This window comes from Carex rostrata, chromosome 30 (genome assembly GCF_964058835.1).
Source record: "Carex rostrata chromosome 30, lpCarRost1.2, whole genome shotgun sequence".
NCBI classification, from domain to species: domain Eukaryota; kingdom Viridiplantae; phylum Streptophyta; class Magnoliopsida; order Poales; family Cyperaceae; genus Carex; species Carex rostrata.
Window position 1 is genome coordinate 638,340 of NC_135947.1, and position 58,734 is coordinate 697,073.

General features: G+C 32.6%; 2 protein-coding genes and 1 non-coding gene across 4 annotated transcripts; 2 read left to right on the forward strand and 1 right to left on the reverse strand.

The window, feature by feature from the left end:
• The first annotated feature begins 20,299 nt into the window (after positions 1-20,299).
• On the forward strand, positions 20,300-21,442 carry LOC144546599 (protein DOG1-like 3). Its single transcript, XM_078295142.1, has one exon. It carries the CDS (start codon positions 20,300-20,302, stop codon positions 21,149-21,151), a length of 852 nt encoding a protein of 283 aa, XP_078151268.1. The 3' UTR covers positions 21,152-21,442.
• A 2,761-nt stretch (positions 21,443-24,203) lies between these two features.
• On the forward strand, positions 24,204-24,319 carry LOC144547117 (small nucleolar RNA Z247). The gene has a single exon (XR_013509006.1). It is a non-coding gene; the product is annotated as a small nucleolar RNA Z247 (small nucleolar RNA).
• Positions 24,320-33,188: 8,869 nt separating this feature from the next.
• Positions 33,189-38,793, reverse strand: LOC144546719 (protein MALE DISCOVERER 2-like). Of its 2 annotated transcripts, none has more exons than XM_078295267.1 (7): positions 38,265-38,793; positions 37,593-37,979; positions 36,667-36,857; positions 35,817-35,949; positions 35,183-35,340; positions 34,576-34,764; positions 33,189-33,739 (listed from the first exon to the last, which is right to left on the reverse strand). In XM_078295267.1, exons 1-7 carry the CDS (start codon positions 38,350-38,352, stop codon positions 33,488-33,490), a joined length of 1,398 nt encoding a protein of 465 aa, XP_078151393.1. In that variant the 5' UTR covers positions 38,353-38,793; the 3' UTR covers positions 33,189-33,487. The 2 variants fall into 2 exon arrangements, with proteins under 2 accessions (XP_078151393.1, XP_078151391.1); XM_078295265.1 differs by having other exon boundaries at positions 37,593-38,003; positions 38,265-38,490.
• Between the last annotated feature and the right edge of the window lie 19,941 nt (positions 38,794-58,734).

The following is a 58,734-nucleotide window of genomic DNA, read 5'->3' on the forward strand; positions in this document are numbered from 1 at the left end:
GACTTTTATACATAAAATAGATGCATTTAATCAAAAGAAGATAAATTATGTAATTGGAGAACTGAGATCAAATCTGAAGTTTTATTTTTTAATTGTAGCTGTTGACGGATCGGACACCCAACGTACTTAATAATATAATGGAGAAATGGAGATATATATAATTTTTCTTTTGTCAGATGCAATCGGGATGAATTCGTTTGGCTGCTTTCATGCTTTGGTAGATCAACGTACGGTTATGAGTGGATATTTATGGTCAGGTCGGCATCCCATCAATCCGATAGCCACAAACCTCTCTAACCAAAATCCTCAGCTCAGTCAGCAGAAGATAGTCCAAAATAATTAAATATCTTTGCCAATTTTAACACCTTGTTTGGATAGAGAGCTGAGGAAGGGAGAGAATGGAAAGAAAATTTTTTTTTGAGTTGAATCATGTTTGATTGATAAAATTATATTGGATGTGAATGGTACATGAGATGAAAGATTTACTCTTATATCACTATTAGGGCTGCAAACGAACCGAACCAAATTGAATCTGCCTTAGTTCGAATTCGAATTCGAAATAATTTCGAATCAAACCCAGTTCGAAATTGAAATAGATTTCAAACCTAAAAGACCAGTTCGAATTTGGTTCGGTATAATTCGAACTAGTTCGATTTGATTCGAAATTAATTCGAAATTGAGACAAATTGTATGAAGAATTGAAATCAGGAAATCCAAAAGAAATCAATAAAATTTAACACGAGCTTGAGCATTCTCCTTCTATGGGTGTGCGCTTGAGCTTCACAAAAGAAGCTACCATCTCAAATCCATGCGCCATTTCAAACCACTGGAAGGAGAGAGGAGAAAGAGCGAAGGAGAAGGAGACAGCTTCGTAAAAAGCAAAAAGTGATATTTTAGTCTGCTAGGTAATTAGGTTACACGCGTTTCGAACTGAATAAATTAATAATTTTCATAAGAGATAGCGAGAGATGGAGAGACACGTGATGTTCAGATATTAATTGGACGGTTCTGATTACACTCGGAGATTTCAATTTCGAACCAAATAAATTCGCGAACCTATCCGAATCGAATATGATCAAATTCGAATTCGAAATTGAATTAATTTCGAACCGAACTGATTTGAATTAATTTCAAACTGAATCTATTTCGAATCGAATTTTTTTCGAACTTTTTCGAATCAAACTCGAATCGAATCACGAACTACGAATTTTTTGTGCACCCCTAATCACTATAATTAATAAAATTGATTTCTCTTTTAATTTGAAGTGTAATGGTTGAAAAAAAAATTATTACAAATACTTTTAAGAAAAAACAACACAAATATATATCCAACCATATATCTTATATATATAATTTTCATACAAAATTTTTATCACAATTGTCCTACAACAGCCACTAAATTTCTCATTAACTTTCTAAATTTTAAATAACCAAACAAGAAATAAGACGGAAATAAAATAAATTTATTCTCTCATCAATCATTCAAACACAAAAAGATTAAATACGTTAATCTTTCTTGCTATTCAATTCCTTCTATTTTTCACCTCCCCTTCCGTCCTCTACTCTCCATCCAAATGTAGTGTAAGGTGTTGCCACCTAGTGGTTTGCTAAAATTCTAGACGGGTTACCCTAATCTGGTCCACCCGTACCCATTACCCGAGGTACCCGTACCCATGCCCGGGTATAGGCGGGTACATGGATACGGGTTTGAGACGGACCGGACACCATTATTTGGAAAAAAAAAACCCGCCCAACCCGTACCCGCCTTACCCGTGCCCGAAATCCGCCTACCCGGACCCGTTGTACCCGTACCTGCACCCGTCTACCCGAACCCGAACCCGCATCCCTTTACCCGTTGTACCTGCACCCTTTACTCGTTTAACCCGTACCCATTAACCCGTTCAATTTTGAAATTCAATTTTTTTCAAAAAAAAACACAAAATAAAGAAGAAGAAAAACCAAAAAAAAAACACAAAAAAACACACAAAAAAACACAAAAAAAAGAAAAAAAATAGAAAAACAAAATACCTGGACCCTACCCGAGGTACCCGTTACCCTTACTCGAGACGGGCACGGGTATGAAACGGGTAGGATAGAGTTTTTGAAAAAAAAAAAAACCGCCTACCCGTACCCGTTCCCCTTCTACCCGAGTACCCGCCTACCCGTTACCCGCCCTACCCGAGTACCCATCCCGGTTACCTGGAGTACCCGTACCCTACCCGAGAGCAAAACTCTATTGCCACCTCAAAGGTGATAAGGATGTGTGTACGGACAAATGACCTTTTTATCATACATACGACTAAGCAAAAATAAAATAAAGTCATCATATACTCAACTTGGAGTATGGGCCGAGGAGCTAACCGACTAAATATCATACTAAAAAAATATTATAATAAAATCAAAATCTATAAAATACAAAATAATATAATTCTTCTCTATTTGATTTTAGAAAAGTTACAATAATTAACAAACACAAATAAATGACATGTTTAACAGAAAAATAGTATATTGAAACATCATATTTTTTATATTATTTTAATTTAGACCTACGCTTTTCTAAAAGATCAAATTCGGAGCTCTAATTTTGAAATATATAGAATAATTATTAATGGAACGTTAATTTTATCTTTCTTATTTCAAATTTTTTTCTAACATTAGAAACTAATTTGTTCTTTCTGCTCTTTTCTGTACTTTCTATTTTTATAACTTCTTTTTTTCGCTCTTCTAAAATTACAATAACTTTTTCGGTAACATGTTGTCCTTTTTTTGTTTTATTTTGTAAATTTCTATATTAAACAACTTTTGAAGTTTTTTTTTGTTTTTTTTTGTTTTTTTTTTGTTTCTTTTTTGTTTTTTTTTGTAAATTTCATACTTGGACCGAGCTGGCTCACCAGTGAGCGAGCGAGCTCGGCTCCAGCTCAAACTTGTTAATTTTGGATCGAGCTAGTGATAAGCTAGCTCGTTAATAGCTCAGTCCACTAACGAGCGAGTTGTTAGTGAGCAAGCCAGATGCGAGTCACGATCGATCCACGAGCTACGAGCTTTTTTGCCACTCCTAGATTGAATAATAGGCTACTTAATTACAGAGTCGTAAAGTAAGACATAAATAAAAAAAACTTTAAAACTAGAAATTGAAAAATCAAAACACTAAAAGGAGAAAACACCCTACATTGAAAAATTAAAATAATCTCCTACCGTTGTTGTTCCTATCAAACTCTGGCCAAACCGTGGCTTAATATGAAACCTAGAAATTACAAGGGGTTATCGGTAAAAATGTGAGCTAGATAGTTTTAGGAAGCGTCTAATTGTCCACAGCTTTTTGTCCACCATTTGTCCACAGCTTTGACTTGTGCGAATACTGTAAACTTACTTCTACATGCTATATAATTATACAATATATCACATAAAATATATTAGTTAATCACAAAACATCCAGCAACTATTTTGAGTGGTCCCATGATAGTTAGAAAAAGATTGCAACTTGCACAACATGACAAAATAAATGTACTTTCAAACTGTACTTTCGAAAATTACAGTTATAGGAAGTTATTGGCAGTTAGAGTTAGTTATTAGCGGTTATTGGCAGTTAAAATTAATTATTAGCGTCCGCACTGGGTTGAATCTTGTATACTGTAAAATTGAATCTTGTATACTGTAAAATTGAATATTGTATACAGTAAAATTTTCAATTAAATCTTGTATACTGTAAAATTGAATCTTCTACACAGTAAAATTTACAATTTAATCTTGTATACTGTAAAATTGAATCAACAGAACTGTAAAATTGAATCTTGTATACAGTAGAATTTTCAATTTAATTTGTATACTGTAAAAGTTAAATCTTGTATACAGTAGAATTTTCAATTAAATCTTGCATACTGTAAAATTGAATCTCGTATAATGTAAAATTTTCAAATAATACTGTAAATTTTCAATTGAATCTTGTATACTGTAAAAAGACAGTTAGATGGGAGTGGATAAAGTTGTGGACAAATGGTGGACAAAACCCAGTGGACAGAAACCTTTTCTCATAGTTTTATTTAGTCGGTCACAGCCTCACAGGTCACGTGATCTAATCAGGGACAGAACCATACCATAACAAATGAAAATTAATATTACTCTTTTATATAAACCGCCTAAATTTTCTATATTATCACAGGCTGAAATATACAAAATATAAATTTTAGTAAATTTTCTATGTAGCAAGTTAAAAAAATTTGAAAATATTAGAGTTTACTTAGCCACCTTTAATCACTACCACCTTCCGCCCCTGGACTCGAATATTTGGAGAAGACGACACACACGTACACCGCTACGTTAATTTAGAGTTGATAGATAAACAAAAATTACAAAATTAAAATAATTGTATTCAAAGGATGAGTTATACTACTACATACTGAATCTTATTTTAATACACATATTGAACAAGTTAATTAATTAATTAATTATTACAGCAAAAAACTACTAACGATAACAATAACTATTGTCAATATATGATAAGCTGGTCCTCAAACCATATTATATTATCAGAAAAATAAGCATAAAATTAAGTTTTCAATTACGTACTTTCTCTATCTCAAAAATAACATATATATATATATAGGCAAAGGCTTATAACACTCATATACATATATCACTTTTCCTTACTAGATTGTTGAAAATTAAAATAGATAAAGGGTAGAATTGTAAATAGAAAAAGTAATAGGTGCATTTAATGATCGATGCATGTTACCGTGATATATATCAATACCAACGGTACAATAAGCTTAAAAGAGTATAAATACCTCACATGAGAGAGATTGTAAAATTAATAATATATAAAAAAAAGGAAATACCAATATAAAATTCAAATATAAATTCCATTACTCTGTGTCTCATACTTCTGCTAACATTAACATAGACCGGTGTACTGATCTTCGGACAAGTAGAACAAAAGGCCAAACAACCAAATAGCTAGAAATAGAATGCACTGGTGCAATATAATCCAAATTAATGCTTCCAGTAATACGAACGACAAAATCATAGAAGTTTGAGCCCTTCAAACTGCATTATGATCCCATGATACAAAGGAAAATATTGTATCTATCTATATATATATGTGCACACATTTTGAGAGGGATCCGTCTGCTCCCAGGTATCTGACTGAACACAATTGAAATGAACGGTTCAGATTTAATTTTAACCGGTCGGGATGACGTTAGGGACAGTATTATTTGTGCTTTGAGCTTCTTGCCAAGTTAAAAATTTCAATTTAAAACCGTCCGATTCAATTGTACTCGGTCAGGTAACCTGAGAGGATGAGAATTCTTTTGAGAGGCAGATAGCACAGCGTTTAATTTGATAGCATAATTACACTACTAGAATAATCGTTTATTGCATGACAACGAAAATGGCTTGTTGCATGGCCTTTGGCATGCAACAAGCCCCAAAATGACTTTTTGCATGGCCTTAGGCATGCAAGTGCAACCATGCAAATGCCTTCCATACAAATAGTCAGTATTTACAAGGGCAGCCATGCAAAAAGTCTGTTACATGAGACTTGTCATGCAATAACTAACCATGCAACTACTTCGAGAGTTGACCCAGTTTGGAGTATATGCAAGGGAATAGAGTGTGGGTCCCATCATACTATTTGCAAGGAGCGGACGTGGGTCCCACCATAGTATTTGCAAGGCAAGGGAACGTGGGACCCACTAGACTATATGCAAGGATAGATAACGTGGGACCTACTTGATTATTTGCAAGGTTAGTTAATGTGGGCCCCATATGTTTATTTGCATGGAAAATTCGACGTCTAAAATTAGCTACTTGGAGGCAAGAAAGCATAATCCAATTTTACAATCCTCCTTCTCTGTACCAATCTGGTACCAACCCAGTACTGTTTACCAATTCCCAAATTACTATTCAACAAAATTTACATAAAACACAGAGAAGAATACATACATAGAAAACAACTAACGAGATAAGAAAAGTAATTAACTTCGATATATAACCAAAAGACTATATCATTATACATTTTTCCAACATTATAAATGCAGTAAAACAACACATTTCAAACAATTATCAAGATAAGAAGATAAGAAGAGTAACTTCTATATATAACCAAAATATACCCACCTTTCAAGCATTAACAAAATAAAACAAACCCCCACTGAGTTTGCAAAATATACCCAAAATATTACCAAAATACTTTACCCTTAATATTGCCAACCACATTAGACCTCCCTGCTTTATATTGAAGGTTGATTGGCCAACCAATCGAACATTGCAGCATCATGTCCGGCAATTTCTTGTACATTCTAAGAACTCAGCAATGCTTGAAAAGACCCCTGATTTGGTTGTATAGAACCAGCAGCATCCTATGTATATCAAATTGTTATATTATAACATATTATTGTTATAACAATTATTTATGCAGTTGAAGCCTCTAAATAACTTATTATTATTTCTAACTTTGTACAAGCAATTGTTGGAATAAGGGAATGAGTTTGACCACTCTCATTTCGTGACTGATCTAAACCAACAATCTATTGCTTTACAGGAGAGAAATATAGCACATAGTTACTATAATGGCCTATTATCTAAAGCCATAATCAGTCCAACTTTAGCCATAATCAGTCAAAGATAAAAAATAAAGGGCTGTTTTTTTACAAAAAAATAATTTTATAGGATTATGAACACAGTTTTGCCCTGATTTGAAAATTCAAGTACTTACAATCAAAATGTTGCCATCCCAAGATTCCCAATCAAAGACAACACAAAGGCCAGTCATGAAGTTCTCTCTGCATGAAAAGAATTTCCATTTTATGTAAGAAATTACAAAGTAAAATATTAAAACTAACATGCAACACGAATGCTGAAATTATTCAGCTCATTTCAAATACTATGAGAAAAAATAACAGAAAAAAATAATAATATAGGAAATTAAACTTACCACCAATTATATAGAGACTATTGCTCTTCACAATGGCAAGGCAATATCGAACCACATCACCCTATATGTGAAGAACAACTTATATTAAGTTATGAAATTTATTTATACAATGAAACATGCAAGTACACAAATAGTACATATTGAATATAATTTTGTTTTCATGTGGCTTCAGACCTAATTGAGAGAACTATACAAGAAGCACAGGATATATTTAACAGCATGGGGGCTTTTACGGACTTATGGTGAAATTTGGAGCTCTAACTCATGGCCTTTAGGGACACCTGAAGGTCATAATAAGGGGTACTTAATATTTTGTCTTTTACATATTATGTTGTCGTGTGAAGTTTAACATTTAATACGGTGTTTTATTCCTATATAGTAGCATGCATTTTAATTTTATTCCCACATATAAAATAGAAGACATTGTAAAAATATAACCTTTTATGTCAGAGGCCTCCTTTGGGGGTCATAACTCTTCCTTGTAAGTGGCAATAATATCACCAATACAAGTAATACTTCAACCACTAAGGGGCCTTCATTTGAAAATGAAGCAAACAAATTAGATTCATTTTAAAGAATTAAATTAACAACTCAAATTGAAACCTAAAAATTGGTTGCTTTAATTGCATGCTTTAAATATATTCATACAACTCAAATTGAAACCTGAAAATTTTGAAGACAACGGAATGAACAACAAGTTAATTATACAAGTAAGAACAAAAACTTAACATATGAAAATAAGAAGAGGATTAGAAGCTCTGGAAAAAAGATGAAAAGAGTGGCAAACTTGTATTGAATCTTACCAATACTCATTAATTTACCCAATTAAGAATAAGTTATTTCTACCACTTTGCTCTTCCAATCTACTTTATAGCACCTGGTCAAATGGTAAAGACATTAAAACAAGGTGCACAATCAAAACAAGAGAGCTTAATTTTTCAATTATGCTGGTTTTACCAGTACACTACAAGGCATGGATTTAGACTGGTACAAGGATATACTGCTGGAACAAAATAAATAAATACTATGCAGAAGACTGATGCTCCCAAAATCATAAATTGCACTTGCTGGGCACTATAAATCTTAAATTGTTCATCATAAAGGCAAATTTTTGGCAAGAGGAAGAAATTATCAATTCAGCGTACTATCAATTTTGTTGATAAATGGTGAAATGGTTGTAAAAATCAATAAATTTGAGCGAAATCTTACCAGCAGAAGTGAGAAGAATTGATCACAGTGAAGAGCATCAGTCACTCGAGGAATCAATAAATAAACCGTAAATTATCAATCCTGCTGCACGTCCACACCTGGCCAGCGATCGAATGAACCGGCCCCACCTGAGCTGCCTCCTGCCTTGCACAAGGGTTTGGTCGTGGGATTGGGCAAAGGTTTAGTGGTTAGATTGTAACTGAAAAAGATCGGCAAATTTAAGAGATTAGGTTTGGTGATAGCAGCGGCGCCATTTGGAATTTCCGAAAAAATAAGAGGGAAAACGTGGATAAAATTGGAGGGAATGGAAAAAATTAGGAGGAGAAATGAAAACCTAAGTTTCTAAGGCAGCTTCATATAGGAAGGAGAGGGAAACGAAAAGTTAAGAGGCAATTAAAGAATTTATTTACTCCGAGGTAACATGATATTTGTGTTTAGATCGAACCGTGTGATCATCTTTACACACTACTATCGAAGGATCCTGTACCGCCCGATTTAAACAGAAATATTATGTTACATCAGAGTATAAGGACTTCCTACCCACATCTATTTAAAATGAATAAATCAGAACCATTATTCTCTTATCAAACGGCATAAAAGCTTCATATTTACAAATCACCTAATATTCCCACATAAACACATATGAAAAAATTTCAGAAAAAATAGTTTTTTTTTTTTTTACATCTTATATAGCCAAATAATACTTATTATTGTCATTTTTATATACATTCATCATTATATGTCCCTTCAAATTTAGAAAACATTTTGGACCCTTCATTTTCACGCGGAAAATCAACGGTCGATCTGTAATAAAATCTTTCCAAATCTATTTTAAAATGATCAAGGGAGAACAATGAACGTAACCAACATAAAAGTTTGGAAGTTTTATTATATATGGACTTCGATCCAACACGAAGTTTTTATGGCCATATGATACTTCAATTTTCGATTAACTAGATGGATGGGTAAATAAAAACAAAATTTTATCAAACTTGGATACAAGACAATAAATGTAGTTTTTTTTAATTTAAACGGTTCCGATTGACCATTGAATAACATATTCTCATGCATTTTCATTAACTCACGAAACAAGAGTTTATGTTTTATATTCATGCATAGAAGATGTGAGTCAAGTAAGCAACATGCATGTAATGCTATACAATTTAATGTGTCAAAATCATTTAATCAAGCAATAAATATGTTATAACATTAATTATTGCATAAATTTCATTAATATAATTTCCATTACAAAATATTTTATAAAATTGAAGTAAAATTTTGATGTAAAACTAATATTAACACACGTTGAAGGGAAATTTGAAAATATTTTCACTAAAATTTCGAAAATAGATTTTTGTATTTTTTTTATATTATTTGTTGTACTTTTAATTTTATTTGACCATAGAAACCATAAAAAATTTGAAAATATTATTTTCAATTTATTTCATATTATTTGTCATGCATGAATTACCTAATTATATTTTGTTTCATCTTCATAATATTTTCTAAAAAAAACTGTTTTTCTAAAAAATATTTTGATTTAAAAAAGGTCACTCAACTTAATTTATTTTATCAAGTATCATTTTTTTTAAACAGTAAGGATTTAAAAGACCACTCAACTTAATTTTAATCTATACATATGTAAATCACAGAAAAACAGTAAGGATTTCTTTAATTTTTTTTCATATTATCTGTTGTATATGCATAATCTAATAATTTGTAAATTATTTATTGGACACTTGACACATGAAATGTGAAAAAAATTCAAACAATTTTTTTTCAAACAAAAAATTATCGACTTGTACTATAAATTTTATTTGAGAAAATACTTGTACTATAAATTTATTTGAGATAAAACTTTGCACTGCAAATTAATTTTATAGGTACATCACATAGGATAAATCAAATTAAATCGGTCACTCTAAACCTCTCCGAATTTTTTCAATGAAATTATAAAATATCCATAAATTTTATAACTTCATACATGACATATGATTATTTACCCAATAAACTTTATATATTATAAAATATGTTGTTTTAACTAATCATATGTTAATTCACACTTCTCTGTGTAAGTTGTTTTAAATTTTTTTTGTTAACTATTGTAATATTTTTTGTAATGCCAGTCTAAAACTTGTATACATCTTAATGAACCGTATGGTGAAGGATTATTTTGTGCAGATAATACATCAAAATCAACAAATTTTACAATCTTGCCTTAGTACCATATTTTCCATTTCCCACCAAAACTCCCAAATAGCACAACTATACTTCTCATTTCCCTCTAAAACTCCAAACTTTTGACAACTTCCCTCCACATTTTTTGGTTGCCGCCAAACCAATTTTTTTACCGTGAAATCGGCGATCAATGTTATTTCTACTGTTATTCCATTGAGAAACCATCGAAGAGGGGCAATCAGACTCAGAGCTGGCGCATCGGTATTAGGTGTGTCTCTCTACACCAACGATTGCACTCAGAGAGTAGTGATCTCTGATTGGTTTAGAGGGGTGTTGCCAAAGACTGTCGCAGAAGGCACCCACTTCCTATTCCCATGGCTTCAGAAGCCTTGTATCTTCGACATTCGTTCCAGGTTTCACACCTTCACCTCTTATTCTGAAACAAAGCATTTGCATATGGTAAAGTTGTTCTAGCGTCATTTAATCTAATGATGAAGATTAAATAGTACAATTAGCTTATAGCAATTAGTTAATTGAATTTTGTTGGTATCATTGTTGTTAATTTGGCTACACACTTACCCTTTCACTATGCTTATGAGGTGTTTGATGAAATTTCCCTACAAATTCACTACGCTTATGAGGTGTTTGATGAAATGTGGTTACACACTTACACTTTCACTACGCTTACGAGTTGTTAATTTGGCAACAATTGTTCACTGTAGACTAAGGGTTTGAGAAAAATGTGAAAATGGCCCTAATAATTATGAATTTTCTGAAAAGGGCAAACTTGTCTTAGTGTACTCTTAGTGTGCTCTATTACCACTACTATAATCAATTAAAAGACCAAGTGTAAATAGATGGTATGTTTTAAGTAAAAGACCTAATTTTAAGTTTATTTGGCATCATAATTCCTGTTTCAAGTATATTTTCATAGTTTTTACAGGATTTAAAGTGGTTTATTTCTTCAAGTTTCAGGGTATGAAGGGCAGTTTTGTCTTTCTCTGGCATGCTGCCTTGTGATTTTTGCACAGAGCAAACTACAGCTCCAAATCAGGAGTTCTTGGTACCAAAACTCTTAGAACATCATGTACTATCACCTAGATTAATCTCAAAGTTTTCTGAATTTTCTAACTGGGTCAAACTAGTAATTTTGTACTGTTCAGTTTTGGTACCAATCACCCATTGTACCAGTTGCTGGAATTTTTGAAATCTGATTTTTGAAAGTCCTTAATTAATTGTATAAAAGTCACAAAAATGTGAAGTTTGTTTCTGTGAGTTCCTGGTAATGTCTTATATCCATCTATGCAAGTATTTGGTTAATTTATGACTTTCTTCACTAGTTTCTGGTCTGATTTGCAAGAGGGTTCTGTTTGAGGCATCGAGTATCTAAGTAATGTATATACTGGTACTTAGTAAAGAAAAAAATTCACTCAAATAAAATCATGTTTATATCTACTCATCAAATACCATTAACAGTATCATTTATCAACTTATTTTGCTAATTTTCTTCCGATTTCAGAGCTTAAGCATCAAAATTGAGAGGATAAGGAAAGTGAATGACAATATATAGATTGAACTTAGGCCACTCAAATCTCTGACATAGTTTTTATTCTTTCATATAAAAGCTTATTTTCTGAGAAACCAATTGATAATGCTTGTATAAAATGTGAAAAATATGGGCAAGAGGGGCAGCATAGGAAGAAAGAAAGGAGCAATATAAATATTCTTTTAATTTCAATAATCAAATCTAATAAATGGTGGAGATAAAATATTACATAGTCTTGTAATTCTCCTTAGAATTACAACATATTTAATGCATTAGTCATACCAGCTTTCAATGTTGAAAACTGATGCAATTTGTAGTATTTTATAGTCAGTCAAATTGCAAGGTGTTGTAGTATTTTATTTAAATTTTTGTAATTTTTTTGCAATCAAATTTGAATTTGATTTCTATGGCCTCGATGCTTTCGATCAAGAGTTTTAATATTGGTGAATCAAAAGTTGTATGTGTGTTGTCACATATTTTGTACTATTATTTTTGTTTCCCTATTATTTTGAAATGTTTGTTCTAAATGCAAGAATTTTAAGTTATTAAATTATTAAATTCTTATATTTTGCTATTATTCGTGATGTTTTGAATTTTAATTAAAAGCTTCATTGAAAAGGAGATAACAATAAACAGAAATGAATCTGTCTCCAGTAAATAAACTATTGCATGGCTAATCTCATGCAATTGTTTGAAACTTTTAGTCCAAACTATTTACATGCGAATGATAGTGGACTATTTATATGGACCTTCAATAAAATATAATATAAACATGGGGTTAAGCAGTTGCATGGCCATGGAGTTAAGTAGTTGCATGGACCTTTAATTAAATATAATATCTACTAAGTTTTTAAGTAGTTGCATGGCTATGGAGTTGAGTTGTTGCATGGAACTCGAATTAATTATAATATATGACCTTCAAAACTTATTTGCATGGCTGAACATCACACAGTTGCATGATTGCACTTTACACAATTGCATGCGATACCTGTTACATGGGAATTCGCATGCAACAAGTTTAAAAAGTCAACAAACGCCATTTCTTTTGCATGAGCCGTCTCTACCATGCAACAAACTGGTGCTGGGCATGCAAAAAACGATTATTCTAGTAGTGTTAAGTCTGAACTGTGATCACATACAACTGTGTAGCCAAGCACAATATATATAACATATTCATTTTCTCCAACCCCATTTTCCGAATTCGTCTATATATCACGCATTAATTTTTTACTCGGCCTTGTTTTTTAGTTTTTTAATATTTGTTATTTTACCATCAAACATCAATTATAGTAGTACAAACACTAATAACATTAGTATAATTATATACATTTTTTAATATAAACATATATTTGTTTGGTTAAAAAAATTAAGTTTTAAGATTTTCAAAGAACAAGAGTTTTTTAAGATTTAAAAAAAGAAACACTGTTACTATAATATGTCATTTTAGTATAAATATTGTCAAGCTAGTATAGTTGTGTATATAGTTTATTAGGAAGTATACATGAATTGAGAGGAGGTATATATACCAGATAATAAAAAAATAAAACATCTGGCAGCGAAAGCGTGAACGCAAAGTGAGCTTGTGGACTCTCACGTGCGACGTGCATGAAGGCTGATGCGTTTTTGTTGTTTTTCAAGGAGTCCACCGTTTGTTACAATTAATAATAAAATATTTAAGTAGACAAATTTGAGAGATGGAAGTGGGAGGACTATTTAATATATATTTATTATCAGGTATTGAAAATAGTTCAGTCACATCTTTGTCCAGTTCTTGTTATTTGGCACTAGTACCGTGATGTAGTAGGAAACTCCATACATATTGTGAGTGTGACAACTATATATCACAATATCCTTCAGCTTAAATTAAATGTCATCAACTGTTTTCGAAATCTATCTAATAAATTTTAAGTGAAGAATTTAAAATGTTCAAATCGATCTATATTTATATATAAATAATGTGTTTATATAGATGGAAATTAAAATACTTAATATATATATACAAGTACGATCAATGGAGAAGTAAATGAATTGTTCCTCACAAACTATATATAAACAACGTGCATGGCCATTATCATACATCAACTTAAATATGTAATTTTCATATAAAAAAAGTAGGTTAATGCAAAAATCGAACTGAATGAAATTAATAAGACCAATCAATGAAAGAGCAAACAAAAGGCAGGCAGCAAGGTATTAATTTATACTGACATTTAATTAGAAAGAGGTGATGCACGCACTAGTGGAAAATATGGAATCAGGATCGGTTATATACACATATCAGTAACGGAATCCAACCGATCCTGATGAAGGCGATACTGATACTATCAGGATCGGTTTTATATTTTTTAAAGAACCGTTCCAAATAGAAACTAATAGGATCGGTTTTTTCATAAAACCGATCTTAATAGTAGTTATCTAGATCAGTTTTTGAATAAAAACCGATCCAGATAGGAACTATTAAGATCAGTTTTTATATAAAAACCGTTCTTGATAATATTTTCGAATATTTTTTTTTATTAAAAATTTCATATCTATATCAGTTTTTGAATAAAAACCGATCCAGAAAGGAACTATTAAGATCAGTTTTTATATAAAAACCGTTCTTGATAATATTTTCGAATATTTTCTTTTATTAAAAATTTCATATCTAGATCAGTTTTTGAATAAAAACCGATCCAGATAGGAACTATTAAGATCAGTGTTTATATAAAAACCGTTCTTGATAATATTTTCGAATATTTTTTTTTATTAAAAATTTCATATCTAGATCAGTTTTTAAATAAAAACCGATCCAGATACGAACTATCAAGATCAGTTTTTATATAAAACCGATCCTGATACTTTTTTTTTTGTTGGAATGAGGATCTGAAATCTGGATCGGTTTTTAAAAAAATAACCGATCATAATAGTAGTAATCTGGATCGGTTGTTTAAAATAACCGATCCTGATGTTTTATTGAAGCTAAAAAAAATATTTTTATTTATTTAACCAGCTTCCATATATATTTTGCTGGCCAGCATCCTAAATATATTTTTTTTTGCACAGTAAGAAACAATAATCAAATATCATATACACATCATAAATTAAATATCATACACATCTTAAATTATTACAAAAAATTCATGTTCATACAAAGTTTTGTGAAGCATTACATATTATAACAAGAAATTTAAATCCAAAAAAAATTAATTAACAAACATACAAGTGACTAATTGAGCTATTTCTTCAATTAACACACATTTATGCAATTAATGTAAAGCACAACAATAAAAAAAATCAATAATTACCTCTTTTGCAATCACATCACTTGAGATTAAAAAAGATCCTAAAAATAAAAACAAATGTAACAATTAGATGGAAAAACATTTTACAATAAAAAATACAAAAAAATGTGTTTTTAAAGCATAATAATGAGAAAATTATATAAAGTTAATACCGTAATAGTTGATCGGCCGAGCCGGAGGTGCGAGAGGCTCGGCTTTGAGAGGAAGAGACGGAGAGAAAGAGAGAGAGAGACACGGAGGAGAGGGAGAGACGGAGACAGAGAGAGAGACACAAAGAGTACAGAGGGAGAGACGGAGACAGTGAGAGAGACGCTAAGTTGAAAATGAGAGGCGCGGAATGAAAATAAGAAGAACCCTAAGCAGGTTATATAGGGAGTTATCATTAGGATCGGTTGTTTATAAAAAACCGATCCTAATAGTATCAGGATCGGTTTTTTATAAAAAACCGATCCTAATACTAATTTTTTTTGGCGGGACTAACTTTGAAAAAAATAGTATCAGGATCGGTTTTTTATATAAAAACCGATCTTGATAAATTTTTTTTTCAAAATGGGTTCTGCAAAAAAAAAAAAAAAATCAGGATCGGTTTTTTATAAAAAACCGATCCAGATACTATCAGGAACGGTTTTATTGCTAAAAACCGTTCTTGATAATTTTTTTTTTTTTTTTTTTTTTTTTTTTTTTTTTTTTTTTTTTTGCTGCAGAACCAACTTTGAAAAAAAATAGTATCAAGATCGGTTTTTTATAAAAAACCGATCCTGATACTATATATAAGAAAGATCACTGCGGTAAACCCCACTCATATTGATGGTCTATCAACCATCAAACGGCTACCATTTATTTTCTTTTCTGTTGATAATGCATGTACACAGATAAATATTAAGAAAAATGTGAAAAATATCAAATTTATTTATTTGTGTTTGTATGGCCAAATCAACTCTACTATGATCAATTTTGTACAATTTTATTATTATTAATGGCATCAAATTGTTAAATGGAATGCAGACCGTTCATTTCTGCATGATCATCCAACGGTGGGTCTGTAATTAAATGACATGTAATAATTTTTAAAATGATCAAGATATAACATGGAACATTAATAACGTAAAAGTGCCGAAGGCCCGACAACTGTAAGTTTTGATCCAACGTAAATTATTTACGGCCGTGCGATGTTGCTATATTGTTTTGCTTTGATGAACTAGTACACGAATCCCGAATTGTATCAAATTTTATAATGGTGAAATTAATATGACATTCTTTCATTTTAACGGTTCCGATCGACCAAATGCTAATATTCGTATTCGTTCCTTCACAACCCCACACAACAAGGGTTCAAGTCCTATGTATATTATTATATGGCACAAGTCATTGATGCATCATGCATGATTGTATAAAAAAATTCAATAGTCAAAATGACTTCAAAATGAAATATCAATGTCAAATAACTAATTATATTATCACATAAATTTTAATAATGTAAATTACATTAATTTTCATCAAAAAATATTTATAATTGAACCATATGCCATATACAACAACCATATATATATATTCTATTAATCACCACACTAATTACATATACAACAACCATATAATTGAACCATATGCCATATACAAAAAAATAGTATTAGAATTGGTTATTTGAAATAACTGATTCTAATACTATTTTATTTTCAAAGTTGTTCTTAAAAAAAAAAAAAAAAAAATAAATTATCAAGAACGGTTTTTAGCAATAAAACCGTTCCTGATAGTATCTGGATCGGTTTTATTGCTAAAAACCGATCCAGATGCTATTTTCTGATATATATTTCATTTGTTATATGTATTTAAGTTATCTGAGATATATATATATAACCAGAGATTATTTAAAAAAAAATAAACAACTTGTTTGTGTTTGTATAATTGTTTGTTTAATTATTTATTTGTTATTTATAAATTAATACCATAAAATTAATTGCTTAATTGATGTCATGAACAAATGGAAACGAATTCATATTACCTGAGATAACAAAATATATATGGTTAGACCAAGACCATATTGATTCGAATTTTATCAGACGGTTCATATATAGGATGTACATAGGGAATTAAATATCTTTAATTTGACATCTTTAAAGAAATTAATTCAATTATAAACCTCTTTTTAAAAAAATATATATACTTGAAAGCTGACCAGGTTTTACAATGCTACCTTTAAAAAAAAAAAAAAAAAAAAAAAAAAAAAAAAAAAAAAAAAAAAAATTATCAAGAACGGTTTTTAGCAATAAAACCGTTCCTGATAGTATTTGGATCGGTTTTATTGCTAAAAACCGATCCAGATGCTATTTTCTGATATATATTTCATTTGTTATATGTATTTAAGTTATCTGAGATATATATATATAACCAGAGATTATTTAAAAAAAAATAAACAACTTGTTTGTGTTTGTATAATTGTTTGTTTAATTATTTATTTGTTATTTATAAATTAATACCATAAAATTAATTGCTTAATTGATGTCATGAACAAATGGAAACGAATTCATATTACCTGAGATAACAAAATATATATGGTTAGACCAAGACCATATTGATTCGAATTTTATCAGACGGTTCATATATAGGATGTACATAGGGAATTAAATATCTTTAATTTGACATCTTTAAAGAAATTAATTCAATTATAAACCTCTTTTTAAAAAAAAAAATATACTTGAAAGCTGGCCAGGTTTTACAATGCTACCTTTAAAAAAAAAAAAAAAAAAAAAAAAAAAAAAAAAAAAAAAAAAAAAATTATCAAGAACGGTTTTTAGCAATAAAACCGTTCCTGATAGTATTTGGATCGGTTTTATTGCTAAAAACCGATCCAGATGCTATTTTCTGATATATATTTCATTTGTTATATGTATTTAAGTTATCTGAGATATATATATATAACCAGAAATTATTTAAAAAAAAATAAACAACTTGTTTGTGTTTGTATAATTGTTTGTTTAATTATTTATTTGTTATTTATAAATTAATACCATAAAATTAATTGCTTAATTGATGTCATGAACAAATGGAAACGAATTCATATTACCTGAGATAACAAAATATATATGGTTAGACCAAGACCATATTGATTCGAATTTTATCAGACGGTTCATATATAGGATGTACATAGGGAATTAAATATCTTTAATTTGACATCTTTAAAGAAATTAATTCAATTATAAACCTCTTTTTAAAAAAATATATATACTTGAAAGCTGACCAGGTTTTACAATGCTACCTTTAAAAAAAAAAAAAAAAAAAAAAAATTATCAAGAACGGTTTTTAGCAATAAAACCGTTCCTGATAGTATTTGGATCGGTTTTATTGCTAAAAACCGATCCAGATGCTATTTTCTGATATATATTTCATTTGTTATATGTATTTAAGTTATCTGAGATATATATATATAACCAGAGATTATTTAAAAAAAAATAAACAACTTGTTTGTGTTTGTATAATTGTTTGTTTAATTATTTATTTGTTATTTATAAATTAATACCATAAAATTAATTGCTTAATTGATGTCATGAACAAATGGAAACGAATTCATATTACCTGAGATAACAAAATATATATGGTTAGACCAAGACCATATTGATTCGAATTTTATCAGACGGTTCATATATAGGATGTACATAGGGAATTAAATATCTTTAATTTGACATCTTTAAAGAAATTAATTCAATTATAAACCTCTTTTTAAAAAAAAAAATATACTTGAAAGCTGGCCAGGTTTTACAATGCTACCTTTAAAAAAAAAAAAAAAAAAAAAAAAAAAAAAAAAAAAAAAATTTATCAAGAACGGTTTTTAGCAATAAAACCGTTCCTGATAGTATTTGGATCGGTTTTATTGCTAAAAACCGATCCAGATGCTATTTTCTGATATATATTTCATTTGTTATATGTATTTAAGTTATCTGAGATATATATATATAACCAGAGATTATTTAAAAAAAAATAAACAACTTGTTTGTGTTTGTATAATTGTTTGTTTAATTATTTATTTGTTATTTATAAATTAATACCATAAAATTAATTGCTTAATTGATGTCATGAACAAATGGAAACGAATTCATATTACCTGAGATAACAAAATATATATGGTTAGACCAAGACCATATTATTTCGAATTTGATCAGACGGTTCATATATAGGATGTACATAGGGAATGAAATATCTTTAATTTGACCTCTTTAAAGAAATTAATTTAATTATAAACCTCTTTAAAAAAAAAAAAAACGTACTTGAAAGCTGGCCAGGTTTTACCATGCTACCTTAAAAAAAAAAAAAAAAAAAAAAAAAAAAAAAAAAAAAAATTTATCAAGAACGGTTTTTAGCAATAAAACCGTTCCTGATAGTATCTGGATCGGTTTTATTGCTAAAAACCGATCCAGATGCTATTTTCTGATATATTTTAATTTGTTATATGTATTTAAGTTATCTGGATCGGTTATTATGTATAGACCCGATCCAGATGCTATTTTATGATATATTTCAATTAATAAGATTTATTTGAGATATTTTAATTATCAGGATCGGTTTTTGTTGGAAACGGATCCTGATACTATCAGGATCGGTTTTTACTAAAAACTGATCCAAATGATTGAACTATTAGGATCGGTTCTAAAATAAAACCGATCCTGATAGTATCAGGATCCGTTTCCACAAAAAACCGATCCTAATAGTAATAAACTAGGATCGGTTGTTACTAAAAACCGATCTGAATAGTTTTTAGGATCGGTTTTTTTAAATAAACCGATCCAGATACTTATTAGGATCGGGTGTCCATATAACCGATCCAGATAGGCCGATCCTGATTTCTGTTTTTCCACTAGTGACGCTACCTAAAAAAACCGACGAACACTGACAAATTAATGTACAACAAGACATTATCTCAAAATAAAATGTACAACAAGATGCTCTATTTCATTTCCTTTTATTTATTTATATTTTATAATATATAGACCCATATGAGACGCTCTTCTATTCATGGCGGTTGCTTTGTACCAACTACAAACTGGTACCAGATATATACACAGCACCTTGTTTCTCCAATCATTATCCTCTCTCCCCATGTTATAACTTATAAGGCCCAAACCTCACCATCACCCTCCACTCAAAAAATACACTGCCATGGAGAGAGGCTTCGTTGCTTGCTATGAGAACTGGATCCAGAACCAAAAATCCGAGCTTACCGACCTCCTCCGTGTCGCCAACACGCTAGGTGCAACCGAAATGCAGCACCGTTTGATAACCGAGCAGTGCATGCAGACCTATGAGAACTACATGGAGCGGCGTAGAACCCTAGCTCGGGAGGACGGGCCAACCTTCTTCTGCCCTCCTTGGTGCACCTCCTTTGAAAACTCCGTGCTCTTTATTGGTGGTTGCCGCCCCTCTCTCATGATCCGGCTCGTCTACACACTCACTGGCTGTGAGATGGAGGCCCACCTCGAGGAATTCCTTCAGGGCCAGCGGAGCCCGGCTAATGTCGGGTTGATGAACCTGATGCCTCATCAGTTGCATCAGGTTAACGAACTCCATCAAAGGACCTTACGTGCAGAAGACCGACTTTCGTCTAGACTGGCGACTCTGCAGGAGGATGTTGCTGACAAGCCTCTCTTTCCAATAGTAAGGGAGAGACAACAACTGACAAGAATGGCAAGCGCAAGCACTTCTGCTGCTGCTGCTGCCGCCGCTGCCGACACCCCCTCGTCTTCTTCTTCCTCTCCGTATACAAGTGACGGCCATATGGAGTTCGATGCAGGGGATAGTGAAGAGGTGCAGGCGGCAATGAAGATGTATGCGGATGGCATGGCGAAGTTGGTGGAGGAGGCCGATGCACTAAGGCTAGCGACGACAAAGAAGTTGGTGTTTGAGATACTGAGCACCAAGCAAGCCGTCGAGCTGCTTATCGCCGGGAAGCAGTTGCACCTTTCCGTGAACGACTGGGGTAAGCAGAGAGACCTCCAAAATGGCCGTGGCTAAGGTAGTGACGGAGCCATATATAGGTAATAGGGTTGGCACTGGCACGAAAAGAGTTTCAAAAATATACTTCAATTCTATGTTTTTTTTTCTCAAGAAAAATTATAAAAATATACTTGAGATTTAAAATAATTATAAAAATGTTTTACTCTACAATTTTGTTTGCCACCCCTGTACCTTGGCTCCGCCTGCTGAGGCTTGTATATCTCTGCACGGCCCACCAGCAGTGTGCGGTGTGCTTGGTAGCTAACGAGATATGTACGTATTATATGTTGTATGTATTATGGTGTGTACTAAGTAGCCCAGTACTGAGTATATTAAGTGCTTATTATATATGGTATTTGGATAAGTATCAGGAAATCATGTAGCATGCAGTCGTTGTACAATATATATTTAAATTTTGTTATTTTATGTCTGTTTAAATATTGTATATTTTCTCTTCTCTTTTAAATTTTAATTTAATTTTGTGGCATATAGGACCTAAGATTTTCGTCAAGGAGAGAGAAAAATATTGAATCGAGTTTAAATAGTTTATCGAATTTAAATCTATTATATAATTAATTATAATGTTTTGACTTATATTTTCTAATACTTGATTTATAATTTTTGATATTTTAACTTATAATTTTAATTATCAATTATAATTGAAAAAAATTATTTTAATTTTAACAATAAATTTAATCCGAATTATATATCAAATATTCAGAGGGGACAAAAAAAATTTCAGACAAATACAAAATCAATCGGTATTGATAGATGACCACTAAAATTTGAAATTCAGAAAGCCACCTATTATACTCTGAGTCCGCCCCTGCATATATATATATATATATATATATATATATATAGATGGGCTATGGTGCATTGCAATGCATGAACCCCCTTATGCATTGCACTATAATCACGGATTTAAAGTCCAAACGATCGATCCGAACCGTTAGATGTTTAATCCATATTGAAATGTGCTTGGAGACCAAATTTTACATTTTTTGGAATTTTTTTACTATTTATTAAGCATTTTTGAAAAATGCTGTTTTGCTGTGAACAGTAAAAAACAGTAAAATTTTCTGGACCATCAGATCAGCGACTTTCAAAATTGCTTAATAAATAGTAAAAAAATTTCAAAAAATGTAAAATTTGGTCCCCAAGCACATATTAATATGAAGAACAAGATGAACGGTTCGGATCGGTCGTTTGGACTTTAAATCCATGATTTATAGTGCAATGCATAAGAGGATTCATGCATTGCAATGCACCATAGCCCATCTATATATATATATATTGGATTCTCTCATTGTTTGGTATCACATTGAGATGTCATATGCTATTGCTACAAATATCAAAATCAACTTGGTGTATATTTTGCTGCATCGAGTCCGCCATAACGAATCACAATTAAGTTGACAGGTGTCATATATATAATGAGCTGACCCACGTGTTAAAATTCTGCATTGGATAATTTTACCTGTTTTGTCCGTATTGCAAACACTGAAAATGTATATACTTCCTGATTTATGAAGCCTGTACTTTAGAGAAATTTTTTATTCATAGAAATTAAAAAAAAAAGAGAGAGAAACAGAAAGAGTACAGAGTTTGTAATATTGATAGAAAGATCGGTACAGATTTTATCGATCATAACAATCAAAACAGTTAGAATAGGTAGAATATGTATTTATCCTAACTTATCCTGAATTTTCTGTAAAGACGGTGCTGCATTAGATCAAGAATTGATTTATTGTCATTTCTATTTTGAAAACGGTGCCACAGAAAATCCATGATATATTAGGATGTACAGATTTTACATATCCTAACTGTTTTGGTTTTTAAGATCAGTAGAATCTGTACCGAATTTTCTATCAATATCACAAACTCTACGCTCTTTCTATTTCTCTCTCTGCCTTTTTGTCAATTTCCATGAATAAAAATTTTCCGTACTTTAGCCTGAAGACCAGGCTCTAAAGTCTAGGTCAGATTAGGTCGGCTAACAAAGGCATGCATGTCGGACACGTGTAAACACACTGATGCGATGATGCCAGCTGAGATGCTCACGGTCCCGGCTTAATTGGTTGAATTTTACATCTTCTATTCTATATATTTTTCCTAATAGAGGCAGACAAATTCGCCAATCAGCATTTTTTTTTCTTTCCGTGCATGGGTATGTGATATTTTTGGACTTTAAGGATCTACGTACCGTTGTAGGTACATGCTAATCAAGTGGAGAGGGAAGAGGTACCAATATCCCCAGTACCGGTTTTTGAAGATGGTTGGTGATATTTGGTAAAGATGTTAATTAAGTTGCTTCTTTTTGTGTAATAATAAACCACAACAGGATGCGTCCAGTAAAAGCAAGGATGTGTCTAACTGATTGTTGTTAGAGCTGTTACTCATGATCTGTTATAGCCTTGTGTAATAGAAACAATATATTGAACTCTATAAATAGAGCACTTGCGCAATTGTAACATTACTGATGAATCAATAGAGAAAATTCATTTCTTCAAATCTTTCTGTCTTTATTTCTTGAGCTTAGACTCTTTCATTGTATCAGATGACTCCTCCAGATCCTTCCGCTGATTCTTCTCTAAATTCTGGTGTTATCTCTGCTCCTCCTCAAGAACCACTGGTTATTCTTCACCTTCCGGTCTCCACCAAGCTGAATCGGACCAATTTCTTGGCATGGAAATCACAGATTATTCCTCTTCTTCATGGCCATAAGCTGTAGACGTATCTTACCTCTTCTCCTCCCACTGATTCAATTGTCATCAACGGCAAATCAGTCTCTAATCCTGCTCATGATCACTGGTGTCAGCAGGATCAGCTGATTCTGGCATGGATCAGGTCCTCCTTGTCCGAATCTATTCTCGGAGAAGTCGTGTCCAGTACTACAACCGCTGAACTCTGGTCCGCTCTTCTCCAGTCATTCTCTGCGACATCTCGCACCCGTCTTCTTGAACTCCGTCGATCTCTACAAACTGCTTCGAAAGGGGGTTCCACTTGTCAAGATTACTTCCAGATGATGCGCTCTATCGCCGATGAACTTGCCTTTATAGGCTCACCGGTCACCGATGACGATCTGCTCTTGTATATTCTTGGTGGACTCGGTTCTGACTTCAACCCTTTCGTTACTACCATCACAGCCCGACAAGGTGCGATTTCGCTTGCTGAGTTTCAATCCCTCCTGTTCACCCATGAGCGTCTTCTCCAGTCCCAGCTCGGTGCCCTTACTTCTTCTTCCTCTCTTGATTCGTCGGCTTATTTCACTCAGCCGCGCACTTCTCGATCCGGGTACAGACCTCGAGGTTCCAAATTGGGTTCTAACCCTAGACCCGGTTACAGACCATCTTATCCACCTCGTCCGTCTTACAGTGCACCATTGCTTCCTACGCCTACCAGGCCGCCAGCAAATACTCAGCCCAATACCCATTCCACCAGGCCTTACAATCCAGATCGAGGTACAATTTGTCAACTTTGTGCAAAGAAGGGTCATAGTGCAAAGAACTGCTGGTACATTGGTGATTTTGTTCCCCATTCTTCAGCCCAAATAGCTCAGCCCAATCATCAGTCTCATTTAGTTCAGACAGCCCAACCCTCTGCTCAGGCCTTTACCTCTGCACCGAACCAGCAAGTGTGTGATGGAGCTGAGTGGTATTTGGATTCCGGTGCGACTCACCATGTGACTCGGGATTTCAACGCCTTGACAACTTATATGCCGTACGATGGTATGGATGTACTTTTTATTGGCAATGGTACCAGCATGAGAATTAGTCATATAGGATCTACCAAATTGACCATTTCTAATTTTACCCTTGAACTCAAAGATGTACTTTATGTGCCTTCTTTTACCAAAAATCTTTTGAGTCTCTCTAAGCTTCTAAATGATAACTCTATTCTTATTGAATTTTGTTCTCATACTTGTGTGATAAAGGAACGCCGCACCTTGAGGACACTCATCCAAGTTCGGCTTCTTAGAGGTCTCTATGTGCTACCTATTCGGCCAACCTATCAAGCTTGTTTTGGGGTTCGGGTGTCGGCCGATTTATGGCATGCCCGATTAGGACACCCCTCTTCTTCTACGACTTTACAAATTGTTAATTCTCATGCTTTACCATGTAGTTCCAATAAATTGTCATTTTGTCAAAATTGTTGTATGGCCAAGGCTTGTAAACAACCATTTTCTTCTAGTTCTAGTTTCACATCTAAACCGCTTGAATTGATACACTCGGATGTTTGGGGTCCATCCCCTATGGTTTCTCATAATGGCTTCCGTTACTATGTTCTTTTTATTGATGATTTTACTCGTTATGCTTGGATTTATTTCTTGAAAACCAAAGGAGAGTTGGTTTATGTCTTTTCTTTATTTAAAGCACAAGTAGAGAATTTCTTTGATACTTCTATCAAAATCTTGCGATCGGATGGTGGCACCGAATACAAACCGATTGCTATAGCCTTTCCTTCTCTCATTCACCAAACTTCTTGCCCCTATACTCCCGAGCAAAATGGAATGTCCGAACGCAAGCATCGCCATGTTGTTGAACTTGCCATTTCCATCATGACTCACGCTTCTATTCTCGAACGGTTTTGGGATGACATTTTCTCAAGTGTGGTCTACTTGATCAACCGTCAACCTTCTACTCACAATCGAGCCTCTCCTTACCTCTCTCTTTTTCACAACGAACCGGATTACAAATTCTTACGCGTGTTGGGTTGCTTGTGTTTTCCCTTCACTCGACCTTACAACAATCATAAACTTCAAGCTCGATCGGTTCCTTGTGTCTTTCTTGGCTATGCCTCGAACCAAAAGGGTTATAAATGCTTCAATATTGCCTCTAATCGGGTGTATGTTTCTCGTCACGTTAAATTTGATGAGTTAACATTCCCCTTTCAGACTAATTTTATTTCAGATCAGACAGAGGTGTCTTCGGCAGCAGATTTTTCTACTTGGCTAACTATTCTTCCAGTTCGGTCTCCCCCTGTTGGAGATGATCCCCCCACCTCTTCACTGGTCTTGGAGTCAGCACCAATCACAGCCTCTCTTCCTAGTTCGGGTCCCTCTCCTGTTGTAGCGGATCCAGCTCTAGTCCCACCTAGTACCACCTTAAATAATTCGGGTGCTTCCTCCATTGCATCCGATCCCCACCATCCCTCTATTTTAAATACTGGCGCCTCTCCAACAGAACCAGCTACTGTTTCTACTCCTCTCATTTCTCATCCACCAGTTCATCACATGACTACCAGAACTCGGGATCGGACTCGCAAACCGCGCCAGTTTCCTGATCACATTGCACTAACCACTTCTACCGATCTTGTGAAGGAACCTAAATCCTATAATCAAGCTAAGACTCAACAAGAATGGGTGGATGCCATGACGAAAGAACACGATGCGCTCATCTCCAACCGTACGTGGACTCTCGTACCACCTTCTCCCGAGCATAATGTTATTGGTTGTAAATGGGTCTACAAAATTAAGCGTCGTGCCGATGGTTCTCTTGAGCGCTACAAGGCGCGTTTAGTTGCCAAAGGGTTCCATCAAGAGGAAGGCATCGATTATTTCGAAACATTTAGCCCCGTTGTCCGACCCACTACGATTCGGATCGTTCTCACCATTGCTCTATCTCACAATTGGTCCCTTCGCCAACTCGATGTCCAAAACGCTTTCTTGCATGGCGAGCTTCAAGAAACGGTGTACATGCAACAACCGACCGGTTTTGTTCATCCTTCTAAACCGGATCATGTTTGTGGTCTCTCCAAAGCCATCTATGGGTTAAAACAATCGCCTAGAGCTTGGTTTAACACCCTTAGCTCCGCTTTTCTCCAACAAGGTTTTCTTGCCTCTCATTATGATCTCTCCCTCTTCACCTTTTCTTCTCATGAGGGCTCGCTTATTCTTCTTGTATACGTTGATGACATCATTCTTACGGGTAGTAGCCCCGTTCTTGTTCAGAAATTGATTCATTCTCTTCAAGCCTCTTTTGCTATCAAAGACTTGGGTCCCTTGCATTATTTTCTTGGTGTTGAGGTCTCCACCTCCCCAAGTGGTCTTCACCTCTCTCAAACCAAATACATCCGAGACCTTCTCTCACGTGCCAACATGAGTGAAGCCGCTCCCTGCCCTTCTCCCATGGCACCTAATACTTCTCTTTCTAGATTTGATGGTGACCCGTTTCATGATCCACACCTTTACCGCTCTATCGTTGGAGCCTTGCAATATGCCACCTTGACTCGACCCGACATTGCCTTTGCGGTTAATAGAGTTTCGCAATTTATGCACTCTCCTTCTTCTACACATTGGGCTGCGGTTAAGCGGATTTTACGTTACCTAAATGGGTCAACTACTCATGGACTACTCTTAAAACCGGCTTCTTCTCTTTCCCTTCATGCTTATTGTGATGCGGATTGGGCCGGTTCATCGATCGATCGCAAATCCACCTCCGAATTTTGTATATACCTCGGGCCTAACCTCATTTCATGGAGCTCGAAAAAGCAACCTACCGTGTCTCGCTCGAGTACCGAGTTCGAGTATAGGAGCCTTGCGGTTACTAGTGCCGAACTTGTGTGGATCCAATACCTTTTAGCCGAATTGCCTATTACTCTCTCTAAACCGCCTACTTTTTGGTGTGACAACATTGGGACAACTTATTTGGCTTCTAATCCAATGTTTCATGCACGCACCAAGCATGTGGAAATTGATTTCCATTTTGTTCGAGAATGTGTTGCCAACAAGTCCCTTAGTATCCAGTACCTCTCCACTCGTGACCAAATTGCTGATGTGTTGACTAAACCCCTAGCTGCACCTCGGTTCTTACTACTTCGATCCAAGCTCACAGTGATCTCCTCACCTTTCGCTTGCGGGGGGGCTAATAAACCACAACAGGATGCGTCCAGTAAAAGCAAGGATGTGTCTAACTGATTGTTGTTAGAGCTGTTACTCATGATCTGTTATAGCCTTGTGTAATAGAAACAATATATTGAACTCTATAAATAGAGCACTTGCGCAATTGTAACATTACTGATGAATCAATAGAGAAAATTCATTTCTTCAAATCTTTCTGTCTTTATTTCTTGAGCTTAGACTCTTTCATGTAATATTGATGTTTTCCTTTTGTATTTTTTAAATATGCATTTGTATTTAAAGAAGAAGAAGAAGATATGTGTATTTGAACTTTGTATTTTGTATATCTTTTCGAATGAACAGTATTACAGCCTATTAATAGGCAAGTTACATTGCATTGGTGTGCTAGAAGTTAAACGACTATATCAGCTGTAAATGAAACAAATTGCTGCTGCTAACAGAACGGTTATTCTTCTGAGAGGAAGAATTATTCCTAGACCTATGGTCTCCAGTATGTGAATGAAATGGAGATCTCCATTGCTTGGATTATTATTTCTGCTTAAGAACTATGGTACTGTAATTTTGATTTTAGGTTTGTAATGGGAGTTTTGGTACCAGCTTTTGTAAATCTTTTAAGGTTTTTAATGATCTCGGTGGTTTCCTTCACTTTTCTCCAAAAAAAAAAGTGTCTTTTGTACTTCCTTTAAATAGTATAAGAGGAGGGTTAAAATGCATCCTCCATTTTGTGCTCCTAACGTGCACTCTCCTCTCATATCTTTATTTTCAAAGTTTAAATAGTTGATTCGAACCTTCCAATGCGTTCTTCATATTAAAATGTACTTGGAGACCAAATTTTACATTTTTTGGAAATTTCTTACTATTTTTTAAGAATTTTTGATTAAACTAAACAATAATAAAAAATTCAGCAAAGTGTTAATTTTCAAAAATTCTGAACAAAATAGTAAAAAATTTCCAAAAAACGTAAAATTTGATCTCCAAGTACATTTTAATATGAAGAACACGTTGGAAAGTTCGAATCGACTATTTGAACTTTGAAAATGAAGATATGAGAGGAGGGTGCACGTTAAGAGCACAAAAGAGATGGTGGATTTTAACCCTCCTCCCACACGTTGAAGTTTTTGTGGAGCATGATGGGACGAGTTTCAAGTTGAACATGAAAAATGTTGGATTTCCCACATTGCATTGTGAAATTTAATTTGTGATAAATCTCCAACACATTTATGTATATTTAACGAGTAATTACCAACAATATTTTGTTTTCCTTTTTCTGAGTAAAGGCTAGGCAAGGCTCAGGTCTTTCTTTTTTATTATTAAACTCCAATCAATTAGAGATCGTGTTGGATAACAATCGAACCGCTCTTGATACAGTAACTCTAAAGTTGTTTGCACAAATTTTGATGTCGATCGAAGGGTTTTGATTTAGTATCGGATCAAATTTGATTTGATACTCCATCTTACCGTATGGAACCATATGGAACCTATGGGCCTTTATTTGATCTAAGAATTATGGGCTACATTTTGATCATTGGGCATAGATTAAGAAAAATAGAAAAAAGAAACATCCTCACTGTTAAAATGTGAAGACACATTAATTTCCATCAAGTTCCTATCGAGGATCATTGGTGAAGTTATAATTAGCAGTTGATAAACAAGAAAACACAGAACTGAATCAAAAGCATGAAAATTGAATAGTAGAACACATTGTTTATAATCAAAAGCGTGAAGAGGGGCTCTGAGCTTTAGTCTATAATAACCGCTAAAGCAATTGTAATATTCGTCAAATAATTTTGTTGTTCGTATGATATATATATAGAGGAGAGATGGGCTATGGTGCATTGCAATACATGGAGGGGTTTGTGCATTGGACCATAAATCTAAAATTCAAAATCTAAATGACCGATCCAAACCGTTCATCTTGTTCTCCATATTAATATGTGCTTGGAGACCAAATTTTACATTTTTCTGAATTTTTTTACTATTTATTAAGTATTTTACAAAATTGTTGATCCAACGGTGGCTGCTGATTTTACTGTTTTGTTAAGCCACCGTTAGATCAACAATTTTGTAAAATACTTAATAAATAGTAAAAAAATTCAGAAAAATGTAAAATTTGGTCTCCAAGCACATATTAATATGGAGAACAAGATGAACGGTTTGGATCGGCCATTTGGATTTTGAATTTTAAATTTATGGTCCAATGCACAAACCCCTCCATGCATTGCAATGCACCATAGCCCATTTCTCATGCACAAGTAGGAGAGACAGTAGTATAGCACAGGGTATATATATATATATATATAGAGTTAGGCTGGGGTGCTATGGATAGCATAGTGGCCTCTATGCTACGGCTCAATATTTGAGTTTTCAAAATCCAAACGGTCGATCCGAACCGTTCATCTTATTCTCCATATTAATATCTGCTTGGAGACCAAATTTTATAATTTTCTGAATTTTTTTACTATTTATTAAGCCACTTTGAAAATCGCTAATCCAACGGTTTTACTGTTTTGTGCAGCCACCGTTGGATCAACAATTTTGTAAAATACTTAATAAATAGTAAAAAAATTCAGAAAAATGTAAAATTTGGTCTCCAAGCAGATATTAATATGGAGAATAAGATGAACGGTTCGGATCGACCGTTTGGATTTTGAAAACTCGAATATTGAGCTGTAGCATAGAGGCCTCTATGCTACGGCTCAATATTCGAGTTTTCAAAATCCAAACGGTCGATCCGAACCGTTCATCTTATTCTCCATATTAATATCTGCTTGGAGACCAAATTTTATAATTTTCTGAATTTTTTTACTATTTATTAAGCCACTTTGAAAATCGCTAATCCAACGGTTTTACTGTTTTGTGCAGCCACCGTTGGATCAACAATTTTGTAAAATACTTAATAAATAGTAAAAAAATTCAGAAAAATGTAAAATTTGGTCTCCAAGCAGATATTAATATGGAAAATAAGATGAACGGTTCGGATCGACCGTTTGGATTTTGAAAACTCGAATATTGAACTGTAGCATAGAGGCCTCTATGCTATCCATAGCACCCCAGCCTAACTCTATATATATATATAGGAATATGCTAGCATGCTATGCATAGCATAGAGCCCCTCCATGCAACGCCTTGGATTTCGACTTTTCAAAATTCTAACGGTCGATCCGAACCGTTCATCTTGTTCTCCATATTAATATGTGTTTGGGGACCAAATTTTACATTTTTTGTAATTTTTTTACTATTTCTTTAGATTTATTGAAAATCGCTGTTTTCAGCAAATCTGGACCATAAAAAAACAGAAATTTTCAATAAATCTAAAGAAATAGTAAAAAAATTCCAAAAAATGTAAAATTTGGTCTCCAAACACATATTAATATGGAGAACAAGATGAACGGTTCGGATCGACCGTTAGGATTTTGAAAACTCAAAATCCGAGCCGTTGCATGGAGGGGTTCTATGCTATGCATAGCATGCTAGCATATTCCTGTATATGTATATGTATATGTATATATGTAGATATGTAGATATGTATGTATATGTATATGTATATGTATATGTATATGTATATGTATATGTATATGTATATGTATATGTATATGTATATGTATATGTATATGTATATGTATATGTATATGTATATGTATATGTATATATGGACATATGTATATATTATACATATATTATAAAAATCAGAATAAAGGCCAAGTCCTTCATTAGTGTTGTATTTAGACTTGTGATATAAAATAAAAAAAATCAAATTAAAGTTCACAAAAAAAATAAAATCAAAGTTCACCAAAAAAAATAAAAATAAAAATAATCAAAGTTATAAAGATTTACGACATCACTTCGTAAATATATCAAATATTTTATTTTTTGGCATGCACTCTAAATAAGAAAACTTTTTTTTCACAAAATTATTTAAATCAAAATACTAAGATATCTCTAAAAAAAAAAAAAAAAAAGTGAACAGTGAACCGCCCGTCCCACGGGCAGTCTGCTAGTGCTGTGACCTGCCCATGGGACGGGCGGTCCGCTTGTGTTTTGGGCCTCCCGTGGGTCTGGCAGTTGGGGCATTTTTAAAAAAAAATTTAATGTAGGGTTATTTTTAAAATTAAGGTTTTTTTTTAAGGATATTAATAAAAATGGCCGCTTTTGGCTTGAATGACACAAAAAAATAATTAAAATAGTAAAATTCTACTGGTGTAGATAATTTTGGTTATTGAGTTTTTAATTCTTAATTCTAACCAAAATACCATATTTGTGTTCTTATGAAAAAAAATAATATAGATCACATTTAGCAGTTATTTAAGTATTTGAGTTTTATATTATAATAAAGTATTCGAAGTAGAGGTTGATGAAGGCATGAAAATTCAAGAAACTAGCTAGTTTGATCTAGTGTAGGTCAATAATGTAGAATTTATGGGCTGCATTATGCATCTTGGGCTTATATTTAAAAACAATTAAAAATAAATAAAAATAATTTCCTCAGTTCCTCACTGTTAAAAAGGTGAAAACCCATTTCCATCAAGTTCCTATCAATGATCTAACTATTTAATTTGACTTATGGATTGAGACAATATGGTATTCCTGGAAAATATATACTCCTTCACAAAGAAAACATTTTTTATTGCATATTAAAAAGAAAAAAAACACGGATATACATGACATATTTTTTACTGTCAATCATATTAATTTCTTGAATTTCACACTTAAGGCTCACTAAATCTTTGCTTAAAGAAAATTATAAAAAATCTTATGGGAGAATCATATGTATTGGCTTTGGACCTAAACATTTCAAAACTTTTCGAGATAGAAATAAAGGTAAAATTGTAAATAGTTTTCAATGATTTGGACAGATGATGCACCGAATTTGAGCAGTTAGAAACAAATTTGGCCACTGATCAAATACAGATTTTACTCGGTGGTCATTTTAAGGGCTCAATTGCTAACTGATCGACTTTCAAATTGCACAAATATACAAATCTTATTAAAATCATAAGAACTATATCTATAATTTAAATCTTAAATTTTGATAACCGCTAACAGTTGTAATATTCGTCAAATAATTTTACTGTTCGTATGATACATCCCAACAAAACGGACCACACAATAATTCATGGAATGATGTGAATATTGAGTTGACATTTACCTTTCTTGCAAAAATGACTCATATGTTCTATAATAAATTTTAAAGCGTGTACACAACAATTTTTATTAATACATCACAAACATACATATGTACCTTGGAAAAAAAATTTGTACACTTTTAAGAGCTCTGAAACATACAACACTCTGTCCAGGCAATCCCTTCCATATTCCCTATATACCAGTAATATATATACCGAAATTATAGTACTCCATCTAACACAAGACATCAACAGTTGTAACTCAATAACAAAACCTTCAAACATAATAGAAAAAACATATCTACCAGCATTAATTTGCAATAATTTTGAACTCGAATCAAGATGCATAACTTGAGCATTTTGATATGCTTATGCTGTAAGAATCTCCAGTTCCGCCCACCAAAGGGGAGAGTGTCTAGGGCTAGCGATTTCCGGAGATATATCTAGTGCTTCTTTCAATTTTGTAGTAATTTCATGTATAGCGGGTCTTTGCTGGGGATTTATCTGGGTGCATGCTTGGATTACTTCCCATATTACATCTAACTCCTCTGGTTTGTAAGATTTCAATGCCGGGTCCACTAATGGGGTGATACTTCCAGCTGCTTTTATGCATTCTACTGCCTGAAAATGTTATCAACAGGCAAGTTATGTAACATATAATATAATCAAGGACCAGGAAAATATTATATAATGCATTGAACACATGAGTCTATGATACTATGCATAGTACTAAACAATCGGTACTACAATCCAAACCTCGCATTTTGAGATTCAAACGGTTGATTCAAGTGGCTCAACTTGATCTGCATATCAAAATCTTGTAGGAAACAAAATTTTACATTTTCTAAGATTTGTTTTACTTTCTGGATAGGGAGAAAACTTTTCCTATTGGATGACCTAAATATTTTAAAAATAATGATTTTCTCCCGGTTCAAAAAAAAAAAATTAGTAAAGAAATCTTAAAAATGTGTAAAAAAAATTCCTACAAGATTTGTTATATAGATCAAATTGAGTGGTTCGGATTTAACTCTTAAATCTCAAATTTCGTAATACCAGCGAATTGGTGTTGTGGATGTACCACAAGACCACTCAAATTGGAGTTCAATTACTCCATTAAGATTCCAAAAACAAATTACAAAGATTTATCCTAATCATGACTGATTAAAGTTTTAACAAGATTGTTTCAGTACCTAATCAAGTAATTAAAATTTAGGATTAATTATCCTCAAATTGAACTGTAATAAGCCAACGAAACACCAAGATGTAAGCGCAAGGTACAAGTATGAACTTAAAAAAAAAAAAAAAAAAAAAATCTACCAACAAAATGCCATTAAATATTATAACAGCCATAAGTTGTCAATATGCAACCTAATAAGTTACCAAAGTTCTATGCTCTGGACAATTAAAAAATTACTGAGAATGCCTGAAAATTTTCGATCTAATCAGCTTTAACTTACCAAGTTTAGAAGGGAGAATTCATCCTCAGAGTAAGGTAGCCGCCCTGTAATAATTTCAAGTAGAAGCATCCCAAAACTATACATGTTGCTTTTCACATCGACTAATTTTTCTCTTGAGCGATCAATATTTTCATTTTTTAATGCCTTCTCTTTTCTGATTACCTCTTTCCAAACAGTGGCATCACTAACCTAAGTAAACAATCAACAAAAAGATCAGTCTTTCTTCTTTTATTTACAGTTTAACAGTTACATGACATGACAAAAAACAAATGTATGCATGCTATTAGGAGCGGAACTAGAAAACTCAGATAAGGGGGCTGAAATATAAAATGCATAATATGTGAAAATACATAATGTGTGGTCACCGGGATTTGAACCCAAGTCTACACAAGCACACATTTAACATTTCATGAGGGAGGCTGAACTATATAAAAACTAGAAAAAAAGTGAAAATTTAATTAAATTTCAATACACGTGATTAAAAATTTTGAAATAATGCATGGGGGTGGCTAAGCATTCCCTGGGATATACGAAGATCCACCCCTGCATGCTATATATTACATTACTCCAGAGCAATATAAGTTCGTTATAAAATATCAACATGTACCTTTGCTGCAAGATCCTCTGTCAGAAAAATGAGGCTTGAGCTGAGGTCTTCTGGGTGAATAATGGATGGTTCCAGTTCATGGATGTACTGGAGGTAGTATGCTATCCCCATTATAATCCTCATTCTCGCATACCATTGAAGAGGTTCATTTCCTTCCACTGAAATAAAACCATGCAATATATTAAAATACTTCATTCTCTAGTATCGAATTAGGCTAATATGCTTTACAAAGCATGGCCCTCTGATGCTTCACATCCTATCTCCGTTGTTAAAAGTCCAAACAGTCAATCTGAACCGCTCACCATGATTTCCATATTAGAATGTTCTTGGAGACCGAATTTTATATTTTTTGAAAAAAATCACTATCTTTTTAGGTAGGTACAAAATCACTGTTTTTCAAAAGATTATGGACCATCCAAGAACAGTGATTTGTACCTATGAAAAATATAGTAAAAAATTTCCAAAAAATATAAAATATTGGTCTCCAAGCACATTTTAATATGGAGATCATGTTGAGCTGTTCGGATCGACTGTTTGAATTTGATAACAGAGATAAGGATGTGAGGCACGATGTTTAAATATGGGTCCAAAAATGTCAAAAGAAAAATAAAATAGAATGAACTGCAAATCTCACCATGGAGATGCTCAAATAGAGATCCATTTGTTGCGTATTCAAAAACCATTATCCTTGTAAAAGGCACTTCCTCTTCGCAATATCCCAAAAGATTAACAAAGTTTTTATGGTTTATCCTCATCAGCATCTCTATCTAGTATCATCAAAGTGGCACGAGTAATAAAAAAAAATGATATATATTACTAATTGTTCACGGAGGCATCCTAAGATGTGAATCTTTCCTTTGCGTTACACAAAATTTATGATGTCATATTTACCAATGCGAAATCAATTGTACCAAACTCACCTGTACAAGCCTAAAATCCCATGAAAATACTGCATAGTTAGCTACATTAGACCTCTATGATCTTTTGAGAACTAGCCAATTCTTTAATTCTAAGGCGAATATTTTAATCAACATATTATTATTTTCAGTTGTATTTCCAATTTTAGTACTCAGCTAACTGCAAAAATGCAAGTAACACCCTTTTCTCGAATCTGGAAGTAACACCCCAGATTTTTGAGATATTTCAAACTGTTAGGTTATTACTATCGCATAGTGCTTTGACTGGTGAATTGTTTTTCCCGAGTCCTTTTTCTTTCTTCGAGTGCAATTGGACTAAAATCAAGCAAATTGTAGGGTTATGTAACTAGTAATATCTTAAAGTATGGGTCTAATTTAGTATGCTTTTTTTTTTAATTGACCTTGATTTCAAAACTAGGTGTTTTCTGCAAATAATAAGCCCCAGTGGTGAGTGTAATTACCTTCATTTGTCAGAAAAAATGGGTTTTCAGAATTACATTAAAATATTTGGTGAAATTAAAAAAACCCTTTTTCTCACTTTAAAATACATAGCATGTAAAAATGTACCTTTTTTCTAAAGCACATTTCAGAAGCTTTTGACCAGTCACTGGAAGATTTCACTGCTGTGGATGCAACTGCTACCTCGACCCCACTTGACAGAGTCCCCTTAAACACAGTATATTCTGGGCAAGTCACTATTATGTTGCTAAATTCCTCACAAGCAGCTTTCAATTCCAGCCTATTCAATTTTGGTGCACCTAAAATACAAAAAAAGGTATTAAAACTACCATTTTCAAAGCTTGAGCTTGTAAAGTAAGAGATTGGTTAACAATCAACATTTTACTACAGTAAAAGATTTCATGTACTTAGATATGTTGTGTCAACCCTCATAGTATAGGTCACATCACCACATATTATTGGAGATACCACATTAACCCACAAGCCCTTTTTTCTTATTTTCTTAAAACATGCCCAAAATATACCTCCGTTTCTATTGATTTTGATGCAAGCGGAGAACATATATGGATAAAGTGTACTTCTTGGGGAAATGGAAGAAAACATGTAATATTTTCTCCACATTTTTTAGGGTATGTGAAATACATCTTGTGCTGCAGGGATAGCACGATATTTCGTGTTTATAGGGCATATTTGAACTTGTTCCAGATAAGAGTACTCTGCACTAAAAACCTATAGTAGCAGAAGTCTAATTCTGTATATTTGGCGATCATGTTGAGCAGTACGGATAGACTATTTGGACTTAAGAAATGAAGATATGCATCCATAGTATGGACCAAAGTGCGGTATGCATAGTACCATAGCCTCACTCAAATAAGATTACCAAACCATGGCCAATGAAAAAAAACAAAGGATCTCTTGGACCCAGAAACAACATATGTTCTTGAACTTTTCTTTTGTGCCCAAAATATTTCCCATATAATCAAATCCAAAAATATATCGGAATTAAATATCAGTAAATAATCTTCAACCCTTACCTGTGACCAAGGCCTGTTGTAACGGGCCACTTAACCCAGTTCTCCATGGCCGAATTGTAGCGACCCCCTTCTTCTTCCAGAACAGAACTGCACAAACTAAACTTGCAACCAACAAACCCGCAACAGGAATACTCACAAAGTAGACCCACTTATTGGATCCCTTGCTTGATCCAGTTTCAACATCGGTTGATTGTGTTGCCGGTGCCTGTATTACCTCAGATGAATTTGTGGTTGCATTAGTATTTGGGATGTGCGTTGGGTCAACTCTTCCGGGAAACGTACCGGTTTCCTTCGGCAAAGGAGGATGACTTGTGTTTTCTTTGGGAAGTTCAATTGCTTTCAGGTTGCTTTGCTGCACCAACCTTCTTTCGTATGGATTATTATCATCTGTAAGCAATTGCATGGAAGTAACTAAGGTTAAAAGTTTATAATTAGATACATGAACTATCAGTAATTGTTGCATACCCCTAATTCTTTGGGTCCACTAATAATTATCGAGTATGCCCACTAATATGCAACCTAATTCCTGATAAGTTTTATTATGTGGTTCAAAAATTTCAAGTTTTATTATTTGAGACCTAAAATTTACAATGTTTTGGAAGTATATCCTTTATGTTTATTCTTCATAGTTATGATAAAAAAAAATGGAACAATAAATGAACTAACTAATACCTTTAAATTCTAAAGAAGAGCACTCATAATTTAACAAAAGGAGAATCAGCACAACAAAGAAAGCCCCATATTTCCATCTTCTTCCCATCTCCAGCGCAAATTCAAATTTCTTACACCAAAACAAACAAAACCAACAATCTTTTCTCCATCATGCAATTACTGAAACCGAAAGGAGCTCTTGATTCTCAAAGAGACATATTGTCGAACACCTCGCGTGCTTTCGAAGCTCTGTTGAAACTTGCACTTCTCACCAATAAAAAGCACTTGTCTTTATCACTTTTTTCTCTTTAGAACTTGATTCTATCCACCAGACTCAAGCAACCCAATTATTAAAATAAAATAAAATAATTTTAAGGGGAACACTTTACAAGTGGTTAAGTTAACCTGTCTCGATAGAACAGAGAAGAGAAGAGGAGAGAGAGAAAATGGTAGCTAAGGTTGGTATTGAGTAGGCATCTAACGGCTGCGGTTAGATAGCATGAGAAAATTAGTCAAAGAATAAAAATGTTAGAATAGTCTGGAACTGGAAGACAAGTTGATTAAATACTGTTCGTTGACTTGGACTCTTCAGTCGTTTATAGGGAAATGATTATGATCCATTCCACCACCATGTTGTACCCAGTAAATGGTTATGATCTCCGAGCTAACTTATTATCACATATAGTGAGCTTATTTTAAAATTTATCGAATTAATTTCAAACGAACAAATTCAAATTGTTATAACCCATCTAATTTACAAGTAATGAGTTTACATACAAAATTTATAATTTTTAAATTTAATTTACTATAAAATCAAGTTGTTAAAAAGAGAAAATTGATAGATTAAATTTAAAGAATAAAGATTTTAGTCTCCCCATTCAGTCCCCTATTAGTCCCCCTAACAACCTTCCTTTTGTGTCCCCCCACGTGGTCAAAATCCACCCTCTTCAATCTCCTCTTAGAAAGAAAATTAAATAAAAAATTCAGCACAGCCCAAAACCCACCCTGTTTTTCTCCTATATTGCTCGCCACCAGCTACGCACACTATCGAGATCTGGCGAGGAGAGCGTGGTGCACCGTCGGAGGGGATCCATGCTAGTCCAGCGAAGGTTGTCAGAGTGCAGCATATGAATACTTTATTAGTTAGATATGAATACTTCATTAGTTAGATATGAATGCTTCATTTGCTAGAGATGAATACTTCATTTGTTAGATTAATATGAATGTTTTATTTGTACATTAATTAGATATGAATACTTCATACCTTTAAATATGAATAGTATTAGTGTCAAGTGTGAATACTTACTATAAAAAAAGATTTTAAGTGAATTGAAGAGGTCTTGTTAGATATTAATACTTTATTAGTTAGATATTAATATTTTATTGTATAGATTCGCTGTAGTGGTTCCCAATCTTGGCAAATGTCGCTTTCAGACGATTGCGGTCCCCAATTCAGGTTGTCAGACGTCGTCAGCAGCACCCCTAGTCGTTACTGGTCCCCAAGATTAATGGTCTCCTCAATAAGTATGAATACTATAAACTCGTAGGTATGAATACTATACGTTTTGACAATGAATAAAATCGCGTTAACCCTGTTCATTGGCGGTAGTTACCACGTGTGCGTCAGTTAGTGGTCCCCCGTTGTACTTTTTTTTGTCTTTTAGCGCGGGGGACAGATAAGGAACTGAATGGGGGGTACTGTTAGTTGCTCCCAAATTTAAAATATTTATTTTTCATTAATTTTTTACCACTTAACTTTAACTATATTAATTCAAAAAATATATAAATTTTGTTAGTTAATGTATCACTTCGTGAGTTAGTTTCAACAGTTTAGTTTGTCATTTGAAGTCAATTTGAAAATGTTTGAAATTAAACTTATTAAGAATTTTGTGAGTTTAAGAACACTCTAATTTTACACCGCAAATAATATCATAAAGAGATCACTATATGCAAAATTTTATCATGTTATAATACATCAACTATTCCCTCATAAGGAATTGATCCTAGCTTGTATGCTATATTTTCTAGAACATATTCCTGAGGTTTATTAGAGAATAATTATATATGCAATGATGTTGAATATGATCTATATTTATACTCTATTGATTTTGTTAGCTTGACAAAACAAAAATCAAAGGGCTCAAAGTTGTTAAATGAAATTAATTAATTATCTTTGTTTGACAATAACTTGCTGCAAAATAACCTCACTCAGGCATATAAATAGTTTTTTTTTTATATAATTCAGTTGACAAAATATAAGATGACATATAATATTATTATTTTTGTGAAAGGTCATAATTTTAAAATTCAATATTATTCTTTCCGGTTGATTGAATTCCTTAATTCTCATCTAATGTAAGAGTGTATACATTTAACAAATAATGCCTTCATTAAGCTATACTGGTGTTATTAATTTAGCTCATTCTAAAGTTGCTAACTTTATTTTCTGACTTCACCTCGTAAAAAGAAATTTTACGAAATTTTACGGATAAAAATAAAAATTTTAAAATAACACAACTTTTGTCAGAAAAAAAAAAATTGCAAGAGGCAAATAAAAATATTTTTTTTTAAATGAAGAACAATACAATTAGCACCATGAGAATCAACCTAGAGTAACACAAAGAGTTGTATCATTTTAATACTTTCATGAGTGAGTGTATGTTACTATGCATATTACAATTTGGCACCGTGCTACGGCTCTATATTTGAGTTTTCAAATCCTAACGGTCGATCCGAACCGTTCATCTTGTTCTCCATATTAATATGTGTTTGGAGACCAAATTTTACATTTTTTTGAAATTTTTTTACTATTTTTTTAGATTTATTAAAAATCACTGTTTTTGGATGGTCCAGAATTTTCAGATCAAGTGATTTTCTAAATATCTAAAAAAATAGTAAACAAATTTCAAAAAATGTAAAATTTGGTCTCCAAACACATATTAATATGGAGAACAAGATGAACGGTTCGGATCGACCGTTCAGATTTGAAAACTCGAATATAGAGCCGTAGCACGGTAACAACCCGTGATATGCATAGTACCATAGACTCACTCTACTTTCATACTTGAACACCATGAATACACTTTTAAAATTAATAAAGTGAAAAAATAATCAACAATGCATAACTATTTCAATTATAATAAATAAATCAAACAGTCAGTCAGTAGTAATATGGTATGACATAGCTAGCAAATTTTAAAAATCCAACCACTTCTTCTTTTTCCTTTTTTTTTTTTTTTTTCTTTGAGGGGAATCCAACCACTTCTATAAAACAGGTGATAGAGTAGGATGATCAAAGTTGTAGTATCAAAGCAGCCAATTCTTTTTTAATTATTTAATCCATCCATCTTTTTCATGGTCCGAGATATATATCAACGTAGTTTCGTTGGCAATGAAATAAGACGCCCCATTTATCACGCTAGTTTTGATTATTGCATCGCCTCCTTTGAATTATTCAACAATCCATGTGTTTCAGGGCGGAATCAGGGGCGGATTTATGCATAGATCAGCGTGCTAAGCCATATGATTTTAAAAATATTAATTATGTATATTAAATTTTAGTTAAATTTTTGAATTTTTTGAATTTTTATATAGTTTAGCATCTCTTATAAAACAACAAATGTTTAGGAAGCGTCTAATTGTCCACAGCTTTTTGTCCACCATTTGTCCACAGCTTTGACTTGCACGAATATTGTAAAATTACTTCTACATGCTGTATAATTATACAATATATCACATAAAATATATCAGTTAATCACAAAACATCCAGCAACTATTTGAAGTGGTCCCATGATAGTTAGAAAAAGATTGCAACTTGCACAACAGGACAAAATAAATGTACTTTCAAACTGTACTTTCAGAAATTACAGTTATAGGAAGTTATTGGTAGTTAGAGTTAATTATTAGCGGTTATTGGCAGTTAGAGTTAATTATTAGCGTCCGCACTAGGTTGAATCTTATATACTGCAAAATTGAATCTTGTATACTGTAAAATTGAATCTTGTATACAATAAAATTTTCAATTGAATCTTCTACACAGTAAAATTTACAATTGAATCTTGTATACTGTAAAATTGAATCAGCAGAACTGTAAAATTGAATCTTGTATACTGTAAAAATTAAATCTTGCATACAGTAGAATTTTCAATTTAATCTTGCATACTGTAAAATTGAATCTCGTATACTGTAAAATTTTCAAATAATACTGTAAATTTTCAATTGAATCTGGTATACTGTAAAAAGACAGTTAGGTGGGAGTGGATAAGGTTGTGGACAAATGGTGGACAAAATTCAGTGGACAGAAACATTTTCTCTTTTTTTTCATATATTACATTTTATAGATTAGCCCCTCCTATTTAAATTTTCTAGTTCCGCTCCTGGGCGGAACGACAGTTATTTTAAAACGGTTCGGTTTAATTGGTTTTAAATCAGACCGAGATAGTTTAGTTTAAACAGTTCAGTTTTTCCGATTAAATTGATCATTTCAGTTTATTTTTTAAAACCGGTTTGCTAATTTGGTTCGTTTTGGTTTAGAAATTTTAAAACCGATTAAATCGAACCGACCGAAATTTTTAAACTCACCCCCTGTCGGAACCAAGCATTTAAAAAAAATCAAAAATTACGACAAAAATATATATTATTTGGTTCAGTTTAAAACCGGTTAAACCGAACTAAACAATTTTTTTTAATTTGTCTTTTAAAATTCAAAATTAATAAAAAAAATTTGTATGATTAATATCATATTTCTGTTCAATCGAACAAACTGAAATTTATTTTGATTTGTTCGATTCGGTTCTTATTCGGTTTTTATTATATTTTTGTTCAATTCTTTTTAAAACCGAATACAATTTTTAGTTTATCTATTTTTGTTCAATTTGAACCGAACCAATGAGCATCCCTAGTCGCTTCTACAATTTTAAAATTTTAATTATAATTATGTATATTAAAATCTAGTTATTTTACTTTTTTTATAAAAAAAATATATGGTTCAGCCGCTTTGAAATATGCTAAATATGTACCTATTATTTAGTGATTAGAATTTAAATTGTACTTGTAGGGACTTTAATTCAAATTTCATCTACACATATTATGCATTTCATTATGGTTACTAAATCACTCATATCGTGTTATTTTGATTATTATTTTCATTTTCTCTATAGATCTAAATCTTGATGAAAATTAAGGAAAAAGAAAAGTCAATGAGGTATTAAGAATAAAACAAATCCAGCTAGCATTTCCGATGTTTATTTTGGTAATTTTGCTAATTGTTAAGAATAAAGTTTAGCTCAAAAGTTCCATATTCGTGTCACCATCTATATAATTATAATGCATATACAAATTTAAAAATTATAAATTTTAATAAATAATTTATTTGTTTCGTCAAACGATTAAAATTATTTAAGACTTAATTCAATTACTGGTGTTATCACCAGTCAAATTATTTAATCCTGCAATTTCCAAATTTAATAGCTTCATAAAGAACTGGAAACGACAAATGAAGAATCAATCTGAGTATGAATATTCAACAGATCATACCCACCGTATAATACCAAAGCATGAAGACTGCATAACACATGCCAAAGGAAATAGATTTTATCCGTTCTGTATTATACTTTGGAAAAAATAATTTCAAAGTCATTTGGGGGGCCATAATGGAATTGGTTAGTTTTATCTTAGAAATACTTATTTAGAATTTTAGACTCTACTAACGAATATAATTATGTAATTAGTAGCATAACTAGAAAATTAAAATTGGAGGGGCCGAATAAGTTATTATAGTATAATTATGTTTTCATAAGTATTTAATTTTATAAAAAAAATACAAATTATATAAAAAAAATGCTAATTTTAAATTTTATAAATCCGACCCTATCTTTTTTTTCTGATCTCCCTTCTTATTTTTGAAAAATAAAAACTAGATCTCCCTTTTCTTTTTTCTTCTTCTTTTCAAGTTATATTACCATTTTCTTATTGAAACTTTCCGCTTATTAACAGTAGGTACTGCTACTTGCCTTGTGGTCGCGGAGCTTAAAATTCTCTGGCCGTGGAACTAAAGTCTAAAAGCATGTGCGCTCTTGGAAAAATTCTCCTGGAGGACTAATAAAAAATTAATAATTAATAATTTATTTTTTGAGTTTATATCTCAACCGTTCATTTCATACTAGGATAAATTTTAAAGCGATCATGCACATTATAGGATAGACCAGATTGACTCGAATTTTAATTGGGCGGTTCGATGTATCGGTTCTAGTTTAATCGATTTTAAACGCTTTAGTTTGGAAGTGTTTGGATTAAACGCTTTAGTTTTTCCGGTTAAATGAATTGATTCATTTTTAAAACCAGCTTAATTGTTTAGTACAGTTTGATTTGAAAATTTAAAACTGATTAGACTGAATCGACCGAAATTTTTAAACCTGTCTTCCGTCCGAATCAAACAACAACTAAGTCTTGAGTCTCAAATTAGTTGGAATATGCTACAAATAAAACTCAATCGTAATCACAAGATTAAGTAGATAGATCTAACTAAACATTTTAAAAAATTCAAAATTTTCGACGAAATATATATTACTTAGTTCGGTTTAAAACTGGTTAGATGGAACTAAATAAAAAAATTAAGTCCATTTAAAAGAAAATCTAAAAAATAACAAATAACGTTTGTTATTATAATTGATCTTTGTATTTGGTGTCAACCTATGTTTGTTTGATTCAGTTTTAATTCGATTGATAAGTTTATTTCAATTGATTCAATTATATTTTTAAAAACCTAATAAAATTTTAATTTTATCTATTTTACATCAATTTTAACCGAACCAATAAACACTTATCATTAATGCAGAATATGCGGCCTCAATAACTTAGTTTTACATCCAGTTTTACAAAGGTTTGAGCCTTAATCAAAGCAAAACTAAGTTGTTTTTTTCCTGTGTGCTTGATGGAATTGAATTTAAAAAGTCATTTTCAGTTTGGTCAGCTTGGGCTTCAAATTATCTAAGCAAATCACTTTCAAGATTGGTATACGGGTTTATAACCACTGAATTTATTTGCAGTTGTATACGAGTTAATACACACTAAATTTTTTGTCTGAGAAATTTGAGTTTCCACTCAATCTCTATGCCTCAGGTTGTAGTTATCTTGAATTACAACTACACTAATTGTTGGTTGATTCAAGTTTGAATCAAATCCAGTTGACCAAAACAAACTAATGTATATATATTCTCATTTCTACAGCAGTGACTGCAAGAGAGCAAAAAATAAAAAATAAAAGTAACCGAACTATCCCATTAAAAACATATTGAAATGTTTAATCCATATTGAAATGTGCTTGGAGACCAAATTTTACATTTTTTGGAATTTTTTTACTATTTATTAAGCATTTTTGAAAATTGCTGTTTTGCTGTGAACAGTAAAAAACAGTAAAATTTTCTGGACCATCAGATCAGTGACTTTCAAAATTGCTTAATAAATAGTAAAAAAATTCCAAAAAATGTAAAATTTGGTCTCCAAGCACATTTCAATATGAAGAACAAGATGAACGATTCGGATCGACGTTTTGAACTTTAAAATCGCAAAATATGAGCGTGAAGTAAAATAGTTGCTTTACTTCGCAACTCACCGTAGCCTAGCTCTATATATATATATATATATATATATATATATATATATATATAGGTTGGCTAAGCTAAAAACATTTGTTCCTAGCCTTCGGAACAAATGATTCGGTTTTCTGATTTTTAAAGTCCAAACAGTCTATATATATATCATAATATATTAAAAATAATTTATTTAACTCATTAAACTTATCAAATAAACTTAATTTAACTTAATTCTACCATTATAACATGACACTATGTTTGTTTTTTCTTAACGCATAAGCACTTTACATGTGTAAGTATCACATTTATTTAATGAAAAAATTTATTCAAAAATTAAACTTTTTATAATACTAATAACATATTATTTGAAAGAAATAAAACATTTCAACATAAAATCACTAAATTTAGTTTATGATAACAACTTAGTTTCATAAATGAATATGTCATACCAATTGAAAAAATTATATTAGTAATTAGTAAGAAAAATATATGATATATAAATAACAGTAGAATTAATCAATTTTAAACAAAATAAGAATTAATCAATTTTAAACTATGTCCAAGCACAAATAAAAATACAATAGATAATTTATAAAACTTACAATCACACATTATCACAGGAAAAAGAAGTCAATTTGAAAAATAAATATTCACTAGAATAAATTGGAATAAACGGGAATAAACGAAAATAAATGGAAATAAACGGACAATTAAACGGTAAAACGGCCAATTAATCGTTTCCATCCACAAGCAGGCATCCGTTAAGTGTTTTTGTAACGGTTTGACCACCATTAACGATTAAACGGCCGATTAAAAGGCCATTAAGACCATTTTTTACAACACTGGTAAAAACAGGAAAAAAAAAAAAAAAAAAGACACAATCGAAGCCCTTTTTTGTGGTGCACTCTCATAGTTTTATTTTCATATATATTTTGTTTTGTGAAAAGATTTTTACCGAATAAATTAAGATTCGCAGGTGCATATTTTGATATACCACCAAGAAACTGAGAAATTGCCTAAATATTTGCCTCAAGTTGCTTGAAATTGCCACATAAAAACTTTTTCCTTCTGCATTGGAAAATATAAAAGATATCTTAATCTGTGCAACTTTAGGTTCATCACGATGGGAGTGTCAGTGTAACACATCTAAATAAACTGATCCAATAAACTACAATATTGATAAATGGTTCAATGAATGTCAGATTTGAAAATAATTGTAGCACTATAAAAAATTAGAGGTGTGAACTGTGTAAATAAAATGATATCATAATATTATTAATATCTCATATATAAGAAATTAAGAAAACACTTACTGAGAGGGAAAGATAAAGCAGCCTAAAAATAAAATATTTTGAGAAATTAAATCTGTGAATGGATTTGTTACCTTATAATCTGATTGAGAGTGTATAAAAAATTCCTTGACATTAGGGTTGAGCCTTTTGAAATCATGCAATGCAGCACCTCCCTTGCCTTGTCATTTTTCACCTTTCTTGCACAAGCCATATGTACAAAGAGTGTCATATGTCACACCATCAGGTTCGTGCCCCATGGAAATAATTTCTTGCAACAACTCCTTTGCCTTGTCAATTTCACCATTTTGGCACAATCCATGTATAAAAGTGTTGTAAGTCACAACATCGGGTTCTGGCCCTTTGGAAATCATGTCATGCAACAACTCCTTTGCCTTGTCAATTTCAGCGTTCTTGCACAACCAATCAATAAGAGTGGTGTAAGTGACGACATCAGGCTCGAGCCCTTTGGAAATCATGCTATGCAGGAACTCATTTGCCCTTCTCAATATCACCTTTCTTGCACAACCAAATCATTAAGAATGGAATAAGTGACGACATCAGGCTCGAGCCCTTTGGAAATCATGCTATGCAGGAACTCCTTTGCCTTCTCAATATCACCTTTCTTGCACAACCCATCAATCAATGAGGTGTAAGTCACAGCATCAGGTATATATAACTCCAGTAAGGTACATCTGTTTATACAAACCATATGCCTTAACAAGTTCACCCACCTTGCAGAGCTCACCTATAACCGTGCTGTACGTGATCACATCGGGTTCATACTCACCACAATCTTTAACATTTTAAAAAACAACTGAAGAACTAAGCCAGTTTTGCCCTTGGAGCAAAGCCCCTTGATAAAAATGTTATACGAGATCACAGTGGGTATAATTCTCAGCTCAGGCATTTTGTCGATCACAATGGATGCAGCCTCACCGATCCTATTCTCAGAACAAAGGGTATTGAGTATTGGATTGATTGTCACGGGATTAGCTCTTTGACCTTCTTTGTGAAGCCCTCCGAGAATAGAAAAGGCTAGGTTGAGCTGATTCATTTGGACACAGTATTTGATCATGATTCCATAGGTATAATCATCAGGATTGATTCCTTCAGTTTGGATTATATGGTTGAAAAAGGAAAAAACGAAGGGGTCTGATTTGCGAACCAAGGCGTCCAGGTACTGATTGTAGGGAATGATTGAGGTTGGAGGGTTCACAATGCTGTTGCTGCTGCTGCGACCTCCTAAAAATCGTGCTGAGAATGTTGCCAACATGGGTATCACGGGGGCATTAGTTTTAGAGGGTGGTGGTTTTGGTCTGTTGGGGATTCTGAGGGGTTGAAACTTGGATTGGTTGATGGCATAGCATAAAAAGGGGAGGCCATGACGAGAAACCGATGGAGATTGAGACTGGGATTGGAATCGGGATAGGGAAGCTGAAGAAGGTGGAAGGGAGGCAGCGCGTGCATCATCTTATCCTTAATTGGTTTCGCTTCCGTCTTTGCTCTTCTTTTCTCTTGGGAGGGACGAGCGGTCCGACGATCCTGTTTCAGATAAGATGGTAATTGGTACATGCTGCAAGATCACGTGGGAGAGAGAGTAAAAAGAGAGAGAGAAGAATAACACCGGATCTCATTCCAATGCTGCACAATATTTATTTTGTTAACAGGTAAAGAGGAGGAAACGATCAACTCCTTGCTTTGTACACTTTGTACTTCGTAGTATGTAAAAGCGTGAGGCCTGCGTGACTGCGGGCTGTCAAGTATATCAATATGGACCTCGGCCAGCTGTTTCAACACATTTTGGGCCTATATTTCGTTTATATTATAATGATAAGTTTCAAGTTCTCATTTTAATACGAGAAAGATTCTAATACCTCGTCCTTTTCATAACTCATTATATCTAATATTTTATATCTTCATTTTTTAAATTTAAATTGACGATCCGAACCATTAAATATAATATTTATACTAAAATATACAAGGAGATGAAATTTTATATTTTTTGGAATTCTTTTACTATTTTTTAAGATGGGTACAAAATCATTGTTTTTAAACCGTTCAAAAAACAGTGATTTTCTACCATCTTAAAAAAAAAAGTAAAAAATTATAAAAATTATAAAATTTCATCCCTAACTATATCTTAGTATATATATAATGTTGAACAGTTCAGATCGACAAGTTGGACTTTGAAAATGAAAAATATAAAATATGAGGTATGATAAAAAGAGACTTGAAGGAGTGAAATATAGCTAAGGAGTCGGCTTCGGACAGGAGCGCGTGAAAGCTAGCGATCCACGTACCAGAACCATAACCTAGTGCTGGTTAGGGATTATTTAGAGATAGTATTATAGGTCTTAGATCACAGGAGTAGGAAGTTAGAGTCTAGGATGTAAGCTTAGGACTTTGACATCTACGATTAGGTAGAATATAGTTAATATTAGTATTATTACTATCACTTTCACTTTCAATTTTATTTTTATTACTTTTATTTTATGACTACTTTATTATTATTTATCTTTATTGTTTGATTGTGATTGGATTTCATTTCTAGCCTACCCCAACTCGTTTGGAACTAAATGCTTGGTTGTTGTTGTTGTTAAACTACAACAAAGTAGACACTTTTTGCGAGAGAAAAAGCGTTTTTGTGATGGTCGTCCGTCGCAAAAAGAAAAACCTGAACAATGAGAATAGTCCGTCAGAAAAAGTCACTTTTTTATCCCCACGAAAAGTGTCTCGTTCTTGTTGCGTTGTTGTTGATGAGGTATGATGAGGTATGAAGACATGAGGCATTGGAAGCCTCCTCTTTTAATATATCCTTGCTTTGAAAATTGAAATAAAGAAAAACTGAAGGATGCGTCTGAATAAATTACAAAAATAGAGTGAGGTTACGGATCTATATTTTCGGTTTTAAAGCTCAAACAATTGATTTGCACCATTCAACATTTCAACATGATTTCCATTTGATGATATGAAAATGTAACTGAGACCAAATTTTACAATTTATAATTTTTTTTTACTTTTTATAATCACTACTTCAGTATGGTCCTGAATAATTAGATTTGGTGATTTTCTACCGAATCACATCGAGCAGTTCTTTAAATACTAAAAAATAGCTGTGCATTACAAAGCGCTATAGTTTCACTCTACAAATGTATGCCCAATCTTTCCAACAACAGACATAAAAGCCTATACCTGATTGTGGGTCAGAGCAGCTTTTATGACTTGAAAGTTTGTAATAGATCCAGTAGGCAGTAATGATACGGTGTTAGTTTGTGCTTAATTCTTTCTTTCTGAACTTGCACAGGTAGAAAGGTAAGGTGGGGACTAGCGAGCACGAATGAGTAGGATTTTGACATTATAGATGTGACCACATGACAAGCAGGTCTCAAATTACAAGGCGCTATAGAATTATATTATACGACAAAAATAATGGTTTGTTCAGAATGAAATTAGCATAGCAGCTTAGGCCCACTGATCTGAAGACTACTGCTTCATATTTTGTACGAGTTATATGGTATCTAAATTGTTTCATACTTCATGACGAATTCTCAAATTATACATCCTCTGAAAACTTTCCTTGCAAGATGTTGAACGGTTCAAATCGTAGGATTATAAAATTTGGACTAAAGGGGCTGAAATATAAAAAATACATAGTGTGTTGCGGTCAAAATCCAAATTTTCATAATTATAAATTGAAATTCTAATTGCTACGTTCAAGCAGGGGCGGATGCAGGATTTTTATCAAGGTAAGACAAGAATTTATTGAATTGGGTTTAAATAGATAATCAGATCCAAACCTACTAAAAAATCGAGTACTAGATAAAGCATGATAACAAAAACAACAAAAATAGTATTATAACATAATTTACTCCACAATATTTAGATAATCAACTAATCAAACTACTAATTAAAACATGAAAAAAAAACCAACAAAATAGTATTCTTTTTATTATTCCTTCGAGTCAGTAAAGCAAGAGGAGTGTTTATGTGTATTTTTTTCCTTTTCTTTTATCTGCGTGTTTTTTTTTTCTTTTTATTGCGAGTCAAGGAGAGAGATAGAGGTGCGAGCCACGAGTATGTATTTTGTTTTTTTTTTTGTTTGTTTGGTGTTTCGTTCGACAAACAGAGAGAGACGGCCATTTTTATTAATATCCCTAAAAAAAAACTTAATTTTAAAAATGCCCCTGTGTGCAACTTTTTTTTAAATATGCCCTGACCGCCTGGACTTCGGGCGGCCCAAAAACCCTGTGAGGCGCCAGGCCCTGGGGCGCCCCATAAGGCAAGTGAGGCGCCAGCCCCCAGGGCGCCCCATGGTGTTTTTTTTTTTTTTTTTTTTTTTTTTATAGAGATCTTAGTATTTTGATTTGAAGAATTTTGTAAAGAAAAACGGATTAATCTGGACCGCACATCTTAATGGGTAATTTGACTAATCTGGACCGTCGGTTAAAGGATTTTCATGCAATTGACTTCTCTGAAAATAAAATTCTCCGGGATAAACAGAGCGGTGCTTCGTAGCCTCAGACAACGCTCGCAGGGGGCTGCCGCCCCCCTGCCACCCCCTGCATACATACACATACACACATACACACATACACACATACACATATACACATATACATATACACACATACATATACATATACATACACACATACACACATACACACATACACACATACACACACACACACACACACACACACATACACATACTCATACACTTTTGCTTTAGTCCATACTACAATTATAATTTGACATATACATATACATATACATATAATATATACACATACACATACACATACACATACACATACACATACACTTTTGCTTTAGTCCAAAAAAAAAATAAGAAGTTAAATCAATTATGCACAATTCATTGAAGAAATATATTTTTTAACTGAATATTGAAGAAATATATTTTTTAACTGAATATTGAAAAAATGTACCACTGATTCAGTGAACCAGATATAATTTTTACAATTAACAAGAGCCAACAACCATTATATTATTTTTGTTGTTTTTATTTATAATAATGCAGCGCACATACCAAAGAATTAAAACAGAGCACATATGGATAGGATCGATGACGTGTCATGCGGATAAGGACGAATCTAAAAAGACCCGAATGCCCTCGGCGCGAATACAATTAATATTCGTATAATTATTCTGAACAATTATATTTCTTGCGGTTGTTGATTTCGGTAACTTATACAACGTGTCCTGCACATTTATAAATTAACCGGTTAACTTTTATACAACGTAACGTGTACGTTTATAAATTAACCTTTGTTTTTGCTTTGTCATCCGTATGACATTTATATATTAATTATAACAAGTATAATTAATTATAACCATCTTACTATTGATCATAACCAATTTATAATCAATCACAATAAGATTCTCCGATTAACTTCTATAATCATGAGCGGCATCTGGCAGTATACATCATGACCATCCAATTACACAGATTCTCCGATTGTCAAATCTCTTGATTAGAGGGAAGTCGATTTCCCTTCTAGATCTCTTGGAAACAACCTCTTCGATTGAAGCGCCTCTCCACCTCTTAGTTCACCTTGAACCTAAACAACAAACTAGCACACCTCTTAGATAGATAGATGTGAAGTTTAGAGCTTAGATCCAACCACCTAGCAAGAAGAGATGAGAGATGAGAGCCTCCCTTCAAAGTTTCGGCCAAAGGGAAGGGAAAAACGTGGCTGCTCAAAGGGGCTGATTTTGGCAAGTGTTATAGGCAGAAAATTAGCATATTTTTCTCCCAAATGAGCCCCCTTAAATAGGCAAAAGTTAGGGCAACCCTTTGTATAAGGTTTGAATCAATTACACAAATGCCACTAGCCTTGTTTAGCCATCTCATGCTCTCTTTAATCTCATCTTATGGTTGGTTCAATAAATTAATTTATGAACAAATAATATTATTCATATTATTATATTATACAATATTTATATTATTCTTATAATGTATTCAAACATTATACCAAATAATATTTGCATAACTTCATAAATTTATTTATGATCTAAGCATGTCTTTTTATGACATTTTATTTTAGCATTTCATTACATGTATTTTATTTTATACATCATTATGAAATGTAAAATACTTATTGTTTCTCTTCAGTTGGTGTGACTGTATAGAGGATCTATGTCATCTTGGCAATAATATAAAAATTTATATTATTGACTATAAGAGGTTCTATCATTACATTATAGTTATCCAAACGACATAGTAATCATTTACTCAATCCACTAATTTTGTGTCTATCATTGTCACATGATATTATGAATAATATGCAAAATAGGATCGTGTCATTTTTGCATTATATTCGTTTTCTTGGTCTCTCAAGTGAATTATAATTATAACTACATCAGTTATATTGCATGCAATATAATTCCACTTTACCAAGGGGTCCAGTAATATCATAACTCAAATTGAGGGACAATGATAATATTAACATATAGATTTCTCTCGCACAAGTTGTACACAACGAACTGCTATTTTATTCCTATCATAAGATAATATTTAAATAGCAATCACATTATATGCTTCTCATGTGAAAAATCTACACATCTCATATCTAAGATTCTAAAGACACAATGGAAACATTAATGACACAAAACACAATCCATATAATGTTCCATTCATTTAGGTCATGTTCAATATATAAAATACACATTCTATATATTCATGTAATTAAATGATAATCCTTTATCAACATTTATAGAACTTCAATGTACTTTAATCTACATGACAATCTTCCTCGGTAATTAATGTTCCTCCTTAATTACCACGATTGTGAACTTATTTAGTGATTAAATATTTCTCATCTTAGGAGTTCTATGATTCAAGACCAAAAGCATCTTCTTGAATACTTCCAAAGATATAACATATAAATCTCAAAGAACAAGAATAATAATATTCGTAATAAAATCATGAACAACACATATCCTTCAATCACGATCCTTCAAAACACACATCCTTCAATCACGATCCAGTAAACAATTTACTTGTGTCAGTTCTTTTGTCTCATAGCTATCAGATTAGTTTCAAGGTAGATGTGTGTCATCCTTGCAAACTTAATCTTTTCTTGATCTTGAGCAGATTATCAAATATAATTACTCTTGTAATTATACTGCTAGCAGATAATCTTACTCTATCAAGGGGCCCAGTGATGCTATAGCTCATATAAAATACGAGGGACAAATAGTATTCTTGGTAAACTATCACTTCCTCAGCTAAGCTATACATATGAAAAAGCTACCGTTATGACTGCTTTTTACGGACAGCGCTAGATAACAATCACACATATATATTTCTCAGTGGGAACGATAAATACCTCATACTTTAGAACCTGACACTGAATGAAAACATAAATGACACCTGAATTTCACCTTTTATTCAAAAATTAATTAGAATAAGGCAAGAAACCAGCTATCCTGGAAAAGCAATTTGAGTCTTTCAACATTCAACATTTTTTTTGGGAAAAAGGCAAATAGCCCAGTTGCATTACCAGTAAAGTAGTACAGCTCTTACAACAAATTCAATGAAACTTAAACCCAAGAAAACTAGGTACTGAAACACATCTGGCTGAGAACATATGCAGCAGCAAGGTTTCTTATTTTATTTTATTTTTTATCATTTGGCTGAGCAAATACGCACTCAATCTCTAATCCCTCAAACTTATTTTATTTTTTATGTATATGTATATGTATGTGTGTATGTATATATTATATATATATTATACATATATTATAAAAACCATAATAAATGCCAAGTTCTTAATGTTATGTATGTGGGCCTGATTCTAGGAGTATGCGGGGGGTGGCAGGGGGGCGGCAGCCCCCTGCGAGCGTTGTCTGAGGCTATGAAGCACCGCTCTGTTTATCCCGGAGAATTTTATTTTCAGAGAAGTCAATTGCATGAAAATCCTTTAACCGACGGTCCAGATTAGTCAAATTACCCATTAAGATGTGCGGTCCAGATTAATCTGTTTTTCTTCACAAAATTCTTCAAATCAAAATACTAAGATCTATATAAAAAAAAAAAAAAAAAAAAACACCATGGGGCGCCCTGGGGGCTGGCGCCTCACTTGCCTTATGGGGCGCCCCAGGGCCTGGCGCCTCACAGGGTTTTTGGGCCGCCCGAAGTCCAGGCGGTCAGGGCATATTTAAAAAAAAGTTGCACACAGGGGCATTTTTTAAATTAAGTTTTTTTTTAGGGATATTAATAAAAATGGCCGAGAGAGAGACATAAAGAGATAGGACAGCGCATCTTTCTTCATTTTTCTATTGGATGTAATCAATTAATGGGCCGCACCTTTCTTGATTTTTTCCAAAAAGTAACGGCAAATGTGAGATATCTCAGAGAATGCGGGCCAGTTATTTACAAAGTTTAATATATAATGGACCAATTATTTTAATTTGGACTACATGGTAGGGCAATATCAATTTTCAGGATAGAGCAAAGGCTCAAAATCCAGTTTTGTAAATTAGTTTTCAATTTTCATGGTAGGACAATTGTCCTTCCCTGTGTTATGGTAGATTCGCCCCTGGTTACAAATATGTATTTAGCATTTTTATGGAGGATTGAATTATATAAAATTTGAAAAAAAAAAAGAGAGAGAGTAAGAGTGAGGCTATGGTACAATGCATAACGCACATTAGTCCATACTTTGAAATAATATTTCTATTTACAAAATCCAAATAGTATATATGAGCCATTCAACATGATCACCATATGAAAATTTATTTGTAAATCAAACCTCACATTTTTTTATTGCTCTTGTTATTTGTTTTAGATAGGTAAAAAATTAATTACAAACCATTCAAAAATAGAGATTTTCTACCTATCTAATAGATAATAAATAAAATTCTAAATATATGTGGAGTAGAACTAGGGTGTTCTTAAGTTCATCAAGTCCTTTGGTGAACTCAAGTCTAAAACTTATCAAATTGGTTTTAAATGACGAATCCAAACCGTTGAAACCCGCCTACTTTATGAGTGATCCGTCTACATATGAAAATTTTAAACATTTAAATTAATTTAGTATAAAGTCAAGTGGTAAAAAAACTTTCAAAAAATGAATGCATTAAAATTAATTTATTAACCTTCTAATTTTGACCGATTTACTTTATACTAAATTAATTCGAATGTTTAAAAATTTCACATGCATGTAGATGCATTACTCGTAAGGTATGCAGGTTTCAACAATTCAGATTCGTCATTTGAAGCCGATTTAACGGGTTTTAGACTTAAGTTCACCAAGAGGCTTGGTGAACTTAAGAACACCCTAGTTCTACTCATATATGTGAAATTTAGTTTGTAGTTACATAAAATAAAAATTATTCTAAACGGTTGAAATTAATTGTTTAAAATTAGAAAACAAAGATATCAACTCAAAGTAAGAAATCAATATGGTCTATGCATGGTACCATAGCCTCACTCAAAATTAAATTTCATATACCTAATTAAAAATTTAAAAATTATATAGATGGATAATTAAGTAACTTCTGACCTAGACTGTAGAGCGTGTGCTGGGTCCTTTTTGCCGGGTGTTGTTTTGGTTAGGTATGATAGTCTTGTAATGTGGGCCAAAACTGTCTAGTATAAAAACCAAGTTCTCTTTTTTATTTTCTTATACTAATTGAAAAATAAAATATGAAAACAGAGCTTGTGTATATCCTTGTACTGCACCTGAACAGTGAGCACATTGATTAGAATTCTTCCAATTAATTGGGATTGATTGATAATTTTGGGATAGTTTTTAGTTCTGTTTTTGTCAAGTGTTCATTTATATTAATCAGATGCATATATTTTATATTAGCTAAATGTACATATATAGTAGATTTTTTTCAAATATAAGTATAGAACTTCAAAGCAATTGTTATGACCATCTTTAAAAAAAAAAAAAAAAAAAACTTAATTATCCATATATACATGTATCACTCATGAAGTACATGAATTTCAACGGTTTGAATTTGTCATTTGAAACCGATCTGATATACTTTTGAAGTTGTGCTTATCAAACTCTCTTGATGAGCACATCACACCCTAACTTTGCTCTTATATAAGTATATAACATGAGGAGAGTTCCAATGCCTCATGTTATTCATACATCATCATGACTCACATTTTATATCTTCATTTTCAAAATACAAACTGTCGATCTAAACCGCTCAATATAATATTCATACTAAAATATGTTTTAGGATGAAATTTTAAAAATATAAATAATTAATACTCGAAATGTTCAAAAACATATTTTGGACATTATTAATCTTTAGTCAATCTTAAATGAAATATCAAATTGACAAAAGTGCTCCTCACAAAGTAGAAATTTGTATCTGATGATGACAATTTAGTCGTGCCTGGTTAGGTCCATCCCGCCTCTCACTAAGCTACAATCGCATATTTAATATTTTATGAGAGATCTAAACTATATAGTTTTTTTGGAAAAATAAATAAATTTCAATATACATGATTAAAATTTTTAAAAATATAGGGGCAGCTAGACACTTATTGCCAAAGCGTTTGACTGGCCATGCTTAGAGGTGCTACTTTTACCCGATTACCCGGATCCGATCCGGAACCGAACTGGATCCGACCTGGAACCGACTCGGATCCAATTAATTTGGATAGGGTATGGTTTAAAAAATATAACCGGTTAAATTATGGGTACAATTACAAAATTAATAATTTAATATCTGACCCGGATCCGAACGGGAACCGATACTGTAATGGGTAGGATATGGGTATCATTTAATTATCCGACCCATAACCGAACCCGACCCGATACCCGTATAAATACCCGATAAAATATATATTAATAACTCTGCATCAATTTTTTGTGTTAGATAATATATTTCAGCTGTGCTATAGCTTGGTAAAACTTAACCAGGTTTATGATATTATTTTACACTAGCTTTTTAATTACGGCCTTAACAAGCTCGGTTCTTCCGTGCTATATTTTACTAATATAAAAAAATTCTGCTCATTTGACTAATCTAATATATGATACTTCCAATTCAATTTGCTATGTTTAGACACACATGGGCTTCAGAATCCGCTTTTAGCACAGGTAACAGAGTAATTGATGACAAACGAGCAAGTTTGGAGGCATCAACAATTGAAGCTCTCATTTGTTACAACGATTGGCAAAATAGTAATTGAGATAATGTACTTGCAAATGTTGAATCAATAAGATAATATTTTTTAATTTAGATAGATAACTAATAATTTAGAGTTATTATTTTTATTTTGCTATGTAGCATGATATATTTTATTATTTATGAACTAGATTAATAGTGTAATTTTTATTTTGTAGCAGTTTTTAATTTATATTATAATGATTTATTATATGAGATGTTTAAGAAATTATAATTATATTTAAATGTAAATAATTTCTCAAATGCTTTGGAGTTGTGACCTATTCCCGCTCTGGATTCGGAACCGCCCCATATCCGAACCGGACCCGATAATTCACAAACAAGTTATGGGTATCTATCTACCCGGAACCGAAAGACTGGATCCGAAATATCTACGGGTAGATAGGTATCCGGATCTGGACCCGACCTAGTTTGAAATAAATAAGT

Excerpts from the sequence above, each read along its gene's own strand:
- LOC144546599 (XM_078295142.1), top strand. The coding sequence starts at position 20,300 with ATGGAGAGAGGCTTCGTTGCTTGCTATGAGAACTGGATCCAGAACCAA.
- LOC144546719 (XM_078295265.1), bottom strand. The coding sequence starts at position 38,352 with ATGGGAAGAAGATGGAAATATGGGGCTTTCTTTGTTGTGCTGATTCTC. Across the intron at positions 38,004-38,264 it reads CTCTTCTTTAGAATTTAAAG|TTACTTCCATGCAATTGCTT; the intron begins GTATTAGTTAGT and ends TTTTAACCTTAG. Across the intron at positions 35,950-36,666 it reads AAATGTGCTTTAGAAAAAAG|ATAGAGATGCTGATGAGGAT; the intron begins GTACATTTTTAC and ends TGATGATACTAG.